This window comes from Ixodes scapularis, unplaced genomic scaffold, assembly GCF_016920785.2.
Source record: "Ixodes scapularis isolate PalLabHiFi unplaced genomic scaffold, ASM1692078v2 PGA_scaffold1__304_contigs__length_218370807, whole genome shotgun sequence".
Taxonomy (NCBI): Eukaryota; Metazoa; Arthropoda; class Arachnida; order Ixodida; family Ixodidae; genus Ixodes; species Ixodes scapularis.
Window position 1 is genome coordinate 17,680,075 of NW_024609846.1, and position 72,089 is coordinate 17,752,163.

At 44.9% G+C, this 72,089-nt stretch overlaps 1 protein-coding gene across 1 annotated transcript; it reads right to left on the reverse strand.

Annotated features, from left to right (window-relative positions):
• Positions 1-2,925: 2,925 nt before the first annotated feature.
• Positions 2,926-56,988, reverse strand: LOC120850868 (enteropeptidase-like). The gene is made up of 6 exons (XM_040223544.1): positions 56,940-56,988; positions 36,149-36,374; positions 16,868-17,063; positions 16,665-16,800; positions 6,648-6,916; positions 2,926-3,183 (listed from the first exon to the last, which is right to left on the reverse strand). Exons 1-6 carry the CDS (start codon positions 56,986-56,988, stop codon positions 2,926-2,928), a joined length of 1,134 nt encoding a protein of 377 aa, XP_040079478.1.
• Positions 56,989-72,089: the final 15,101 nt, after the last annotated feature.

Sequence of the window (72,089 nt, forward strand, 5' to 3'; positions counted from 1 at the left end):
CGTATAGTTTGCTGGACCGATGTCGTCAACCTGTCCAGCGTTACCAATGGCACAAATTTCGCCATTGGCAGGACAAAGCCAAGAGAAGCACCGCGTCGCAGCCCGCGGCTCTACGCATGAGAAACTCAGAGGAGCAGCTGGCGCTCCAGGCTGGAGGAGCAGCGCTCTTCCCGCAGCCTGCGGCTTCACCGAATCCCAGCATATACTCCCGAGATTCCACTACACCGACCTATATGATCGGAAATTTTCAGGCATTGGATCTCCAAGCAACGGAGCAGGTCGACATGAACCAACCATTTTAAATGGCCGAACTTCACGCAGCTTAAGCAAGGGCGAATGCCCGCAGCACACCTGGCCCAGACCTGATAACCAAATCACAGCTGCGCGACATCCATGAACTCCACCTTCAGCTTCTCCTTGACGCGATCAACGAGATTTGAACGACGGGCAACTTGACGCCTAGTCAAAACTGAAGACGAGAACGGTGGTGGCGGTGGACGTTCGCAAGGCCTTCAACACCGTCCCTCACGAGGTGGTCATCCAGAGCTCAGAGCTTGCCGGAGTGTGTGGTCGCCTTCTCAATTTTGTGAAGAGTTTCCTGAAGGACCGCATGTACAAGATCAAAGCCGACGACTTCCTAGGATCCTCTCAACCGAACAGGACCGGGGTATTGCAAGGCGTGGTCCTCTCACCCACCGTCTTCAACCTGGTCATGGCAAGACTTCCCCCACTCCTTGAAGTGGTTCCGTCGCTGCGCTTCGCCGTATATGCCGACAATGTTCCATCTGGGTAACGACGGGATCGGGAGGGGAACAGGAGCACACGATTCAGCTTGGCCTCGACGTCATACAGGACTTCCAACGGAATGTGGGCATGAGCGCGTCGGCCGAGAAGACCGAATACTTCGTGGTTCTCAGCGGGCCCCATAGAAATACGGAAATGGTCCGCAACCAAATCACCCTCAGCATGGCGGCCAGTGGATACGGCGAAAACCCTACATTCTGGTCATGGGAGCCTACATAGTTCAATATGGGAAGGGCACCACGTGGGTGATGAAAGTCGCCTTGCAGTGCAGATCCTTCCTCCCGCCTCATCCGTACAATCACACACCTCCAGTGTGGCACGCGAAAGAGAGAAACGCGCGAGCTGCATGAATTCCGTATCCTCGACTTCTATACCTTTCACGTCCTCACGCCCAGGCAGGCGGAAAAACTGGAGAAACGTAATCGCGAGTCCATCCCTATCGTCACCGAACTGCTAAGCACACGCCCCTCTGGGAGCTGTACGCACACGGCGGCATGAACCTCCTGTCAGAACTCGCCGAACGGGCGCTCCTCGTCCAGAGAGACCGCCTCAGCAGCTCGACAGCTGGGCCTTCCATATTGGAAGAGCTGCGCGTGTCTCCCAGTCTGGACGCCCGTCTTGCAGATGTGCACTCGCCTCCCCCGTGGGCTGTCCCGGTCACGCTTACAAAAGGAGAACCCCTTCCCCTAAACAGGGGACCTGGACCGAGTAACTCAGAGCGACGCAAACGCTTTGTTCAAGGCGCACACACGTCGCGTCACGCACAAATCACCACCTACGCACGCAATCATCTACACTGACATGGCGGAAACCTTGCTGTCGACTACCGGCGACGACGGCGAAGGAGAGGACAGAACTCCCAAGCACGTTCAGGCGGTCGCTTGTGTCCAAACCACCCACGGCATTCCGAACACGGCTGCAGTTTCGACCACTGAAGACGTCGAAACTACGCAACACTATACGCAAGCGGAACTCATGGCACTCCTCCGAGCATCCCAGTGGATTCTTCAAACTTTTGCAGCAATAGACATGCCAAACAGCCTCGTACTGTTCACCGATTCAACCCGCGCGCACGAAACTTGCAGACAAGCATGCGCGAGCCCCTCAACGCACACGGGAATAGTCGGCGAGTTGCTCACCGCGTTCCTAGAACTTCGAAACAAGCTCAACATCCACGCTGCTATTTCCTGGCTGCCTGCGCATGCGGGCGTCAACGGCAACGAGTGGGCCCACAGCGAGGTGCGAGCACAGTTCGCCAGATGGTATCCACGGCGAACGCATTCCACAACTCAGACGGCGAGGCAGCCGGCCCGGCCGACCCGTCTCCCGCCAAGGAAAGTGCTAAACAGCGAAGGTTGAGAACCCTGAGGCACCTACGTGAGGAACGGGAGGAACGCCCGGACGAGCAGTTGCGTCCCGTCCCGTTCCTGCGATGCCGAATGAGCTACCGAGGAGCACTCAGACCCTCGTTCGTCGCGTCGCGACCTACCCTTTCCTATCTCCGGCGCTGCGCCATAAGTTCTCAAACGAAGACCCTCACGAGGGGGTGTGCCGCCGGTGCGGCAGGACCGCGACGGCTGCCCTTGTTGTCTGGGAGTCCAAGCGCCACCGCTCGCCTTCGGGAAACGAAACTGGAGGAACTCCCAGACAAGACTCGTCCGGCGACGTACGTCGGTTGGATTCTGCCCACCAGTCGTGACAAGGCGATCGTATCCCTGCTGTCGATAACGCTACAGAGTCCTCCTCCGAAGACAACGATCCCGGCGGACGACTTTGCAGCAGCCAAAGGCGCTGGGACCAAACAGCCAGGCAGACCGCCGTGACGGATATGGCGGATCCTTAGGCTCGCACCAATGCAGACGACAATGGTGCATTATATGTGTGTATGGTATACCTGAACATATATTCTATATAACAACGTAATAAAGAACGTTCCAGCAATATCAACAAAAACCCGTGAGTAAACTTTGACGCATAGTGTGTTAATTGTCAATACTGTCAATTTGTTCCCAAAACCTTGCTTAAAAGGTTCATTACTAGAAGTGAATTGAAGATACATGACAAGAGTATATGGTAACCTGTTAACGTTTTAATTAAGTAGTTTCGTCGTCTACTACTGAATCATCTATTGAATCTCATGTTGTAAGTCTTATAAGATGTAGTTACACATTCCTTTCGAGCCTCGTCCGTCATACAAAAGTTATGTTTCGTCGATTCCGAATCCTGCATGACGGGTAAAATAAAACTTTGAATAAAATGTGACACCCTAATATGGTGTGATGGCGGAGAAGGAGAGTAGCATGCAGAGTTTGCAGAATGAGTAGCAGCAAGAAACCATTGTCCTTCTTTTTCGTACATAAACGGTCCTCCGCTGTCTCCCTGAAAACAAAAACAAAATTATTATTGAACTACTTTCGGAAAACTGATATAAATAAAGCGGAGATATCATCGGAACAAATTCCTCCAGCTGATTTAGGGCAGCAAATTGGTGTCTCACGCCGTACTAACTGCCTTCACTTTTTTGTAACATTTTTTTTTTTCATTATATGTATACGTTTTTGACCCGTGCATTCTGGAAAAAAAAAAAAACAGTTGCTGAAATAAAAACGGTTGCCGCCCGAGGTCAACAATTTCGCTCGGCGACACCAATTTGCAATCTGCATGCGAAAAAGATTGTACATCAATTTTGTTTTCTTTTCGAAGAATGGTGATACCGAGACAGAATGCTTTCTGTTGTATACGGCAATACCACACTGAAACAGTCCGAACTGTTTCTACCGTTTTCTGAAATTCAAAGCGAAGTGTAATAAATTATTTCTAAGACGGGAATAAACGAAACCCTTTTATGTCGTGTCAAGTACACAGGCGAACGAGGAGACCGATGAGGTTGAAATTATCGCGATGAGTACAGACAAACGTACAAGAGAGAAATTATTCAACTTCGCCGCGATTCGGGTTTATAATGGACGCCATTTACAACATGGTAGGTGCAATTTGGTGTCCGTTTAAGGTGAGCCTGATCATGAAGGTCTTTTTCTGGGAAAATTCAAAGTGGCTGGCCTGAAAATCATGTGCTAAAAGCTACATTTAGGGGCCCGTTGCGCACCATCATAGAGCCATTGGGAAAAAGAGACTCTTCACGCTCTCTTCTGGTATGTTTTTGGTGCACGACAACACTGGTGATCATGTTGCGACTATTGTGCTGGATGCGTTAGCTCAGATAGAATGGGAAGTTTCCTCTATCCAGATTACATTCCGGACATGCCACCATGTGACTCTCAGTTTCTCGAACCCTTTAGGAGAGGCTAAATGGACCACAATTCTACTCCAAAGCGCAAGTCATTGCTGGTTTTACCAATGCTTCAAAAAGACAACAAAATTCTTTTTCGCGAGTGCTATCCGACAACCTCTCCAAGCAGGGGGTTGCACGTGACAGTGCGTGCAGTGGCTTCTTTTACTGAACTCTGGCGAATTCCTGTTTTCTTCCACAGGGTGTCTAAATTTTACTTAAACAACTTTTTTTTTTTTTAAGGCGAGAGTTACAAGCCTGTTGTCTTGACCTTTAACTTGTCAAGCTGAGTGGACATAGGATGAAATAAACGTCATAATAAGGCGGATAATTAACCAGTATAGGTCGAAATTTTAAGAAGAGGTTTTACAAATAATTTAACGATTGCAATCTTTACTCTAATACCTCTTAGAGTCATTACCAATTTAATGAATTAAAAAAATGGTTTTTAACAAATCTATTTATTGTTTTTTTCAGTTTCTTTTTTTGCCAGATTTTAAAATTGGGCTTTTATAGAGCGCCTAAACCCTGCTCGGCAAAGCCGCCTAGAAGAGTGACGCTGTCTTTTCAGTCCTGTCACTCTTACGGCACTGTATCGACGGCGCATTCATCGTGGATATGCTGCTGAACTAGTAATGACGTGACTGAAATGAACACGTGCATTCTCCTAAGCGTGATTGTTGAATTTTTTCGGTGTTATTTTTTCGCGCAAATACAAAAGTGCCCTTCCATTCCCCCCCCCCCCCCCCCCCCTAAAGAAGAAGAAAAAAAAAACCAGGAAGCCAAATGGAAGATTGATCCACGCCTAACAAGCCATTGCTTTTCGCAATTTCTTTTAAATTTTTGTGGCCTCCTGTTTTACTTGCAGCCGATACTGGGTTTGTAACATCCATAAAACAAATAATTAAAAGCGAAATATTAGATTTTAGTGAATTAGCTAACTTGCCGTGACGATTTCTCCCTTATCTGATGTCCGCCAAGCCTGATAATTAAATGTGGAAGACTGTACTCGTTCGACTCTTGTTTTATTTTTAAGGCAAGTATATTTGTATCGAAATCAAATAACATGTATAATTCTCTATCTACTTCCGCCGCATCTGCTGAGGTACAGAAAATATTCGTTCGCCTTCATAAAGACACTCGGAAGGGCCTCCATTGAAAACGCTTTCTATTTGAAGTTTTTTTTTTTTTTTTTTTTTTTTTAAATATGTTCGTTTCTTTGTTTTGACGTTCACAATTGTACGCTTTGGCCACCTTTAGTGGTTGCTACAACAGATCGTGAATACTTCACTGAAACGGATCGACAGCTAAGGGCGCTCACCCTTGGTCTGGTATCACTATTCTACGGGGTTATATTGAGAAAAGCGGCACCCGGTTTCGGGGCTGTGCAAATGAACTACGCATCGCCGAAAGTTGAAACTTCATGACAATGCAACGCTAGTGCTAATGAGAAAACGCCATATTTGGGATCGCAAAAACGCCCACAGTGCCAAAGAAATGGCACTGTGGGCGTTTGTTGAATTTATTGAAGAATTCTAAACAAGTAAAACAATAAAAAGCTGGTAAATTGGGCCAGTTGGTTGACGTTATTCACGATAAAGAAAACCACTCAGAAAACACAGACTACGAAGAGGAACATACACAACATACAGCATTGTCTTTTCGTTTATGCTCCTCCTCGTATTCTGTTTTCTGAGCTGTTTTCTCTATCAAATAAAGCACTGTTTGCTGTTCTTTTTTTTTATAAGTTTGTCCATTTAATACTAAAACTACTGCTACCGGCATTTGAGATGTTTATTTTTGCTTTTATAAATATGAAGCTTAGGTGGACTTCAGCCCCTATTTGTTCTTCATTTCCTGCAAGTATTTTATACATGTAACGTCCTGCTTTTAAGATTATGCATTATAGCACAACTAGCGTAATGTTACAAATGAGTTTCAGATTTACACGATTCAGAGTGCTTTATCTCGGCCGATAGCCCGTAATTTTTTTTTTCATCATACGTATTTATTTTATGGTTTAGTACTAATCTTCAATAAGGACTGCAACCGTTTTTATCAACAGCTGTTACGTAAGGTGAGCACTGTGCAGTTCTTTAGATTTCTTTACATTTGATACATTCTCGAAGTCTGGTGCCAGGAATGTCACAATGTTAACTTGCCAATTTGCGAAACATCTACTGAATAAAAGTACGCAAACAACATAACGTTTTCGGCTTCTTTTAGAAGGGATCAGTCCAATACAGTTTCAAAAAGTTTTAACACAAGTTCCGATTCCTCTTTTGTAATCCCAAGTTTTCATTAACAAACTTTCATTCAGCGGGAAACTGAACCAATATGTCGAATTTCCGAGTTGAGTACAGTTCTTAGTTTTTTTACACCCAAAGCTGCAGGTAAAACTTTTTTTAGATATATTCAGGCGAAAAAGACATAGTTCAACTCAGTTTCGAATGCATGTGAGGGACTCATGGCACGAGGGGTCATTTAATTTTTTGTGCAGCTGCCGACCAAATAAATTTTATTCTCAGGAAAATATACAATAATTCATACTTACTTTGCACATTCCCTCTTCGGAGCATATGACGTGCTTTAGAACAGTTGTGGTAAATTGTCGAAGCTGTCGTTCGCACTGTTCGTTAGTAATTAAGGATATATTTCTTTCCCTCAAGTTTTCTGGGAAACAAGGTAAGAAAATGCCCTTCCGTTTCCGTGGTGACGCATCCTTCGTTTTTTCTGCTGAACTCTCATAATCCACAAAATCTTTGAGGTCTTCATCTGGTTCGTTTAATGATTCATCCATCTCATCGGAAACAGGTAGATAGTCTGAAGAAAATTGAAAAGCTTAAGATTCTTATTGGGAATGTGCACCGATGAAGAACTTTTCACCGTTCTTTGGGTGCCCTATATCCGATTTGTAATTGTTTAATATTTATAACGCAGAGGTTCATATAACTGAAACGTTGTACCCAAAATAAGAATATAAAACAATACATTCGTAAAGAAAAAAAAAAATGGGATTGGTATTTTGGTTTAGCCCCGCAAAAAGAATACATTGTTTACGAAAGAATTACAGGCACGTAAAAAATGTATGCAATGCAAGCGGGTTTTTTTTTAAATAGTAAAAATAATACCTTTAAACTTTTAGTTTTCTGAATAATATGTTGGGTGAAAAACAAAATTAAACTTGCTTTGATAATTTTGAGAAAACCCGGTGAACACAGAATGAGTCTTACGTGTGTCATGCGTGTGTCATGCGTGCGTCATGAATTTCTGTGCTGGTTGGGGGAGCATTGGCTGGTTTCGGATTCACTGCACACTCAACATACACCTTTGAACTTCGGATTGATCAGAATTATTAAGGCAAGTTTAAATTCTTCAAGAGTGGAGAGAGTTCTTTACATTCACAGTTTGATGATAAGTTTTTCTTGGCTTCAGTTTTTTAATGGGCCGGTGTAGGGCCTTGAATCGTTAAATTTTAAGTATCCGCTTGTGGCGCCTCAAGTTAATAACGAGGGAGAAGGTTTATATCGCCATTTACTCTATCAATTCCTATTTCCCCGAAATTCTGACACGATCGCAAGCTCAGCTATCTCTTGATACGTTGCGTTGCATAATTGTATAATTAACCGAGGCTGCAATGAAGGCAGAAAACACGGCAGGAAGAAAAAAATGATGCTTCAAATAAAGCTGAAATATTATTGCCATTGAATCTAGAGGCTTGCAGCGACAGCACCGTCTTGCCCGCAACACGCTCCCTCAAGCCGCGGAGGAGGCTGGCACGCACCGGGGATACCCGACACCAGTTCCGGGGCCCGGTTGCGGGCCAGACGGCCAGACCTCCGTGAGGGAAGACTAAACAACTCAAGTCGCCCCACGGCAAGAGAGAAGAGAGGAGAAGAAAGCAGACGCCTTGCGAGCAGCGCCCGGTTAGGACGCATGAACATTCCTCGTAGTTTTAATGTCGTCATTCTTGTGTAGTCCCTCAGAAAAATAAAACGACTTCAGTAGAACATTATTTGAATCTACAAATCCATTTACATATGGCCTCCCTGAACATGAGAAGAGAAAAGGAAGCCACGGAAAAGGGAAAAAAAACACCAATGGCACACTCTCAAGGACAAAACACAAGTTACGAACACGAAGTCTATCCGGCAGATTGAGCTAAAAAAAAATGACAGCCGTCTACAACTCCCTGTAACGCCGAATTAGAGCGCAGCTCTTGAGGGGGAGGAGGGAAGGGTACTTAGGGTCATGTGTTCTCGGGGGGAGGGGGGTCACGCGAACTAGGGGTGTAATCACATGACATTGGGGGTCACGTGACCCCCAAGGTCACGTGACTCCCTTCCCAATGTCACGTGGGGGTCAGGTGATTTCGTGGGTCACGTGACCTGGGGGTATCACGTGACTTCGGGGGTCACGTGACCACGGCGGGGGTTACGTGACCCCCGCCGTGATTTTTGCGCTAGATTCACCAGAGAAATTTTCCCGCTAATTCTAGCGGGGAAATTTTTTCGGTAGATTTAGCGGAAAAATGTTTGCCGTACATTTAGTGGGGAAGTTTTTACGCTGGATTTACCGGGGAAATTCACCCATAATGCAGCGTGCGGTTATGCAGACGGCGACGGCGACGGCGACGCAACTCAAGCCGGAAACGGGCGCCTTATTACTGCGCTATAAAAGATGGTAAAGCTGAATTGTCCAACCCATAGTTCACAGTCCGAACAAACATATAAAAAAAAGGTCACCTCACGAACGTGCAGGCGACGGCAAGATCAATCCTTTCCTTCACACCAACTGCCATTCAAAAACTGCCAAGTCGGGTCTGGTTCGCAATCTGATAAGTAACGCAGTCCGAAAATTCGGTGCTAGCGCTATAGCGGAGTCTATTCAAAATTCTGTTCAGCCGTCTCAACGAAGTAAAATACCTTCAAAAGCTTCTGTCCAAGCACTTTTGCTACTTAGTTTTCTCCGAGGAAAAAAAAAAAAGGCTAAAAGAGTTTCCGGGCAGGAAAAGCATGCTGTCTTCACGTTTTTTCTTTGAGTACCCCATAACCTCAAATCTCCCTGCATTTGGTCCCCGTGCGGCATTTATCCTAGACAATACCTTGAAAAGATCGACTTCGTCCACTTCGGCCCAATATGTTGCCTTAAAAAACACACACACACACACACGAAGAAAAAACGTTTCGCGCGTATTTCAAGGACTGTCTACAAAATCACATCTGAATTTCGTTCGTGCTATACTGGTCAGACCACGCTCAGCGTCAGTGACCGTTTGACCAAACATAGACGGCGCATGTCCACGATAAGGATCCGTATTGGGGGTTTCAAAGCACGCCCAAGAAAATCAAAATTTGGTACCGTTGCAAAATTTGACGTCCTCTGTGATTTTAACAGACAAAAATGGCCAGAAACACGACTTAAAATTGTCAATTATGAAAGGAAACCATAGAAACACAGTGGATAAGTCGTCCCTATGTTTGGAGGCCTTATAGAAAATATCTCTTGACCTATAACTTCTGTGTGAAGGGAGGGGAGGAGAACATTTGTAATAAAACTTGTGTCGTTTTTGTGTTGGTCTTTTGTAGCAAATTTTACGTTTTTGTGTAAATGGGTGCTTTTCTAGAACACACGGCTTTGAAGTAGCCTGTTTTGTATGTGCTTGTTCGGTCTGTGAAGTACCGTTTCGAGCATCTAGCTTCACCATCTTTTTGATCTCAAACTGACAGAGATATTGGTTTTCGTACTGTGTGTTTTACTCCTGAGAGTATATAGTTTGCGATTCTTTCCCCTTTTCCCCGGTTTCCCCATTGTATTTTCTAGTTTAGACCGTACTTAAAGGGGCAGTGCAATGATTTCAATGTTGCAATAATTGGCGGTTTACATTTTTTATATTGTTTATGCAAGCACTAGTGACCGATAACGTGTCACCTTTCCTAAAAAAAATGCTATTCTGCAGAGTAATCGCAAAGCAAAAAACGAATTATTTTTGGTCTGCAGCCGCCTGCCGGGGTCACGGAAACTTAAATGACACCGTCTCTGGGTGATACGCGGAAGTAAAAGAACCTGTCCCCCTCCGCTGTTACACTCGCCATCAGCTCCGTGGCGAATCGTCCTTTGTGTCGATTGCTCGCCGCGACCTTCGACGATGCTGATCCTTTAAAAGTGGACAATCGCGGAGGAAGCGGCTGGTCCCTGAAGAGAGGACCCAAGGAGAAACTACGTGAACCCCCAGAGTATGTCACTCGAAAGTTAACGCGGAGAGTAGAGAGGCACATTGACCTTCGACTTGTTTCCTTGTTTTTCTGAAATTAGAAGTAGCGCTCGGAAGAAAATACGGCTTTCTGCTTTTCGTTTCATAGGTGACGGCGAATATTTTCCGCAGTTAATTGGCCAAAGTCTGAAAATTGTCGCACAGCCCCTTTAAATGGATTTGTGGCAATAAAATGTGAGCTGCGTTCGAGACATCTTTCCATCTTTACTTTTGTGTCATCACCAGGGGCTCAGGTAAATCTACAATTATGAACTTGCAGCAGCTCCCTTGCGCCCACACCTTTCGTCTTTCAGACGTGGTGCCGTAATTACACATAAGGAGGAATAGGCTTTATAGAGGAACCAACCACGGGCCCCGACTGCCACCCAGGGACTAAGTGTGGCGGACTAAGTATCACTCGCCATCAACGGTGGCCTGTGGACTCCGTTTCACTTTAAGTCCCACCACAGCCACCGACAGAGCCAATCAAGCAGCACGAAAAGTGTCAGAGCGCTAATCACCTTTACAGGTATGGTATCACAGACTAAACCAATCAAGTACAAATAAGGCTTCGTGAGCGTGTGCATTTTATCTTGCGCATCACCAAATTTATTGGGTATCAACGACTTGCGAATATCCGAAAATAGCAGAAAAACAACTGACATCGCAATATTTCCTGAGAATATTTCAAATGATAGTCACAAAAAATCAAAAGACAGTAATTAATATTTTGGAAGCGTGCAGTTTTAATTCCGCGGCTTTACAGGCTCTTTGCGTCGAATCCTGTAGGCCAGATTCACAATATTATAAATTTCTCCTTTTGTTGACAAAATATCTTAATCTTCTCAGTTGCGCTAGTTGCCTTGTATCATAGAACGAAAAAAAAAAGATGAATGCAATTAAGGTTACGGTTATTTTCAAGTCTGAGCATAAAAGCAATCAATCAAATTACTGACCTCTTCCTGTGGTGAAAGTGTTTTCAAAATGGCTACAGAAAAATATACACTCCAGGTGATGCACCTTTGGTGATAAGAACAATGTCCTAACATCTTGCCAATTGGTTTTAGGACAGAGAATTCAACGGAAATCGCGCTATTAAAACAACAATCGCTAATTTTAAACAATGCAAAAAAGAAATTGATTACCTTGGGGTTTTTATTGATTTTCAAAGTTTTCGACAACCATTGAAATCTGCTCTAAAATTAAATGCATGCGGAATGCAAGGAGTAGCCTCAACGATTCTCGAGAGCATTTTTTTTTCAAAGTATCGGCATCAGTGTGTAGTGATAGAAAGTCAGCAATCTAGCTTAAGGAAGCTCATGTCAGTGGTGCGCCGCAGGTGAGTTTCCTTGGACTCCTTTTGTTCAACTTGTACATAAATAACTCAGCAAATATTGAATACAGTCTAGGTTTTATCATTTACACGGACGACACCAGTTTATTCTTTTCGGGTGAATTTGTCCACCAGGTTTTATGTGCGGCAAATAGCTTTCTGCAGAAGATAAGTTACTGTAAGATCTCAAACTGTCCAGTAATAATACAAAGAATAATGAAATACTTTGTCTATTCATAAATGGTGTGTTCATCTACTCAAGGGCTTTCTTTCTAAAGAAAAAATATTTACTTTGTAGAAAAGTGAAGGTTTTCGGTGTAATATTTAATAAGTACATGAGCAGGGACGCAAAGTCCAATGTATAGATCGCAGACTTTCAAAAGGCGTTGCCAGTATTTAAAAATGGCGACATATATGTTATCCCTATCGGTCTTAGTCCTTCTTTATAACTCCCTGTTTTACTCTTGCTATAATTACTGCTTTATTGTTGTGTAGCACAACAACTACAAATATCCATCACCGGATATGCTCCAGAAGAAAATCATGCGAATTATGTGCAATGTGGAGTTTAACGCTCCCACATTACAAGATTTCATAAACCTTAAAATAGTTCCAATGACAGAGCATTACAATTAGAAACTTCTTTTAACGTAACAAACGTCTGTAATGCAAAATATTTTTTTCCTATCAATCTCCAACATGAAGTGGAGGGTGCGTGCAAATGCAAGCCGTTGAGTTGACACATGGTCAACGCCTCGCTCAAGTGGAGTCTACGGCCTCCTCCAGATGCTGCAATTCTCGTTGCCTAATGGCATGAATATGTACGCCTAGATGTGGCACGGACTTCATGATGTTGAGCAGGAGGGATATTCGTTTTTGTATTCTCTAATGTAGTGGCCCGCGCTAGCGGGACTCAAAAATCTCTTTTAAATGTAGGTTTACTTTTTGTTTTGAGCGTGAGCACAGCGCCGTGTGCTCACGCTCTGGTGAGCGCGTAATTAAATAGTCCGGTTACCGATGCCGTAGTGGTATGAAGTTCGTAGATCGACCTTTATTTGTGTCTAGTACGATTCAATCTTTGACCTTTAAGAAATGCTTGTAAGGCATCTCGGGTCCTTTTTCGTTTAATGTTGTGTTTTGCTTCTATGTAAACTTTGCTGTACGGATCACGAGTCTGTAAAATCGTTCATCTTCTTGCTGGTGGGAATGAGAAACTCTGTCAAGCGACAACAGTCAGTTTTGTTCTCTCTCCCCTTCTCTCTTGAAGACAACCAAGAAAGTTGTAGTTGAAAGTTGAAATTAGATTTGTGATGTTTCCTTGAAAACGTTACATTCCACGGAATGTCCCAGATTGTTGGCCGCGGAATTAGCTTACCCTATGATAGCAAACTCACAAAGAAAACCATCTCCGTGGTTTTGCATGGCTTATAGTGCTTGACAGCCTTCACTAGATCGTAGTGTCGGTTACTATCTAATCTAAGTATGATTATGTTGGAATGAGTCTGACTGGGCTGCCGACGACCATCTGCGGAGTATGGTGAGCATAATGAACTAAGCATCGATCACGCCACTAACTCTCACGATCTCAGTATGCTGAGATTGTGCGAGGCAGCCGTCGGAGGCATGACTCACCTCCGATGGCTGCCTGCTAAGTTTGCTTTAATGAGTATGTGTGCCCGTCGACGATCGTCCGAAGACTCACTGCGCTGGACTACGTATAACATACCGGTGACTTTAGGTTACGGACTAAGTATGATGGACAAGACATGAATCGCCACGAACTGTCTTCTGCGGCTATCATGCTGGACCAAGTTAACTCGCCTCCGACGGCTGCTTACACACTAAGTTCGCTAAACTAAGTTTGAGTGGCCCACAACAGGTTGCCTGCAGACAAAGTGTGTCGGACAAAGTATGACTTTCCGCCGACAGTCACGTGTGGAATTAGTGTTACGGGCTTAGTTTTGTTCGCTGCCGACGGTCGCTGGTGAACGAGATATTCTGGACTAGGTATAACCCACCCCCGGCCGGTCGCCCGCGGACTATGTACAACGGTCGCCTGCGGGCTGAGAATGCTGGGTTAAGTATGACCTGCAGCCGAAGGTCGTCTGTGAACGAAGTATTTTGCACTTAAGTAACTCGCTGGCGACGGCCTGGCAACCAAGTATGCTAGATGAAGTATTATTCAACAGCGACTGTATACTTCGGCATAAGTATGCTGGAGAATGTGTGACTATGCCGACGGTTCAATGCGGACTGTGTATATTTGACTAGGCAAAACTCGCCTCGCATATCGCCTGAAAGCAAAGTATGCATAACCAAGTATGCTTAACTACGCATCCCTCGCCACGGACAAAAAACGCGCTACCGCTGACGAGGGTTAGCGCCAAGTCATACAGTTCACTTGCTTGTGCTTTTTTTCATCTCCTACTTGCGGCGGCGAAAATAAGACGTCGGATTAAAGGTCGCATGGTTTGAGGTTAGCTCCATGATGAATCTTCGTTTGAAAGGATTGAAAGAGTTACACAATTTCATGAAATCCAGCCCATAAATACATTCTGTGTGACAAAATTGATGCAGCTTTTTTTATTCTACCAAACGCGATGAAATGCGGCAGCTTTCCAGGAACATTAGTGAAAAAAATAAGAAAATATGTTGTGCGGTAATTAATTCGATGTTTCAATATGGCGTACATGCACTGAGCAGGACGTCAAGAAAGGACGCTTAGGACGACGTCCTAGTGGACGACGTTAAGAACGACATCTAAGACAACTTCGATGTCTGCCTCAAGGGCGACCTCAAGGACAACCTCTACACTCTAAAAAAAAAGGGAGTAGTACTTCCTCCCTTAAAGGAGGAACTCGCGTGTATCATATATTGCTCTACAAAGGGAGAACATTTCCTCCTACAAAACGGGAGGAAATTTTCTCCCCTAGGAAGGGAGGAAAGTTGCCACCTATTTCGGCTCGTGGAGAAAAAGTTCCTCCCCTAAAAAGGGAGGACAATCGCCACCTTTTTTCGCCCAATGGAGGAAACTTTCTCCCCTCGAGTAATTCATATATCTTCCACCAGATGGCGCTCAAAACAACAAAAAAAATATGTTGGTGAAGTGCCAATTTTTTTTCCAATTTCCCCCTCCCCCCCCCCCTTGACCGCCACATTGTAAATACACATACAACACTGAACACACAGAATACACGAAACACAAGTAGAACACCCGACAACAGCAACAACGCATCGACACCGAACCAATCGCGTGATTCGTGCGACACGCACGCCGCGCTACGCGCCTCGCTTTTTTTGTTTTTCTGTTTTTTGTTAATCTAGTGTATCTTCGCTAGCCCCCGCAGCTCCGCTTTTTCTTTCCTAGCATCCCGCATGGGCAGTAGTGGGATAGGTAACGGTAACCAAACCCTCAGGTTGCCGTCACCGCCATTGAACATGTTCGCGGCGACAGCGGTGGTTCGACCGCCGCTGCCGCCGCGACATGGAGGAATTTTCGTCCCTTTTTCAAGCGCCATCAGGTGGCGCTGCATCTAAATCGGCGAAATGGAGGAACGGGTGCGATTTCCTCCCTTTTGCAGGCGACGGGGAGGAACGTCGCTTTTTCCTCCATTTCTCCTCCCTTTTTTTTAGAGTGTAGGATAACGTCGAGAACATCAGGTCACGTCAGCTTAGGCGATTGGCGCTTCCGAAAACACGCGACCGAAGTTAGCATGACCGGAGCTTAGCAGACCAGAGCTGAAGCTTCAGCCACCATCGCCTGAGCCACGAGCACTTCAGCATCACACGTTACGAGGCGTCAAGATGTATTGGGCCTGTAAGGCTGCCGATTTAAAACAATTTATGTTTTACGGATGTCCGGCTGAAACCTTCTTCGGAAGCAATACAATCATTGAAAACTTAAGCTACGGAACGATGTTCTAAGTTCCGTTCAACCAACACATCCACTATCGATTTTCACGCTTAACTTTTTAGTTTTTAAATTTTTGATTAAATATACGTTAGAATGAGCCACAAGCGCCAACAATGATACAACTGCACGATGCCAATGTAATTTGACGGGCAGTGGCAAGTTGGGCTACCCTTCATTTGGAATTTGAAGAGTAGTTCGCAGACGGCGCTCGTTGTCAGACTTAATTGTGCATCAATAATTGCCAAAACAACTAAGTTGTTTTGGCAAACTGCATTCATTTGATTGCTTTAGCTCCAAAAAAATAATCTAGTCACGTATCAAACATGCGGCGAACACCTTTGAAACTGCGAGTTGTGCTGTGATAAACGCACAGTACTCGGAGAATCAGATTTGCGTGAATGTTAACTTTCTTGATGCTGATTGTTGCAGTGACTATATGATCATGCACGTAAATTTCATACAAAAGGGTTAAATTTTGGTCAATTATCAGTTTGAAAAGTTTGTCGGCGACGTCCGTGTTACGAGTTAGGTTAGTCGATGGCGTTCATAGCCTTTATTGTCATATGTACCAGTATGCTGCCGTGTCTCTTCAAATGGAGTGTGAGTATAGAGCCATTTCATAATATTGGTTTGGAATATACATAATATAAAATATTCACTATATTACATACGTCCATGAAAGAACTAATATAGTGAGCGTGTACATAAGGATGCATTCTTTGTTTTATTGCTAGTTCCTGTTTTTCAAAGTGGATCTATCCACATCCCCGATCAATGAACGCTAACATGTAAAAAACATCGGTCTTGTACCAGATATTTCAAAAACTAGCGTGTGCCTGCACGCCGTTCCAAAGAAATAGATTAAGAAAACATATGGAAGGGCCCGCATTCGGTGGCATTGTTTTTAGCATTTACGCATCCGCGGCCTCTCAATGACAGGATTCTGTCGCGTGCTACAGGAATCTGTCATATTGAGAGGCTTGACGTTTATATTTTCATAAATATGTGTTTTCTTTCTTATTTGTTTAGGATAATTGATATGTGAACAAAATGAGGCGAGAATACCATTTACCATAAGTCATGCCCCAGCCCGCACCGTAGATGCTGGCATCTGAAGGTGGTTCTTCGCAGTGTTGAGGAAGGCAGATTGGGCGAATATACCTTGTAAAATTGACCGGTTCTTTTAATTTCAATAGTGCAAGGTCTTTCTGTAAAATAAAAAGGTTAGTTATAACAAATACAAATTCAGTTTTTTTTTTTAAGAAGAATGCATACAAAAAAAAATGTACAGTTGTCCTGATGGGGTACACAGACATAGTCCACTTCCATGCAAATGACCTGATCTTCCCGATCGTCATGGACCCCTTCTAGATGGTCATTTTTGCCTTTATTTCGTTGACAATGTACGGTATAATTGGTTTTTTTCGTACTTCCCAGGCGAACTGAAGGAAAGCCTGTGGTGTTCTTGTCACTTGAAGCATTAGGGGAATCGCAGAATGGCAAAAATATGAATTTGATGTTGAATTGCTGAAGTCGATGTCAAAACACAAAATGCCTCCACCATTTCAAATGATGTATAAAACAACGGTTAGTGAGTTCACGACGACATATCTGTCAGTCCTGATAACTACAGAATAGAACAAACATGTACTATAGTAATATACCGAGCGTTTGTTCTAAGACGGAGCAAAAAACTGAAGCAGTACGTTGATAACAACTAAACTCCTCACACGTAGAAAATGCATTTTTCGGAGTCAGTTACTCTCGCAGGAATCATTAATCAATAGAGATTAACACAGCAACTTCCAACAAAACGGGAATCATTGTCGCTAATAACCGTCGCGGTCACATCAGATATTTAAACTGTTATTGATTTTAGTATTCAGAAATTGGCCTAAAGCAAACAGTTCAATCCACACTGACGCGGTAGTCGCACGACCAGAGAGACAAATATATCAGACTAATCGTCACGATATGTAAAAAAAAATAAAATAAATAAACACAATTTGTGAACGAACTTAAAAATTAGTGAAAAGAAACATGTGGTTTCAACTACAAACTTGCTGACCGTTATCGAGAACCATTTCTTCATCAAATTTTACAAGGATTTGAAGCACGTGGAAAGCGCGGGTGTGATTTAGGTGCGCGACGTTGCCGGTTTATATATACTTGTTTTCGCACTACTATTGGCGACTCCAACTGAACAAACGGCGCCTAGCGCTCCACATTCGAGCCTGCCCAGACGGTCTCGCGCTAATTTAAGTTTATGCAACGGGATTGTTGGTCGCATGGTGGAGAAAGCAGGAAACTGTTCCGTGAAAGCCTGAAAGCACGTGCTTTCAGTCGCCAATAGTGTTGCACCTGTTACTCAAGCCGTAACCTTGGAGCGTACCGCGTTTCTCAGGTGCTCTAAATCTTGCTCACATTTAGTGACTTGATGTTTTTTACTACGCTCAGCAAGCTTCTCATTGAAACTATATGTTTCTTTTTACTAATTACAAATTTATTCGACATATTTTAGTTAATTACTCAACTTTCCGTGTGCCTTAGCCCCGGACATTATGTTCGCCGGGTTTGTATCGTGCAAACTCATGCTGCCCTGCCCTGCCCTGTCCTGTCCTGTCATGCCGGCAGTGCCGCCCCCATGCCGTCAGCACCGCCCCCTCTCTTATCTCTGTGTAAACGGCTATATAAGCAGTGACAATAAAATGACCAGGGGCTTTTTGATCATCGGAGCTGGCTGCGTCGGTCTGACTTGTGAACAGAGTGCTGAACGATACATGGTCGCTTAACACACCTACATCGAACAAGTTACTCTAGTTTTGAGTTCTTTATAAACGCTTTTGCTTCTAGCATTTGCGTCTGAAATAGGCGTGTGACTTTGACGCTCATTCTTGCGTCTTCAGCGTCGTCAAAAATGTATTCTACATTAAATGTGCAAAATAGTATGATATGTTAACGTTATCCACTGCGGTATTGATTTTCACGCATATGTTGAGGTCGCTATTATTCAAATGTGCCTTCCTCTTGGTCCGTGGTTTAGGAGCTCAAGCCTTTCATGTTATCCAGAACAAAATTCGAGGCCCTTTATTAAAATGTATTTTATATTAAAAAAATCTTTCCCAAACAACATTGGAGGCAGATCAGCAAAGCGTTCAACACGCCTATGGCGGTCCTTTAAGTTGACTTGTTCCATGCTTTGGATAGAGTGGACCATGAATTTTGAACGAGATCCTAAAACGCATCAACGTAGGCAACATTCTTTTCGATTGGGTATGCTTTTTCTACAATAACATATCTGCCAAAATATTTGTAAAAAAAAAGCGAACAAATTGTGTGCACGATTGTCAGTCAGCAAGGGGTGAACGTTGTACCCACTGGTATTTGCGATGAAGGAATCGGAGGGCTTCAACTGCGAACTAAACACCTGTAACTCCAAACGTTAGCGGATAATGTTTCCGTTATATTTTTTGAAGAGAAGAAGCTTTTGAGGGCAATGGACGTATTTGATTGTGGCATGTTACCATCACAGTAAAAATAACTCCATTTTTTTTTCTTTTGTTCAGGGAACTAAAGGAACAAAAAATGGAATAGGAAAGGAATAATGAAATTACGTGGTGGCGATTCCAGAGCCTTCGGGGCGCGCACCGTAGAAAGTGGGTGTTTGACATATCGGAGAAACCGAAAACAGCGAAGTGCCTACGATTATATAAGGAAATTGTCAAAGCGATCGAATGCTTCGAGTCAAGGTACTCGTGGGAGTATCTCCAGCAAGGGAAAGAAGAAAAACTCTAGGGACACAGTCAGCAGCATATATCCAGCTATTTTTTTACAGAAACGGTTCCCAATCATCCGGATGAAAACAAGTCCTTATGCGATTGTGAAGCCTCCCTGTCCCCTGAAATCCCAAATCTTCTTTATCATTTTTCACGCAGAAACCCCGCCAGTAAACACTTGGTTGGAAACCGAGAACTTTTACCTTCCGATCGGAACGAACTACAGTTTCTGTGGTGACCAAGAGACTCTTCCTGGTGTATTTCTGGACTGTAATGGTGCCTTCTGTTTCTGGGCTGATTTTCAAATATTTTCTAATGTAACGTTGAGCCAAGCTGGGAATCTCTAAACTTTTTCTACTTTGCTGAGGAACTGAGAGCAGAGTTTGAGTCGTTGTTTGCGATGGCTCTCCTCGTCGCTGTGGCCGGACAATGCATATGAAGGCAGCCCGTGTGCGGAAAACCGCGTGGCAGCTGTTTCGGGAGAGGGCAGAGTGAACACTGTGCGCAGTTAGCACAGCACCATATGATGTCAACAACGTCTGGATCAACATCAAGCAGCAATTAAAAAAATCGTCGTGTCCCGCAACAAAAAGCTTTCTTGCACAAGATATCCTAGAATACGGGTGGGTCAAAGTGTTTTGATGTTTTTCTCTTTGTATGCTCGAAAGATTTCGTTGTTTCTATTATTTGTGCGCATGCCTAAGTAGTGCGTGCAACCAATGACTTGGCCATGTGACTGGTATGTACCAATAACAAACTCCTTTCACAAATAGTAAAAAAAAAAAAAGATGAAAGCGCATAGTGTGTTTTGTGTCTGGCTAACAACCGACGGGTCGTGGTTTAATCCCGCTCCACCTAAAATTATTCAATCTTATTATTTTTTTTTACTTTGAGGCGATTGAATTACTAATTGACCGTTCCCACGATTGAGGCGATTGAATTACTAATTGACCGTTCAACACAATCGATAAAGAAATAAATGAAAATCCAGGAACACTTGCAGCGATTAAAACGTTGTCTAAGAATTAACTGGGAGCACCATTCTCACCCTGACCAAGTGGCACTGTATTTGCTGGTGGAACTGAACCACTATTTTGTGTGTGTGTGTGTGTGTGTGTGTGTGCGAAACAGTCAGCCTTCCACACGCGCTTCTGTGCACATTGCGTTCTTTTTCGTTTGTCTACCCATTCACATGCGAGATCCGCTAATATTCAATTTTCTTTTCATTGAAAGGTGAAGCAAATCTGCGCCTTCCGCGCAATGCTGTCCTGCTGCACGCAATGTTACTCGGTCTTGACCCTAGTAATGCGTATTTATTTGTATTTATTTTAAGTTTTACTTTAATGTTTTATCTTTTAAAGTTGTATTTTTATTTCTCTGTCCGGTACGACGACGGCTTTGCAACTATCCGGGTGCCTTCGCCCCACCCTCCCCTGCGCCCCCCTGCCCCGCGATCTGCTCCTTGCTCCCCTCTCCCCTCTCTTCCGCGGCGTGCGGCACCCGAGGGGACGCGGGGTGACCGTCGCGGAGACGGACGCCCACATCGGCTTAGCCTTACGGACAATGGACCTTTTTCCAGTAAGGAGTGCCCCATGACGGTTTCGCTGCCTACTACAAATGGAGGGCAACCGGACTCGTCTTCTCCCATAGGAACAGATTAGTGACGCAAGAAAACAGTGCCCCCCAAAAATGGCGAAAGGGTGGTCAAGGTCAAGTGGAAAGGGTGTGCGCGTGCACAGACGCTTACTGGAAAAAGGTCCATTAGTACCGAAGATGTCGTTCCAGAGCCTGTGCCGTCCGTTTATGACCTATTGTACCCACCGCAGTGTCGGAGATCTCATATATGCCTCTCTAGCTTTGAAACCCGCCGCCCTGACGTAAAAACACGCTCAAAAAAAAAAAAAAAGCTTTTTTTTTTTTTTTGCGTTTGATTTTGTTTGATTTTTTTTTTTCCATATGTCTTTCCATATGTGTCAGGAGTGGCTGACGCAGCCACAATCTAGACAGGCGGTCATGGAACCGCTGAAGCCTCCCGACCCTCTGCTCCTGTCTGGAAACGCTACCAAAAACTGGACGCTCTTCAAGCAGAAGTTTGAATTGTACCTTCAAGCCACGGCGCCAGAAAAAAACAAAGACGGAGGCTGCCAAGACAGCAACGCTGCTGCTCATCGCCGGTGACGACGCCCTGGAAGTGTACAACAACTTCACGTTTGCCGAGGAAGAAGGCAAGACTAACTACGAGGCTGTGGTGAAGAAGTTCGAGGACTACTGTTCTGACCAGCGAAATGAGGTGTATGAAAGATACGTCTTCGGTACAAGAATGCAGGGCGAAGCGGAGCCGGTGGAGCAGTTCATCCGTGACCTGAGAAAACAAGCAAGGTATTGCAACTTTGGTGAATTCTCAGATTCCATGATTCGTGACCAAGTGGTATTTGGCACCAGCAACAAGAAGCTGCGCGAGAAAATGCTGCGGGAGATAGATTTGAAGCTCCAAAAAGCAGAACAAATTTCCAAGGCTGTAGAAGTCGCCAACAAACAAAATGAAGCGTGGCACACTCCCGAACAAACAGTGGACTCTACCACAAGAAGCTACCGGCGCCATGCCCCAAGAGCCACCAATCAGCCCCCAAGTGCCCCAAATGCAAGTGCAAGTGCAAGTCGAGAGCCACCAATCAGTTCCCCAAGTGCAACAGGAAACATGAGCCGCGGAAATGTCCCGCGTTCGGAAAAATTTGCCGCGCCTGTCAAGGAAGGAACCACTTCGCAGCCTGTTGCAGGAAACGTGATGTCGGTGAGGTGCAGCATGATGGCGAGGATTTCGACATCTTGGACGTGAGCGTTTGCGGCATCAAGAAAGAACGGGATTGGATTGTCAAGGCCCAAGTGTCCGAACAATAATTTTCGCTGAAAGTAGACACGGGGTCACAAGCCAATCTACTGCCTCTCTCTGTGTACAACAGATTCCGGATAAAGCCCGTCGTAATGCCAAACAACGCCATTCTTCGCTCATACAGCGGAAATGTCATTAAACACATCGGTGTCGTAACGCAGGAGGTGATCATCAACAAGCGTCACTGCCAAATCGACGAGCGAGTGCCTGGGACTAGTATCGCGAGCGGTGGACGCTGTAACGGAAGAGAACGTTGCGCCCATTCTAGAGGAATTCCGCCCACTGTTTCAAGGCACGGGGTGTGTGAAACGAGAGTACCGGATGGTGCTACGTGACGACGCGATCCCAGTGGTCCAGCCTGCTCGTCGGGTGCCCCTGACGCTACGGGAGCCTCTACGGGACGAACTACGGCGAATGGAGGCATCGGGCATCATCCGGAAAGTAGATGAGCCCACAGACTGGGTAAGCCCTCTTGTTCTGGTAAAGAAAAGTGACGGCAGCCTCAGGATATGCATGAACCCGAGAAATGTTAACGCATCCCTGAAGCGTGAACACTACCAAATGCCGCAACGCGAGGAGATCGAGGCCGAACTTTCTAGAGCTGTGTTCTTTAGTAGACTGGACGCCAACTCGGGATTTCACCAGATTCCGTTAGACGAAGCGACGTCAAAGATATGCACGTTTGGCACCCCGTTCGGTCGCTACCGTTTCCTTCGTCTTCCCTTTGGTATTTCCTCAGCATCGGAAGTCTTCCAGAAAACGTGGAGCGAAATATTTGATACTTTGCCAGGTGTAAGGGTTTACGTGGACGATATTTTGGTCTGGGGATCGTCTAAACGAGAACATGATGAGCGCCTTAAAGCCACGCTGTACGAAACACAACGTGCCGGTTTAACATTCAACTTGAAAAAGTGCAAGTTCGGTGTACAAGAGATAAATTTCTTGGGCGATGTCATTAGCGAAAATGGAATCCGTCCCATTCCCACATTAGTAAGCTGTTTACGTGACATGGCAGTACCTGCCGATAAGCTCGCGGTACAACGCATGCCTGGAGTCGTGAACTATTTTGAAAATATTTGCCCGCTTTGACGGAGAGAACAAAGCTTCTTCGAGACCTAATTCGGAAAAACACTGTGTTCGAGTGGACGGAAAATCACATGCAAGAATGGAACACAATCTGCGAAGCCCTCAAAGCCAACCCTTACTGGCAATTTTCGATCCTGCCAAGGAAACGAAAATAACGTCAGATGCCTCACGAGATAGTCTGGGTTCCGCGCTGCTGCAGCGTCATGGCAGTGACTGGCGCCCGGTCGCATACGCTTCAAGGGTAATGACCGACGCAGAAAAGCGCTATGCACAGATTCAAAAAGAGGCCATGGGAATTACGTACGGCTGTGAAAAATTCCATCACTTTGTCTATGGACGGCGGGTTTTAATAGAAACTGATCACAAACCACTGATTGGCATTTCAACAAAGGACATCGGTGCAACGCCACCAAGACTACAGCGATTTTTTCTTCGGCTACTGATCTACGATTATGTACTACAGTTCATTCCAGGTAAACAGCTGGTCCTGGCTGACATGCTTTCAAGGGTGACATCTGCTGCGTCGGGGGACACGGCCGGTTTCACCGACGTGCAGGTCCATGCGGTCGGCATTCTGGCATCACTAGTGAGTGATGAAACAAAAGTGCTTTTTGCGCGGGAAACAAACAACGACCCTGAGTTGCAAGCAGTTGTGGAAAACATATCTCTTAACAAAAAAATCGGAGGGGAACTGAAACCGTTCACTTCTGAGCTTTCTGTTGTAGAAGGAATTTTTCTGAAAGGATGTAAAGTACTTGTTCCCAAGAAACTACGTCCGGAAACGCTGCGGCGCATTCACTAAGGCCATTTCGGTGTCAACAAATGCAAGGCTAGGGCAAGGCGTTTGGTTTTCTGGCCGGGTTTAAATGCGGACATTGAAGCTATCGTAAGCAAATGCGGAACTTGCAAAAAGTATGCATACAGGCAGCCGAGTGAACCTCTTCTGATGCGAAAAACCCCAGATCAACCTTGGTACAGGGTAGGAATTGATCTCTTTCAATATGCGGGAAGTACCTATCTCGCCGTATTTGACTCCCACTCAAATTTCCCAGAGGTGGAAAAGCTGACCGATACGTCTGCAAGAAACGTAATCGACAAACTGGGGGCCATTTTCGCAAGATATGGGATACCAGTAGAAGTCTGCTCCGACAACGGGCCACAATTCTCGTCCCGTGACTTCGCGGCATTCGCCAAACAGTACGAGTTCAAGCACATCACTTCTAGCCCGGAGTTTCCGCGTTCTAATGGCCTCGCAGAAAAGGGCGTGCAAATCATTAAGAGGCTCTTAAAAAAAAACAAGGGATGCAAACGAAGACTTTTGGTTGGGTTTACTTAATTACCGCTCCTCACCCTTAGAAGATGGCCGTGCTCCAGGAGAACTGCTGCAGGGAAGGCGCCTGCGTATGCGGCTCCCGGACTTCAGCCAACAGCCGAGATCTCCCGTCAAAAAGCATCGCCAGCCGGAAACAGCAGGACGACGACTTGACCCTCTCCAACAGGGACAGGTCGTAAGAGTCAGAGGCCAGGCCTGGTCTCGAAAGGCTAGGGTGATGGGAGCTGTCGCGCCCAGGTCGTACCAAGTGGCCACAGAAAATGGAAAGATTCTGAGGCGGAATCGTCAACATCTCCTGGCTATGTCGGAAGAAACCAGCAACGAGTAATCAGGTGACAGCGATGATGATGATGACTCGGGGGACGCCGAAGCGGAAATACAGCTTCATCCAAGGTCGCCAGGAACATCTAATATGACTCCAGTGCTCAGAAGATCCACGCGAGAAACTGTTGCCACCAGACGTTTGGAGTACAACAGAAACTTTGAGCAAATTAGTTAAAACTGGGTGTTCTTGTTTTTATGATTTCTTCCTTCCCTAAACAAAGGGAGATGTATCGTGCAAACTCATGCTGCCCTGCCCTGCCCCGTCCTGTCCTGTCATGCCGGCAGTGCCGCCCCCATGCCGTCAGCACCGCCCCCTCTCCTATCTGTGTGTAAACGGCTATATAAGCAGTGACAATAAAATGACCAAGGGATTTTTGATCATCGGAGCTGGCTGCGTCGGTCTGACTTGTGAACAGAGTGCTGAACGATAAATGGTCGCTTAACACACCTACATCGAACAAGTTACTCTAGTTTTGAGTTCTTTTTAAACGCTTTTGCTTCTAGCATTTGCGTCTGAAATAGGCGTGTGACTTTGACGCTCATTCTTGCGTCTTAGACTTGTGCCTTATCACCGTCGTCAAAAATGTATTCTACATTAAATGTGCAAAATAGTATGATATGTTAACGCTATCCACTGCGGTATTGATTTTCACGCATATGTTGAGGTCGCTATTATTCAAATGTGCCTTCCTCTTGGTCCGTGGTTTAGGAGCTCAAGCCTTTCATGTTATCCAGAACAAAATTCGAAGCCCTTTATTAAAATGTATTTTATATTAAAAAAATCTTTCCCAAACAACATTGGAGGCAGATCAGCAAATCGTTCAACACGCCTCTGGCGGTCCTTTAAGTTGACTTGTTACATGCTTTGGATAGAGTGGACCATGAAATTTGAACGAGATCCTAAAACGCATCAACGTAGGCAACATTCTTTTCGAATGGGTATGCTTTTTCTACAATAACATATCTGCCAAAATATTTGTAAAAAAGAAGCGAACAAATTGTGTGCACGATTGTCAGTCAGCAAGGGGTGAACGTTGTACCCACTGGTATTTGCGATGAAGGAATCAGAGGGCTTCAACTGCGAACTAAACACCTGTAACTCCAAACGTTAGCGGATAATGTTTCCGTTATATTTTTTGAAGAGAAGAAGCTTTTGAGGGCAATGGACGTATTTGATTGTGGCATGTTACCATCACAGTAAAAATAACTCCATTTTTTTTCTTCTTTTGTTCAGGGAACTAAAGGAACAAAAAATGGAATAGGAAAAGGAATAATGAAATTACGTGGTGGCGATTCCAGAGCCTTCGGGGCGCGCACCGTAGAAAGTGGGTGTTTGACATATCGGAGAAACCGAAAACAGCGAAGTGCCTACGATTATATAAGGAAATCGTCAAAGCGATCGAATGCTTCGAGTCAAGGTACTCGTGGGAGTATCTCAAGCAAGGGAAAGAGCAAAAACTCTAGGGACACAGTCAGCAGCATATATCCAGCTATTTTTTTACAGAAACGGTTCCCAATCATCCGGATGAAAAGAAGTCCTTATGCGATTGTGCGGCCTCCCTGTCCCCCGAAATCCCAAATCTTTTTTATCATTTTTCACGCAGAAACCCCGCCAGTAAACACTTGGTTGGAAACCGAGAACTTTTACCTTCCGGTCTGAACGAACTACAGTTTCTGTGGTGACCAAGAGACTCTTCCTGGTGTATTTCTGAACTGTAATGGTGCCTTCTGTTTCTGGGCTGATTTTCAAATATTTTCTAATGTAACGTTGAGCCAAGCTGGGAATCTCTAAACTTTTTCTACTTTGCTGAGGAACTGAGAGCAGAGTTTGAGTCGTTGTTTGCGACGGCTCTCCTCGGCCTGTTTCGGGAGAGGGCATAGTGAACACTGTGCGCAGTTAGCACAGCACCATATGATGTCAACAACGTCTGGATCAACATAAAGCAGCAATTAAAAAAATCGTCGTGTCCCGCAACAAAAAGCTTTCTTGCACAAGATATCTTAGAATACGGGTGGGTCAAAGTGTTTTGATGTTTTTCTCTTTGTATGCTCGAAAGATTTCGTTGTTTCTTTTATTTGTGCGCATGCCTAAGTAGTGCGTGCAACCAATGACTTGGCCATGTGACTGGTATGTATCAATAACAAACTCCTTTCACAAAAAGTAAAAAAAAAGATGAAAGCGCATAGTGTGTTTTGTGTCTGGCTAACAACCGACGGGTCGTGGTTTAATCCCGCTCCACCTGAAATTATTCAATCTTATTATTTTTTTTTTTACTTTGAGGCGATTGAATTACTAATGGACCGTTCCCACGATTGAGGCGATTGAATTACTAATTGACCGTTCCCACGATTGAGGCGATTGAATTACTAATTGACCGTTCAACACAATCGATAAAGAAATAAATGAAAATCCAGGAGCACTTGCAGCGATTAAAACGTTGTCTAAGAATTAACAGGGAGCACCATTCTCACCCTGACCAAGTGGCACTGTATTTGCTGCTGGAACTGAACCATTATTTTGTGTGTGTAAGTGTGTGTGTGTGTGTGTGTGTGTGTGTGTGTGTGTGTGTGTGTGTGTGCGTGTGTGTACGAAACTGTGAGCCTTCCACACGCGCTTCTGTGCACATTGCGTCCTTTTTCGTTTGTCTACCCATTCATATGCGAGATCCGCTAATATTCAATTTTTTTTCTTTTCATTGAAAGGTGAAGCAAATCTGCGCCTTCCGCGCAATGCTGTCCTGCTGCACGCAATGTTACTCGGTCTTGACCCTAGGCATGCGTATTTCTTTGTATTTATTTTAAGTTTTACTTTAATGTTTTATCTTTTAAAGTTGTATTTTTAATTCTCTGTCCGGTACGACGACGGCTTTGCAACTATCCGGGTGCATTCGCCCCACCCTCCCCTGCGCCCCCCCTGCCCCGCGACCTGCTCCTTGCTCCCCTCTCCCCTCTCTTCCGCAGCGTGCGGCACCCGAGGGGACGCGGGGTGACCGTCGCGGAGACGGACGCCCACATCGGCTTAGCCTTACGGACAATGGACCTTTTTCCAGTAAGGAGTGCCCCATGACGGTTTCGCCGCCTACTACAAATGGAGGGCAACCGGACTCGTCTTCTCCCATAGCATAGCCTCCTCTATACGGAGAAAGCCTGGCACATCGACGACGGAGCCATAGAGCGCGCGGCCGCAGGAAAAAGGAGAGGAGGAGCGCGCCGAACGGTGACCAATATGGTAGTGCAGAGCAGAAAGGGCAGACCTAGACAGCGAGCGCTTGGGTCATGAGCGGCCGCTCCCCGAACCAGGCTTGTTTTTGTGTTTTCGTCACCGTCGTTTTCGTACTCCGGGAGAAACGGGCGCGGCGATTCGAAAGGGCGCAGGGAGAAACGGGAAAGGGTGGACGTTGAGTTTCTCCTCTCCACGATAGCGACAAGAAAAGAGAGAGAAAAAAAAAAAAAGATTGTTTCTGCGTTTGGCCGCTCGCTCTTTTGTGGCGCTAGCAGTGAAGGTTCTCTCCGCTCCAGTTTCTCCACCCCTCCTTTCCCATTTACGGCGGCCGTCTTTTCACGCGACGCGCCAGGCTTTCTCCGTATAGAGGAGGCCATGCCCATAGGAACAGATTAGTGAAGCAAGAAAACAGTGCCCCCCAAAAATGGCGAAAGGGTGGTCAAGGTCAAGTGGAAAGAGTGTGCGCGTGCACAGACGCTTACTGGAAAAAGGTCCATTAGTACCGAAGATGTCGTTCCAGAGCCTGTGCCGTCCGTTTATGACCTATTGTACCCACCGCAGTGTCGGAGATCTCATATATGCCTCTCTAGCTTTGAAACCCGCCGCCCTAACGTGGGAACGCGCTCAAAAGGAAAAAAAAAGAAGAAAAAAAACCTTTTTTTTTAGGCGTTTGATTTTGTTTTAATTGTTTTTTTTCCATATGTCTTTTTACTTTTATTTTTCGTGACGTCACGTCCTCCTCGCCCCATTGGTCACTCACTGCTTTGCACAGTCTGATGCCCTCAAATGTACGCCATCTCCTGACGAAGCCGAGCCTCTCGACGAAACTGTCGAAATACGTGCAATAAACTCCTAGCATAGCAACTCCGCAAGTACGTATCTCTGACCTATAAATATATATATATATATATATATATATATAATTTCATTCAAGCTTTCCTCGTTTGTTCTCAAAGTTTCAAGCTACACCAGGCTCAATTGAACTTTTAGACGAATCATTATTTTGTTTACGTCGTGAAAACTGACGATTCCCAAGATTTTCAATTCTGGCAATAGACCAGGGGTGGCCAAGCTGCGGCTCGCGAGCTGCATGCGGCTCTTCGCATGTTAAAGTGCGGCTCGCGGCTCCCTCCCCTACCTCCCCCCCCCCTTCCCGCTCACACGAGCGCTTCCCCAAAAAGTGAAAGCCGTTTACAACTTCCTGTAACGCCGAATTGGAGCGCAGCTCTTGAGGAGGAGGAGTGGAGGGTATATTCCTCCTCCTCCCTCGTGATCATGCCTGCTAGTCCTCCTCGCCTCCCGCTCCCACTCCCTCTCCTTTACCACCTCCTCGTCCTTCAAGCTCCTCCCCCCCTCGCCTCCGGCTCCTCGTCTCTCCCCCCCCCTCCTCCACCTTCGCACTGCTTTCCTCCTTGCCGCTCAAGCCGGACAATGAGGGGAGGAGGAGGAGAAGGAGGGGGAGGAGGAAGAGGGGGAGGAGGGGAGGGGAGAAGGAGGAGGAGGAGGAGGGGGGGAGGAGGGGGAGAAGGAGAGGGAGGGGCGCGGTTACGCCGACGCCGACGCCGACGGCGACGGCGACGCCTACGCCAACGGCGACGCCGCTCAGGCTGGAAACGGGCCCCTAAGAGCTGCGCTCTAAAACGAAATGATTCAAAATTTAATTCGAAAATGAATCGAAATTTAAATCGAAAGACAGGTTGCGGTTTGGTAATCTTGTTCTATTGCTACATTAAGTACAATTGGACTGCTTTTGACTCGGATAGATTGAAAGTAGCTCTAGTATTGTTTATTCCTCTAAACAAAAATCCCCCCCCCCCACCAAACCGCGTCTCTTGGAAATTTCGTGGTTCCGTTTGTGGCTCCCCGAAGGAAAAATCCATCAATGTAACGCTGTTTGGCAGTCAATGTTTTCTAGTGGACCGCTGACTGTGCCTGACTGTACGTCAAGCATGTCTGATGGGCCAACAAGTTACTCTGACCGACAGTCAAACTCCAGTCAGACCCCGCTTGTCGGCTTTCTGATGGTTTCCTGGTGGCAGTCGGCCGCCGCGAAATGCCATCAGGATGTCCTGGTGGTGATTTTGACTGTACATCGATTGCCTCTGACTGTACGTCAGAAAGCTTTGACGTGCAGACAGAAGTACGGTCAAAGGACGTAAAATTCGTTCGGATACCACTATTTCGTCAAATCTATGAATACGAAAAGTAATCTATGCACGAGAAAACGATTTCGGGACGTGAGCCCATAAAACCGCTGACGTTAGAGATGTGACACGCAACCGACCGACAACCTTGATCAGAAGCCCGCCGAAGCGCCGAACACGACACTTCGCACTTCGCTTCGCCAATAGAGGCTTCGCCGAGCTTTCATGAACGATCGCTCTCGACTCGTTTTGTTTGCCCGCTTGCTCCAACCTGTCGGTCCTCCCCGGCCTCTACAATGTCTGATGTTTTAGTAGAATTTCTACTCGACGAGACCCAGCCCGTTGTGAGTTCCGACGATGTAAGGGACTTTAGCGGTGTAGTTGAAGACGACAAGGTGTACCAGGTCTACTGGGCTGAAGACGCGCGAAGAAAATGATCGTTCTACGACGCGAAGGTACTCTACATGGCAGGTGAGTAGAACTGAAGTACGGCGAGTGATGTACGAGTGCTTTGCATAACATACTGACGGCTTAACTATATGTTCAGCCGAAGCATCTCGTATAAAACGAATAGTCAAATCGACTTTCCGTAGCGGTGGCGTAGCACAGCGGTTAAGGTGTCCGATTTGTACGCAAGCGGTCGCGGGTTCGATCGGCGGTGGTTCTGCTTTTTTTCTATTTTTTTTTCTCGAACATTTTGTTTTATCGAGGCATTTGGCGATATTTATGAGTGCGTATAGCTTTACTCTTATATAAATGCTGCCCTTGTTCATGAAATTCCCTTGGCAGTGGCAGTCAGACGTCATCTGATGGACCATCAGATGACGTCTCATGGTCCATCACGTTCCACCGAGGCTGCTGACTGGCAGTCAGTGTCCCAAAATACGTAGCTTGATGGAATTTTCAATAGGGTCTTAGACCGGGTCAGCCTGGTCACCCCTGCAGAAGACCATAGTAAAAAAAAAAATCGCTCTTTAATTGTTTTCTACATTTTTTCGTTTGTTGCGTGAATTCTTGGCTATTTATAGACGCTTTGCAGCAGCTGTTCATGGGCGCCGTAATAACCTACCTTCAATTCAAGAACGCAGCTCATAGGCGCCCGTTTCCGCGTATAATCAATGTCGTCGCTGTCGGCGTCGTCGTTGCCGTCGGCCTTACTGTCGCACTAAGTTTAGCGGGAAATTGAACTGGTGTTGAGGTCATGTGGTGTCAACTTTCCGCCAAATATAGCTGAGAAACTGAATTTGTTCGTCGGTGACGTGACACGAAGTAATGTGGCGTCAATTCACCACGTGTTGATGTCACGTGACGTATACCTCAAATAAATTTAGCGAGGAACTGTGGGGGGAGGGGAAGGTACGGAGTATAAAAAAAGGAGGGGACGCAGAGGGAGGAGGGGAGGGTAAGGAGGTGAAGGAGGAAAGAGGAGAGGCGGAGGAGAAGAGGAGAGGAGATGAGAAAAGGAGGAAAGCAGAAATGAAGGGGAGGAGGAGCAGCAGAGGAGAACGGAAGGGGGAGTTATGAAGGAGGAGGAGGGTAGGGGAAAAAGAGGGCGTGGACGAAAAGGAGGGGCGCACCCTCCCCTCCTCCTCCTCAAGAGCTACGCTTTAATTGCGCAATACAGAAATTTGTAAACGTCTTTCACTTTTTCTTTCCCCTTACTCCGTTTACTTCACTGCATCATTGTCATAGCAGGTGAGGTTATTGTCATTTTATATTCTACTGTGTCTTTCTCCCTAAGGTGCCTTCATGTGCGCTTCGCATACGGTGATGCCAACTGCCTGTTTCCCTTTCCCACACCCTCGTCCACCGCCATTTTGTTCCTCATTGTTTTTTCGTGCGCCAGAAAGTGGCGTTTGTGTCCATCGGCCCTCCCATCCGAGGGAGGAAATGCTAATCCTCCCTGCGTGGGTTCCACAACGCTGCTCCGAACTTGTGAGATAAGGTGCTTGTCTCCGGGAGGGTTGTAAGCCCACGGATTATCTCCGAGGACCAAAATGGCTGCTGGTTTGTCGGCGAGTGGTATTAGAAAAGGTGGCATCACCCTAGTAAAGCCCACATGAAGGCTCCCTTCTTCTCCCCAGCATTCGCCCTTGTGGAGGCTTGTCAACGACGGTTTCGGTGTCTCGGTATCTCGTTAAGACAAGGAAAGGTCAGCAATGGCGGCTGTTATCTAGCGCATGTATAGGGCGTCTGTCACCCTTGAGCATAAATCTTCAGACCTACCTTATGATTTCTAGTTTTTATAAACAGAGTTTTTGCTATATGTTCACTATATTGCATTTATTCAGAAACAACAGTAAGAAGTCATGTGTGACGACACGTTTTTTTTTTCTTTTTTTTAAAATATGCTTTGCTTCCCTTACTACTAACACACATAAGTTTTGTTTGATATATTGGCGTGTTGTTTACTATAACAGGTGAACATAAACATTTTGGGTCATTTTTAACTACTTTGCTTACTTAAAAAAACTTGGAAGTGCGTGACAAAACACGCTGGATAATTTAGTACAATATATAGACCTATTAAAGCGGTATTCATTTTGTACTCTCGTTTCAATGCTTTCTGTAAACAAGTAGAAAGTTTACTCCGTTTGAGCCTGTTTTTCATAAAATTAAAGGTGTCATAAAATGAAATGTGGCAAAATATTTTGGAAAAGGTATGTCTACATCGCCAATATAATCTAGGGTTTTGAGTTTAGTATAAATACGAAAAATTACGAAAAACCCCCTCCGGTAAATTTTAGGTCAATAAGGATTCTTTACGGTAAACACCAAATCTCAATATGCCGATGCCCCCACCGAAAATAAGAAAAGTATTTTACAATTAAGTTTGGTGAGCACACATGGTCAATGGTTCTGGGTAAGGCCACCACAGTCAACTTTCTAATCTCGGGTAATTCATGACAACATGTCATTGTACTTTGAGGTCGCGTCAAAGGCAACTGTTTTGGTTTTTAGTTCGGGGCATCATATCTTTGTTTTAGATCAAGGAGGGGTGGGCACTTTTGTAACACTGAAAGCTGTGCACTATAGAAATTGCCCAAAATGGGCCGAAAAGGGCTGTTAAAACTTCCAAACATCTCCTTTACATACTTTACCACTGCACCTCGGTCGGCCACGGGGTAGGTTGATGGAATAGGGTGGGATGAATACGAGCTTCTCAGCAATAACCTCCAGGAGTTTATCGCCTTTAATGTATCGACACTTATCAAAGCAACACGTGTGTGCAACTCTAGTCGTTGGACGAAGTAGTAAGAGCGATGGCACGTGCACAAAATTCAGTTGAGAATATATTAGGTTGCAAATGTCTTCCGGTATGTGGACGATTTTCTGGATTTGTTAGATGCCGATGCCTTACCCTTTTGTTGGGCAATGACTCATCTTTCAGGCATTTTTAGTGATTGCCTTTCGCAACTTGTTTTGACTCATGCGGTGACTGAGGCAGGATGTATTCGATTCTGGGACTTGATTTTAACAATTTGTCCAGGCCATGTTTGTGAGGGCTACGAACCGCGTGCTGGAAAGCCGCTGTTGCGACTTTCCAGCACGGGAAGACTGAACACCTCGCAGATGCTGGATTTCCCTCCCACGTGTTAACAGTGGTCGCCGAGTCTCTGCTCAAAGATTTAAATGGCAGGCCTGAGACAAGAGCAGAAGAGGTCAACAGATGAAAGGGAAAAAAGAAAGTTCGTTCTCATTCGCTATATACATGCTTTGGCCCACAACTTAAAACGCATTGCGGACAGGTGTGACGCCGACGTTTTATTCTCTGCTCCGGACAAGTTGTCCAGGTTGTGCGGAACTGTTAACCCCTTTTCCAAAGAGGCCACGGCTTGCAACGTGAGGCATCGGAATCGCTTCGTCGCCTGTTCTGAAGGAATGGTTTATTTTCTTCCTCTAACGTATGGCAAGCGTTGCGTTGGCCTGACGAGCCGTTGTATAAATGACAGGTTAAGAGAGCACGCTTACAGTGTCGCCACAATCGTGTCTGGTCATGTGGGCATTCATTGCCGCGACTGTAGTTCCCTACCCGACTGCGAACGGTGTGAGGAAGCGTCACAGGGACCAAGCTTGCTCGTGAAAATCTGGAGGCTGTTGATTAAGCGAGGTTGAACGCTGCATATGTAAGCAGTCCATCTGTGGCCCTATCTGGCAAAGAGATGAATTTTCTAGATCTCTAAGTTTCTTGTTGGTTTTTTTTTCTTTAACACGTGCTGTGTAAGGCTGTGAAATGGGGCCTATTTAGTTTTTATTTTCTGTTGGTGACGTATCCGGTGGGCAGAATTCTTCCTTTAGTTTCTTCTCTTTTGTTTGTGAAAATGCAAATAGATATTGCAATTTGCCATAAATAAACTCAGTAATAAAATAAGTCAGCGTGGCGTCCGTTTTAATTCTTCGTCTAGTCCTCGTCTTTTCGCGCTGTTTTTAACTCTTAGATATTATATCATACTATAGTGTTTTATTTATTTTTCATTTTTATCTTGCATACGTTTACACCCAAATATTACTTAGGTATTTCTTTATTTTTAGTGGGAATCAGAGCGAAATTAAATTCCGAGTTTTAGATAAACGGAAATAAAACAAAAATAAATTTCGATAAACTCCTAATTTTCGCCTAAACACAAACGGCGAAAAACACCCTCCGATTTATGATAAGGAAAGAGTAAAATTTAAGACAAACAGACAAGGCAGGCTCTTGTCTGTTTGTCTTAAATGTTCTTCTTTCCTTATCGTAAATTAATAACCAACACGCTCAACCTTCTACACCCTCCGAAGTTCAGGAAAAATAAACTCCGAAAATACAGAATCCTACAAATAGCACATACAGTTGTATTTTCTTATTTTAAGCCGATCCGTGAGGTTCAAATTTAGGCCTGGATCGTCTGGCGTGGAATGACACTATAGGCCAACGAGGCCCTTGCAAACAGGCCCCCAGCAAGTGGGGGCACAGGCGCAGTTCCCGCACGAGGTGTTGGCACCACGCCACCGGAGAAACCAGATTCGCGTGAAGTAGAGCTCTGCGCATGCGCCCTGCCAATACCTAAGGCGTGACCCCGGGGCCGCGTGTTAGGGTACACAAATTAAAGTGCGATTTACATATGTAACAATTTTTTTAGGAAAATACTGTCTATGGGGGGAGGGGGGTGAAGGGGATGCGATTTGTTTCATCTCTTCTCTGAAAACGGCCGCTTAAAGGTTTTTTTATAAAGTTGCCACTTATACACGGAAATATTTATTACGGCAAACATCACAAAAAAGAAAACAAGACATTAATACTTTGCATAGTTTTTACCAATTCAATGTTAAAAAAAAAAGAGCGACCGCTTATCCAATTATATATTGGCTTAAGAGTGCAGTTACGAACACTGGTTATTTTTTAGTTTATAGAGACATTAAAATTGAGAAGTGTTCCGTAAAGGATTACGTAATCGAAGGCCAAACCTTGTCTGCCTCGTCTATGTACGGTCATAATCGCAGTTACCGGGAACAAGGAAACGCTTGGCATCCGACGCTGTCAGAGCATTCGGTATGACAAGGCTGCAGTATAGTGATTCGGACGGTCTGCAGTTGTAGCTGGGCTGGTAAGGCGTTCTGGTAGTACCCGAGAACCTGCGCAATTATGTTCTTGCTAACGGTTATTGAGATAGTATACTTCATGAACAGTTCGAATTTTATATACACACGTAAACCAATCTGAAATCCCGGAACTCAACGGGGGCTCTCGAAACTTAATCCTTGTTTTGGAGAAAAAGAAAAGGGAGTAAATGTATACATACCTGTAGCAATGAGCAGCAGTTAAAACAAACTCGCGGCTTATTAAAACGCCACCGCAAAAGAATCGGTCTTGTGCAGTATACAGCCCCACCATCCACGGCCAGGAGCCCGGAGCCGCCTCGGTACCATTACTAATCCGCTCGGAAACGGTATCCTGGACTCCTCGTCGTCCACATATCTTCTTTAAATCATCTTTCTCTTTGTCCGTGTATCCTGAGCATACCCCTGCTGTAAATGGCAAGTAGGAGATAACCGTGTTAATATGATCAGGGAGGTTCTAATTATTATTAATAACAACCTAAAAATAGTTTGGGAAAGCTTGTTGAAATGGTGCGGATCAGTTCACTTACACTGCTTTCATAGAAATTCAACTTTGCAGGAATAATCAAATGATTCCACGTCAACTAAACAAAAATAGTTCCGAACAATATCACGAGACTCGCCGTGAAGGCTGACATCGCTTTCTTGAGAACTATAGTCGCATTTTGATTAAATCCTTCCTGTTACATTTATTTATATTATAAAATTTACGGATCTTGGTGGAGGTTTGCAGAGATACAACAGATAAACAAAGAAAAAGGCAATAAACCATAAATGAGATTATTTTCTTGAGGAAAATTTTCAGCAACTTATAGTTTTCTGAAATAAACGAAGAACACATCACAGGCTGGAAACATTTCTGTTGCGGTGTCACCATTGATGAACATCTCATAGCAGATTATTTTAAAAGAGCCCTGAAAAAAAAAAAAAAAAAGATAACAGTTTGGATGGGACACGCGTGTCAAAAAATATTTTGCGTGAAAAACAAAGAAAAGAAATAAAAAGAAGAAAACATTTTTGAGCAATATTGACGGCGCTGGGCGCGGTTGTGTCGGCGGTCACCTCCTTTCCATTTTTTTTCTCCATTTCGGGCGCGTGGAGTATAGGTGGATCGCCTTCGCCTTCAGGACCGAGATGGTCATTCCGGAATTACCCGTGACGTCATGGACTTCGGGCGCCGAATTTCAAATAAATCTCACGCCGTGAATATGCCTCTGAAATATCTTTTTTCGATACAATTTATTTGTCGACACGCGTGTCCCACCCAAACTATTAAAGTTTTATTTTCTTTTGAAAGGCCCTTTAACGAAGTGTAAATGTGAACAAAAGGAGGTTGTTCACACTGTGTTCTCAAATGTATATTCTATTCCACAGACCTTTCTGAGTGCGCCATTTTCTTCGTGGAAACATTACTTTGTAATACGTGCCCATCTAGGCACTCTCAGCATTTTTCTTTTTTTTTCAAATTTCAGCCTTCTGCTTTTAGGAGCCCCCCATAACAAAGGCCACAATAAATAAATGTGGTACAAATGAGCACACTTTCAGAGCTGTGATTGTGTTCAAATGAACGTAAGGGCGTTGTATGTGTCACTTATACCCGAGTCCCACTAGAGCAACAAACAGAAACAAAAGAGAGCGACAGGCCTCAAACACAGGTAGAAATCCGATGGTACTTTGGCACGATGGTACTTTTGGCAGACGTTTAGTCGTTCGGTGCTCGTAAAGTAAGCACGTGTGGTTGCAAGCCTGCCAAAGACCATATCGTGTTCATGGTGCTCGTGTTCGAGCATAGTCACCTTTATTCTACAAAGCCTGTCAAATCGCGAAAGACTCTGGATTGAGGCCTGTCCCTGTTTGTTTCTGTTTGTTGCTCTAGTGGAACTCGAACGTCACAAAACGCAGTTGAACAGGAAATAAACTCGCAACGCCTTTTGAGCAACACTGAAAATACTTTCAATATGCATGGTCTTGAATAGAACACAAACAAATTTTGAGATGCAAACTAGCTGTTTTCGCAAATATTTGACTAGGTGAAAAGCAAGTCATTAAGTTTTTTTTCTTTTAATATTATTGAAAATATAGTGCGCTAGCTCAGGTCTTTCTCAGTAAAAATGTAATTCTGCGGTGATCCCTCTAAGGGCAATTCACCACCAGCACAAACAACTTCCCCTGGGAAACCTAGTTGCTATAAGTTTAGTTCATTTCTCACGGATCTAGATTATAAAACAGAATTGGAGAATGTGGGTGAAGAGGTCGTAGAATAATTGGGCCAGGCAGCAACTGCCCAACCAAGATGCCTAAATTTTTTGTGATATCGTTACAGCTCCTGATAATGTTATTGACACCAACGTGGTCCTCTATGGCAGTGAACGGCAACATGATCATCGGCGGCAACGTCACATCGGCGACGTCTACATTTGTTTTCGAGATTACAAGCTCGTCATCGCTTCAGTGCTCCACGTGGAACGGACTAAATCACATGCTCCCGACGACACATATTGAAATCAGTCTTTCGCCTTCAACCACCACCATGGATTCAGCGTCACTTGAAAAAAAAAAGCGGCTGCATCTTTCGACTTCACCAGTGGGCCAGGCAGCAACTGCCCAACCAAGATGCCTAAGTTTTTTGTGATATCGTTACAGGTTAGTGATTTCAAATACCTGTCAAAAGCAACAATTTGTGCTTATTTTTGCTGCCTGGCCCCAAGGCTTGTTTTTCGTTGTACATAGAATGTCTCAGCATTTTCAGTGTTTCTGTTTCTACGTATGTTGAAAGTGTTAGTTACAGTCTGCTTTTGCTCCTTGGCGCGGACATTGAATCTAACCCCGGGCCCATGACCAAACTCCAAGCGGAACAACTTAATAAAGTGCTTCAAATCGTTCAGACGCATCAGACAGGTCAGAACAATATCCTCCAGGAAGTTCGAGATTTAAAATTTAAGCAGAGTACGACCGAGGAATCAGTGAATGCCCTCATAACACGCGTTAATCGGGTGGAAAACGAACTTTCGAAGTTAAAAGAGTCCGGCGTTACAATAAGCACGACTTCCGATCCGCAACTAACATACGCCGTTAACGAGATATCTCAGCTCAGGGCGCGCTGCGATGGCGCAGAGAGCAGAGCCCGTAGGTGAAATCTTATCTTTTTTGGTATTCCTGGTACGGACAAAGAAACATGGGCGCAATCTGAAAAGGCTGTTATTGATGTGTGTCTCGAAAGATTAGGGTTGGAACTTGCATCCATCGAAAGAGCGCACCGTTTAGGAAGGTTTAGTCAGCAAAAACATCGACCAATCATAGTAAAATTGTTCTCCTACAAAGATAAGGAGATGGTGCTTTCTAACGCGCACAAATTCAAGGGAACACACCTTTCTGTGAGTGAACACTTTATACCATCCGTGCGTCTTGCTCGAAGAAAACTACTCCAATTTGCAATGCCTCAAGGCCTATCTTTCAAGCTGCGTTTCGATAAGCTAGTTATGGGAAATAAATGCTACATATATACCCTTAGCGAAAAAACGGGGCTCTTAGAGTATACTTTATTTGCACTTCCAGAGGTGTGCTTGATGCTCTAAATTGGCCGGTTTTTAGTATACTTCTGACGGACTTCCAGAAGTATGCTTGATGCTCTAAATTGGCCGGTTTTTAGTATACTTCTGACGCACTTCAAAAGTAGCATTTCGGCATACTTTAAGTATACTTCTAAGCATACCTGTAAGAGGCATTTTAGTATACTTCTTACGCACTTCAAAAGTAACATTTCGCTATCCTCTTAGGATACTTCTAAGCATGCCTGTAAGAGGCATTTTAGTACACTTCTTACGCACTTCAGAAGTAACATTTCGCCATCCTTTTAGGATACTTCTTCTAGTACACTTCTGAGCAGAATTTTAGTATGCTTTTATGCAGGCCTTTAGTACTATAAATTGTACCCCGGATTAAACTTGGAAGCAGGCTTTCAAATATAATCGGGGGTACACTTAATAGAACTTTTAAAGCATTTCACCAATTTATGCCTAACCAATTCCAGATAAGAAAAGTAGAAAATTGTAGATTTAACAATTGCAGTGGTTTGCACTTATCGAAACTGAAATGCATTATGTTACAGGCTTTAATGTAGACGAGTTCAAAGTGATGACAAATTAAAGTAAGAACTTTTTATTAAACAAATATTTTTTTCAATAGATTGAACACATGTTGCCTACAACAAACACTTACGATGGAACAAAAAACGTAATACTATTAGTGGCTTACAAATATCACAGATGCACTTAAAGCTTTATAAACAAGCTCTTATTAGAAGAAAAAAATAATTACAAACTATCATGCTGAAGAAAAACGAGCAAAAATAGTATTGCACCTGTTAATATAAAACCTACACTATTTATCATCTACCATGACTGAAGTAACATCACCTACATGACTGAAGTAAAATGAGCGCTCATAACACGCGTTAATCGGGTGGGAAACGAACTTTCGAAGTTAAAAGAGTCCGGCGTTACAATAAGTACGACTTCCGATCCGCAACTAACATCCGCCGTTAACGAGATATCTCAGTTCAGGGCGCGCTGCGATGACGCAGAGAGCAGAGCCCGTAGGTGAAATCTTATCTTTTTTGGTATTCCTGGTACGGACAAAGAAACATGGGCGCAATCTGAAAAGGCTGTTATTGATGTGTGTCTCGAAAGATTAGGGTTGGAACTTGCATCCATCGAAAGAGCGCACCGTTTAGGAAGGTTTAGTCAGCAAAAACATCGACCAATCATAGTAAAATTGTTCTCCTACAAAGATAAGGAGATGGTGCTTTCTAACGCGCACAAATTCAAGGGAACACACCTTTCTGTGAGTGAACACTTTATACCATCCGTGCGTCTTGCTCGAAGAAAACTACTCCAATTTGCAATGCCTCAAGGCCTATCTTTCAAGCTGCGTTTCGATAAGCTAGTTATGGGAAATAAATGCTACATATATACCCTTAGCGAAAAAACGGGGCTCTTAGAGTATACTTTATTTGCACTTCCAGAGGTGTGCTTGATGCTCTAAATTGGCCGGTTTTTAGTATACTTCTGACGGACTTCCAGAAGTATGCTTGATGCTCTAAATTGGCCGGTTTTTAGTATACTTCTGACGCACTTCAAAAGTAGCATTTCGGCATACTTTAAGTATACTTCTAAGCATACCTGTAAGAGGCATTTTAGTATACTTCTTACGCACTTCGAAAGTAACATTTCGCTATCCTCTTAGGATACTTCTAAGCATGCCTGTAAGAGGCATTTTAGTACACTTCTTACGCACTTCAGAAGTAACATTTCGCCATCCTTTTAGGATACTTCTTCTAGTACACTTCTGAGCAGAATTTTAGTATGCTTTTATGCAGGCCTTTAGTACTATAAATTGTACCCCGGATTAAACTTGGAAGCAGGCTTTCAAATATAATCGGGGGTACACTTAATAGAACTTTTAAAGCATTTCACCAATTTATGCCTGACCAATTCCAGATAAGAAAAGTAGAAAATTGTAGATTTAACAATTGCAGTGGTTTGCACTTATCGAAACTGAAATGCATTATGTTACAGGCTTTAATGTAGACGAGTTCAAAGTGATGACAAATTAAAGTAAGAACTTTTTATTAAACAAATATTTTTTTCAATAGATTGAACACATGTTGCCTACAACAAACACTTACGATTGAACAAAAAACGTAATACTATTAGTGGCTTACAAATATCACAGATGCACTTAAAGCTTTATAAACAAGCTCTTATTAGAAGAAAAAAATAATTACAAACTATCATGCTGAAGAAAAACGAGCAAAAATAGTATTGCACCTGTTAATATAAAACCTACACTATTTATCATCTACCATGACTGAAGTAACATCACCTACATGACTGAAGTAAAATGAGCGCTCATAACACGCGTTAATCGGGTGGGAAACGAACTTTCGAAGTTAAAAGAGTCCGGCGTTACAATAAGTACGACTTCCGATCCGCAACTAACATCCGCCGTTAACGAGATATCTCAGCTCAGGGCGCGCTGCGATGGCGCAGAGAGCAGAGCCCGTAGGTGAAATCTTATCTTTTTTGGTATTCCTGGTACGGACAAAGAAACATGGGCGCAATCTGAAAAGGCTGTTATTGATGTGTGTCTCGAAAGATTAGGGTTGGAACTTGCATCCATCGAAAGAGCGCACCGTTTAGGAAGGTTTAGTCAGCAAAAACATCGACCAATCATAGTAAAATTGTTCTCCTACAAAGATAAGGAGATGGTGCTTTCTAACGCGCACAAATTCAAGGGAACACACCTTTCTGTGAGTGAAGACTTTATACCATCCGTGCGTCTTGCTCGAAGAAAGCTACTCCAATTTGCAAAGCCTCAAGGCCTATCTTTCAAGCTGCGTTTCGATAAGCTAGTTATGGGAAATAAATGCTACATATATACGTTTAGCACAGACTCTGTGAACGAGTTAAACTTCCGTGAGCCTTATCAAACCTCAGCTGAACAGAGAGCTGGAATTTCAAACCAAGCATTACCTCTTCCAATGGTTAGTTCATCTGGTAGTGACCCCGGAATTTCCACTCCTGCATCAGTTTTGCCATAACAATCAGAGAGGAGTTACAGAGCCAATAATGATATCTGTGTGAATAATATTTCTGTTATTTTTACTAACATTAGAAGCGTTATGCATAAACGCCAGGATTTATTGTCAATTGTCGACTCGTCTAATGCGCACATTATTGTTCTCACCGAGACCTGGTTGTCAAGTAAAATACGCAATAGTGAAATATTAAGCTGTCAGAAACGTTTAAATATGTACCGTCATGACAGGGACGAAAAAAACGGTGGCGGTGTGTTAATCGCGGTAGCTTATAACACACAAACATTTCACATCAACATCGCTTCTGAAGTTGAGATAGTATGAGTGGGTCTAAATATAAGAAACAAGAAATATATTTTCCGGGTGTGTTATCGTCCCCCAAATGCAAGTGCCACTTTTGTCCCAAAGATTCATGATGCGATTAGTGCAGTCATAGCTTGTTTTCCAAGTGCACCCTTGATACTGGTTGGCGATTTTAACTATCCTTCCATAGATTGGTCAGATGTGCGTACTTCCGTTAATCACTTTTACTCAGAGTGCAATGAGTTTGTAAACATGTGTCTAGATTTTAATTTTTCACAGATTGTTGCGCAACCTACACGTGTTACAGCAACAACCGCATCTTTGTTAGACCTCATCTTAACATCACCCGATCTTATCTAGTCACTAAGTCATATGCCCGGTCTTAGCGACCATTCTTTATTGCATTTCATGTTAGATATCCCTAAATTTTCCAACCCAAAGCAAGTTAAGAAAATATTTAATTATGCGAGGGCGGATTTTGAGTCTATAAATAACGAATTATGCCTCTTTCTAGATAAATATACACATGGCTTTCAGGAGCGCTCTGTTGAAAATAACTGGAATCTATTCAAAAGAAAGTTTGCGTTACTTATGAGTGCTCATGTGCCCCTTCGAAGCATATCTCTATCACCCCAGTCACCATGGTATAGTACGACTTTAAAGAGGTTGTCAAATAAAAAGAAAAGGCTATTTCGTTCTGCTAAAATGTCGAACGATGGTCAACGGTGGGTAGTATATCATCTTGCTGCCGCGGAGTACAAAAAAGCAGTGGAGGAGGCGAAAGCCAATTTTTTAAACAGTACACTACCATTCATGCTAATTAATAATCCCAGGCAATTTTGGAAAGTTATTAGCCGCAGTCACTGTCAGGACGTAACGCTCAGGGATAATAACGGAGTTGAAGTTCAAGGTGATTTGTGCCCTTTTGTATTGAATGATGAGTTTGCTAAATCCTTTTCACTAGCTATTACCTCTGACCATCCGGTTCTCCCAGTTTGTGAGTATCTGCAAATGAATCCAGTCATTGTTGATTGCGAGGGTATTGCGAATATTATTAAAACCCTAAAAACATCAACTTCAGCAGGCATCGATAATATTAATACTACGTTTTTGAAAAATACTAAAATGTATTCAAGCATCATCTTATCAAAACTGTTTACTCAATCACTTGAACAACAGATACTACCTAGAGACTGGAAAGTGGGGAGGGTGATTCCTCTCCACAAAGGCGGTGATAAACATAATCCTTTGAATTTCCGTCCTATCTCCTTAAAAAGCATCCCATGCAAAATACTTGAGCACGAAATATATTCCAATCTTATTAAAGGGATTGTCCGGTCGAAACCGGAAGTACTTAAGTTTTTGCGCTCGTTGCGTCGAGGGAGCCTTCATGTAGAGAAACGTTATTTTTATTTTGATATATGATCTCCCGTTATTAATTAAACCTTTCATGAGCGTATGTACGAAACTGCACCCCGAATTTCGCCAGCGCCAATGGCTGACATCCGTAGGTGCTGTGTGACGTCACAGAATGCAAAGGTTTGTCGGATGGTTGGGATTAAAGTCACTGGAACCTGGGAAAGTAACGCCAAGCTCCGCGTGTGGTCGCCATCTTGGTCCATAAAATGAGCAATTTCTCCTTGACCCCTCCGTTCTTGGTGAGCTTATCTAGATTCGCTGGTGACGGGTAGCTTTATTGAGTCGTTTTTTGTATACCGAGATTTTGCTAACCACACACCGGCGAAACAGGCGTACACGTTCGTACCACCACCAGATGCTGTGTCGGTACTTGGAGGCACTGAAAAAATAAGTTTACTGTCTTGAAATGCGCAAGAAGAACAATATTATTTTAAGAGATCCATGGAGATGGGCATGATAAATAAGTTGATCGCATACGAAGTGCCGAATACTCTTATATTGGCAAGGAACGCGTCCAGTACGATGATGCTCCATGGTGATCTTGGAGCGACTGGTTTAGAACGACCACCTGGAAGCTTCGAAGATTTAAATGGACCAAGAAGGCGACTTCCATGGCAACGTAGGCCGATTAGCCAATCGCCTTGCGAGGTTTGGGTCGTCTGTATATTAGTATCTGATTGTGTCCGGCTAGCAGGTAGGGAAGGCAATGGCGCTACTTTCCCAGGATCCACTGACTTTAGTTGGGATAACAAGCGTTCGATGTATGTCTTGTATTTTGTTTCGAATGATATAATCTTCTAGGGTGTACCCTACTGAAATGCGGTTCTTTGAATGCAGTTCCTAAGCATGTGCAAAAGAAGTCACGCCTTTTAGCAGGATATTACTCGCCAACAGCCATAAGCTTCAAGAAAACGTATGCCGTTTCGCGCACACAACTGCGGAACTGCGACGGCCACCGATCGAACTAGGGGTGCTTGCAAAGCAAAGGTGGCAAAGGATGCAGATTTCGCCTCTGAAGCTGCACTTAGGTACACGAAGCGGCATCTGGGTACACATGTCGGCGGATAAGCTGGATCTGTGATGAGGCTGCGGGACGTTCCCTCAGAGGCGATGTCCGCGGGTCGAAGGCAAACGGCGAATCGTTCAAATGCATGTCGTCACTTTTCTTGGGCGGGCTTGGTGAATTAATCGTATAGTCACGCTCCATTTTCACACGAGTCAAAGAAAATCGGGCTGCAAGCGTGCTAAATACAACTGGCATTGTTTCCAGACGGCCTAGCTGTTGGTTTCTGTCACAAACTCTGGCGCCGGCCGACTCTCCCACGAGCTTTTCCTTTGCGATTTTGTGCTGCTCGCCGTGCCCCTTCGCCGATTTGCCTTTCCAGTGGGCCGCCTCGCGTTGCGGCGACCACAAACGGCAAGACGAAACCCGGTTTTGTTCGTTTCTCCTTTTCTTTCCCCCGGGGGTGCTTTCGGCGCCGACAAAAGCGGGAAATACGTCGCCGTGGAGGGGGACGGTTTTCGTGGGGAGCCGCATCAGCCGATAGTTTTTGCGCAGAGCTTTTTGGGTCGTCAAGGGGGCAAGACGTTCATGGTTGCGGGGTGAAGTCGGCGGGAATGGCGTCCCGGCGACGCGATATCTCCTAAGTCTTCTTTATCGTCACCGCCGCGGTCTTCCTGCCAGTTCACCACCGCCGAGAGGCTGACGATGCCCCTTCGACACCAAATTTCAGTGAGACCCGTCCGTACACTTCGGACTTCGCTTTTGCGGACGTTTTATTTTGATTTGCTCTCCGTCCGTGGCTTGGTTCCTTTGTTTCATTGTTGTTTGTATTCTGAACCGTAGTATCGCTGTAGCGCGCCGACTGTTTTCTTTATTGCTTCTTTCTATTTTATACTTGGTGAAGTTGCTGTGGAACCTTGGGTTTTTTTTTGTTGTGTATTGTTTGCCGATGCGCCAACACTAAAAATTCATGTTTATATATATATATATATATACTTCAAGTAAATATATTGTTCATTGTTCAAACTCTGTGTCCGCCTGAGCTCATTCCGTTCTTCCCCAACTTGGGCACACGCGCCGACCGCGCCGGCTGACCGGCCTCAACAAAAATAAATATTGTTCACAGTCGTTATAGAGGGCCAGCGGGAGAACCGTCAAAGGGGAATCGAAACTGTGACAGTTTCGGTTTCGCTGCATAATCAAATTGATTGATCCGATTTGGGCGAGGAGTGGATGAACGTAGTTTAATATCGTTGGCACAGCATCGCACCTCAGCTTAGAGCTCAGCTCGTAGCTATTTTCTGTGAGGTGATTGCTGCATAAGCGGGATCTCGATCTTGACGTGAACCCAGTCCCTACGCACAGCGACGATCCACTTTGCTCGTCACTGCACGTCTCGCGGAAACGTTTGGAACGTCATGTCTTGGCTCACATGTGCTGCCCGGTAGTTGTGGCACCCAACCGCACAACAAAAATCTCACCCAAACACGAAATATCTCGAGCACAACAACAAAAACGAAGCACGCTAAACGTTCACTCGCAGGCAAACGACGAGAAAGAAATGCTCGCCTGCTCGCCTTGTGTTTTGTGACGTCAGAGCTTCAATGTTGCCAACTAAAGCAGCGCTTACGCTAGAATGCGATTGGAGCAGTATAAATTCAATTACTCACGCAGAGGGGCATATAAAATTCAGATATTGCACGTACGATGCTTCTCGAGGCAATAACAATGACATTCAATGATTTTCTCGAATACAAAATTTGACCGGACAATCCCTTTAACTTTCTGGACTCGAACTCTTTCTTCACCCAGCACAGCATGGTTTTTGGAAATTCTATTCATGTGAAACACAACTCCTAAATTTTACCCATGACCTTCATGTCGTTCTCGACCGGGGTTCCAGGACAGATTGCATATTCCTTGACCTCTCCAAAGCCTTCGATAAAGTGCCCCATGTACTCCTTCTCCGTAAACTTCGTAACTTAAACTCTTGTTCCCCTTCTCCAGGGATTCATTTCGTCATTCTTGTCCAGCTCGCTTGCACCTTTGCATTTTAATTGCATAGATAAGAACATACTCAATTGGATAGAATCGTTTTTTACAAATCGTTTTCAATTTTTTTGCGCCAACGGAACTAACTCATCATTATCAAGTGTTAACTCTGGTGTTCCTCAAGGTTCTGTGCTCGGTTCACTAATATTTCTTATTTATATTAACGATCTTCCTATGCATGTTTCCTCTTCCATCAGCTTGTACGCTGACGACTGTGTCATTTATGAAGAAATTATTAACGATTCTGACATTTCTGTTATTCAAACTGATATAAACAACGTCTCACAATGGTGCTCAGAATGGCATATGGAACTCAACACATCTAAATGTTGATCTATGAGAGTGTCCAGGCATAATAACACTTGTCCATCCTACAACATCATTAACTCCTCCCTACTTTCTGTTACTTCCTATAAATATCTTGGTGTGCATCTAACCAATGACCTTTCCTGGAATTTACATGTCGAATATGTCACTAATAGCGCTAATCGCTTACTAGGTTACCTCAAAAGAAACCTTTCGCTTGCTCCTGTTTCATTAAAGCTTCTAATCTATAAGACTTTAGTCCGTACTAAACTGGAATGTGCAGCCTCTATCTGGGACCCCCGTATCACCCTTTCATCCGCTGTTGAGTCCATACAAAATCGTTCCGCTCGTTTTATCCTCTCGAACTATCATCGCACATCCAGCGTCACATCTATGAAAGCATCCCTTTCCTTGCCTAACCTCTCTCTTCGCAGGAAAATATCCTGGCTTTGTCTTTTTCAGAAGATTTTTTACTCTAATTCAACACTTCGTCAAACATTATTCTTAGAACCATCTTACATTTCGCTACGAACTAATCACCATCTAAAAGTGGGCGTCCCCCAGTGTAGCACCTCATCTTTCAATGCCTTCTTTCTCCCTCAGACCTCAATAGATTGGAATCGCCTTCCTGCATCCAGTCTCGATAACTGATGCTACTGATTTTAAAATTGCCATTACTCAGTTTTTGATGTTCAATAACTTTTGTTTTATGTCTTGCCTTATGTATCGTTATACTCATATGTTTCCCTTTAAAAAAAAAAAAAAAAAAACACTCCTCTCTGTAATGCCTTCGGGCCCTGAGAGAACAATAAATGAAATGAAATGAAATGAAATTATGGCGTAGAGGGGATTCAACTTGATTTAGGCATGGCACCTGCTGTTCCATTGTCTGTCGGCAGGCCCGCTTCATAAACCATTCGAATATGAGTGCAAAGAGGTGTCGCTTCCATAACCCGAGAAACGCTCAAATTATTCTCAGGGTCACTCTACTTTTTAATTGACTACGTGCTCAGTCGAGCCGCGTGTTATTGTGAGAAAAAAATGCTTGATTTATCTTGGTACTACGGATAAAGTCATAAAAGCAGAATGTGTTTCCGCTCAATTCTGTGGTGTTTGTGATGGACATTGCAGCTTCTCATTTCTTTGGTTATTTCATGTTATTTTATTCTAGCTGTCGTTTTTCAAATGAACTGTCGTTTATTTAAAATTTCAGTGAACTGTTCGAATGTGGACGAAATACCGTCGAAAGCCTGTGCTCGCGTATAAACAGTTAGACCGTAGTCGAAACAAAGTCATCTGGCTTTGTATGTATAGGCCACATACAAAACTCTTCCCAACTATCATCATCATGCTATTCGCATCCGGCATATTGTTTTCTTTCACATCTTCCAGTTGTGGACAAGGCGCATCTCCATTTAACTAGGTTTTCATGATATTAGGAGAATTCATTTGTGCACCGAGTGAGTTCTTGTTTAGTTTCGGTTTAAGAATGAAAGAAGAACGGTAGCGATATTTTGTAAAGGAATAGGCAACTTCTGAAATTTCCTGCCTGCAGCATGCTTCTGTGGCATTATGAGGCCTCTTTGGACATGGTACGGTGTACCATACCCTAGCCCTGGAAAGGAAGGACGTGGTTTCGGTTTCGATCACCGCGTCTTCTCAGCACTGCGCGAAACTTAATTCATCGCTCGCTTATAGGAACCGCTTGGGAACCGTGCTCATCTAATTCAAGCCCCGACCAGGGCGCGCCAGCGGCAAACGAGTCCATTGCATCGGGGGGCTACGGCCAGTCGCTGCGTTGGTTGTGCGTTCTAGCGGGTTAGCGCTGTAATTTCTGAGATGGCTATTCCGCACCAAGAAAGCCGCAACAATTGCTGCGTGGCCGGCTGAAACAGTACGTTGAAGATCGCGCACGGCACGTAGTACTACATCGTTCCTTCGAAGTCATACGAGGCGGAGTACTCCGCGATCTGGGTGCGACTTGTGCGTCCATACAGGTTAGTGGCGTTTCTTACTTTCCCGTTCGCGCTTTGTTTAAGCTGCTCACGAATAATATAATTAACTTTTTTTATATTCTAGCGACGATGGAACAGCATCGGCACCGACGGCAAACTCTAAAGTATGCAGCAAATACTTGACTGGAATCGAGAAGCGGAATGCGGTCGCCCACCTAAGCCTACCCTTGGATGTTTCCATCAGCCTACTGTGAGAATCGCGGAACGGCGCGAAATAAATCGCCCAGTTATTGTCAAGCTGATTCAGAAATAAACGTATATAATTACCACAGTCCACTCAACGCCAACTACATTTTTTGCGGACGCGCTTAATTTTGTTAGCGGAGTACGGCGCTCCGTGACATCCACTTGTCCGTCGAAACGGACCTCCTTCACGTCGTGCACGCGGCCAGATTCACGAAGGAGTTTTCCTTTTTTCATATTATTAAAACGGAAGAAACTTTCTGGATTCGTAACCGCCTTAAACTTCGTCGTAATCACCCGGGAACACTGTCCGCTGTGCTGCTCATCGCCATTGCTTCCCCTGATGATTCTGCACCGGCTACCGAAGAAGTTTCCCGGATTCGTAATCACCCACTGTCCTATGTGATGTTCGTTGCTATTACTTCCCGATGATTCTGCTCCGACGGCACTGGCTACCGAAAGAACTTTCCGAATTCGTAACTGCCTTAAATTACTTCGTAATCACGACGGAAACACTGCCCGCCGTGCTGTTCGTCGCCGTTGGTCCCCGATGCTCCTGCGGCGGCTACCGCTAGGTCGCGGCGAACAATAGGCGACCGCCGCGACGCGGCCGGCTTGCTCGCTTCCTATTGCATCTATTCACCCTCATGACAGCCTTCGTTGAAGCACAAAGCTACAGGCGCAGTATCGACATGCCTATAGTTAGCGAGGAGTATGAGTCCGGCGGGCCGCGTCCCATCACTATTGAAAAATTCAGCGAGAACTTCCAGTGAGATCCAGCGAAAACTGGTCAAGTTTCACCCGTTTTCATCTGAAGCCAGCTCAGTTTACAAGTATTTAATGGAAGAATCGACGGCAGCTACTATCGGTTACCAGATTTTGCTGGAATGTTACCGGCAGCCAGTTTCGTTTACCAGACGAACCGGCTTTTCTGGAAGTTTCACCGGCTGTCATTGGTGTCTCCATGCGCCATCTCTCCCTTCCATTGGGTGCGTGAAAAAAATGTGAGGGGACTTTTTTTCTGTCTCTTTTGAAGAAAACCGGTTTCTTTGTCTTTCAACGAGCAACGGCAAGGAACGAACGCTTAGTGTCGGCTTCCCGTACCATGCGCGCGACCTGTATCATCCATATAAGCCGGGCGTCCGGATAAACAAAACCTTCCTGTGGCTTTTATTTGCGCCTCTTCGTCCCTCCGACTTCAGATGCATCCAGCGAGGGAAAAAGACGCCCGAGATGCCATTGTGTCAGCATCAGGGACGGCGCCGTGACCGTTGTTGTGTTTGGCCGAGCAGGACTCCAGGCCACGGCGAGAAGACGACACCGGGAGCAGGGCAGACGGACTTCTTAAACCAGGCAAGCTTGTCGAACACGAAAACCGAAGAACAATACCGGCGGCGGCGTGACCGACTTTTATCGGCTGCTGACAAGAACACAAGAAAGAAAAAGTGCGATGCCGAAGATATCGCTTTTGGGGCGGCCGCTATCAGCAATCGCGCGTTCCTGCTGCGCTCATGCGTGACAACACAAGGCTGTGCCCATGATTTCTCAACGGCGGCGGATGTTGGTTGCGCGTTAGTGGTTTTTGCTAAACGTGCTACTGAGAGTGTGTGCGTGTGCGTCGGTGTGGTTCGCCTGCTCGGTTTTATTAGTTGAACCACCGTATACATCTAGAAGTTTACCCACCTGCATTGTGAGTACATTAAATATATATTTTTTTGCGACAATAACTCGGTTGTTTCTATTTGTTCTGATTTCTTTCGTCTACAGAAGTGCACATTTTTTCACTGCTACCGACCCTGTGAAATAAAGGCATGGAACATTCAGGTCTATATAAACTAACCATTTTAATGATTACCAAATCGTCCAGCTCCTGGTAAACATACACCACCCATGGTTCACAGGCTTCTTCCTAAATGCCTTCCGTTGACGGGCAAAAAAAGAAAAACACAGTCCGCTTCCGTGAATTCCTGAAAATCGGGTGACTTCCGATAAATTCTGGTGAATTCGGGAAAATTCGGTGAATTCGGCTAAGTTCCGGCTTTACCGGGGGTAAAAATAGACCCTTAATTTAGTAAAATAGATTTCATTCGTGGAAACAAAATGCCGGCAAAACATTCGGAGACTTCCGGTAAATTCCGGCATCACGGGTAGGGAAGAGAGTCCCATAATCAGTAAAAATATTTGTTACTGGCAGTGAAATTCCAGTAAAAAAAACCTTTTTTAATAGGGATACTTTCCTGGCAGCGTGGCTACAACTCAAGAGTCGAGTATGACACTCCCGAGTGACGGATTGTTTTAGGAAGTCTAGCTAGGACAGTGGTGAATATACACAAGCTCGCCTTCCCTGTCACAGTAATTTCGTAGAAATTAGTTTTTATACTTTTTTAGACAAATGAATAGACGTCAACGCAACAGCGTAATCAAATAATTAACGATAAAATGATCACGACTAATTGGTTTAGAATTTGAATCCGTACCTGGTCCCACTTAAACCATAAAACAGGTTTGCCCAATGTCCTTGAATTTGAGATTGCTTAATGATTCAAATAATAACACTGCATACCCTTCCAGGATATTAGCGCCTAACTGTATTGATGAGGAAACCGTTACAAATATATTTTTATATTTTTTTAAACCATTACAAATATATATATATATATATATTTTTAATATATATTTATTTTTTATTCCAGATTCCTCGGGGGGAGGAAGTGGCCGAGTGGGCTAACGCGTCTCAGCTCGGAGCGTGGAGCGAAAACTTGCGCTGGGAACCTCCAGGGCTCGACCATACATCTGGATGAGTTTCGTACTGGCACGCGTTCGTGATATCACTACTGCGTGATGCACGTTAAAAACCCCAGGTTAGCGGTTGTACTGCACTGGCTAAATTTCTCATCTTCAGCTAAGAGACCGATAATCCGTCGTGGCGTATCTCCATCAAGGCTGTATAAACGTACAGAGCAAACCACCTTTTGACGTTCCACACTAATTTTCCGTGTATATAGAAATTCAGTCCTGTTGAACGCAATCTGTATACGACAAGGAACTTTGCATTAAATTAACGGTAACGGTTATCCGAGAACTTGATCTCAGATTTTCAACACTCAATTATTTACGCTTGGAACTAATACTCAAACTGCAGATTCACTTCATGAGCAACTTGCAGAATATACCAATTAAAGCGAAGAAGGGGAAACTCATAACACACATACGTTTAGAATGACGTCTTTCTGCGTTTGGGGCTATATGAATGTCGAAAGCATTTTCTCTTTTTTAATTTCTGTGCATTTTCTTTCACTCTGCACTGCAGGTGTAGCACTGTGTATCCTGTAATTTCGCAGCTAAGCATTTGCTAGGTAGCCAACTTCAGGTTTCAGCGTAAACAATTTATTGAACAACACGGGGAGTTAGTTGCAAACTCAAATGTCAAAGTGCATCCACAAATATGAAAGGATCAACCTTTAGACCTTTTCGCTTTAATGGTAGCTTTGTGCTAAAACTACGCGCAATGCTTGTTTGTTTGATTTTCTTTTCTTTTCAATACCGCACATTTCCCGCAAAGCTTGTCTTCCAGAACATCCGTCTTTACCGTGTAAATAAATCACGCACGGTGAATGGGGCGCGTCCTTCGCTTACTTTTTTGCGTGATTTGTTTCAGCCGGTGATTTCAAACGCACAAAAATGACGAGAGCCATGACCATACACATTGGGCGGTGCACGCTGTGGGAGCCGGGGGTGAAAGACGAGGCAGAGGGCACGTGACAGGCGGCCGGCGGAGAAGGCACGAGCTGGGCGAGAGATCAGGAGCTGAGCGAGGCTGGAAGCTGGATGAGAACGACGGAGCCGGGGCTGCCTGACCTGGCCCATCGAACCCTGGAGCGGTCCACCAGCGAGGTCTGGAGCAAGACCGGTGGAAACGGCAAGCCCGGGCCATATGACCTGGGCTATGACGATCCCGGGGTGGTTCAGCAGCGAGACCCGGGCATTGATAGCCCGGGACAGACAGCCTACGCAGCGCTGGCGTGGGAAAGGCGATCCGCAGGCCTGGACACGGACCCCAACTGTGAGCTCTGATCGACGGGCGACAACAAGGGTCGACGGGCCCGGACTACCGGCTCTCGACGACGGGCAACCGAGAGGTACAGTAAACCCATTCGCTGTCTTCTCGTTGCAATGTGTGATTCCCTGGGTGACGGGCGGAGCGCATACCGATCGGGTGGCGATTATTAGTATAGAGGGATCCCCCCATAAAGAACCCCCACATTAAAATGGCGCCCAACGTGGGGCCCGTTCGGTATGCCTCTGCTTCTAGTCGTCCCCAGAGAGTCCCATGGATTCGTTGAGCGGGTTGTTCAGTAACGCTAACGATGCCCGTTGAGACAAAGTATTTCGGAATTTCGGTGACTTGTCTCACAGCAGAGCTCAGCAGGTGTCTCCTCGAATCGAGTACTTAAAGGTCTCGAAGGACGAGGTTGCGGACGTGCTTTCTCGGGTACCCCAGAATAGTGGTTGGCAGAAGGTGACGCAACCGGGGGGACCACGAGGAGCGCGGTTAAGATGTAAGAAAGTCGTCTTCGGAGGCAGAGGAGAGGCACGGCAGGTTTGCTGGAAGCCAGGATAGCGACTGGCAGGAGGGAAAACAGCCAGGATTTATTGCATCTTTAGGATTTAGGCTTGGAGTGATGCGGTGAGCCAGTAGGCGCTTGTCGAGGCCCGGGGTGCAGATCGGTTTTTGTCAGTGGGTGTCGGAAAGATTGCGGGAATTGCAGTCGACACCGGGAACACTGGCGGACGAGATTGTCAGCGGGTGTTGGGTAAACTGTCGTAAATTGCAGTTGACACCGGGAACGCTGGCAGGCGAGTTAAGGAGCAGTATGATTTGTAACCGCTGGGCCAAGACGGCTAGTTACTTCGCATCACTCCAACCGACGAAAGGCAGAAGGACGACTCTCTCTTGAGGGGGTCGTTCCGAGAAAGCTACGAAATGTTTTATAGGATACTTTTTCGGCTTCACTCTGGCCGGTCGTGGCAGTGACAGCAAGACTTTTAATAAGTTATGTCGCGTCACGACCTGGCCGGGGATGAGGCGGTAGACATTTAGGTGGCTTGTAGTTGTCCAGCTTGCCTTGAGGCGTGAACGGTTTAAGCGGGCTTGCTCGCTGAGCTACCGCCCCCTCCGAGGACCGAGCAGTCCCTTGAGCTCCTATGCACGTGGACGGAATGGGACGCTGACGCTTACATCGAGTAGCACATGGTATATGTAGCCGTTGCGGAATTGCGGGTATGGCATCTGGTCATCCCGCCACAGGCTTTGGATCCCTTCGCTTGCGCAAAAGATGGACTAGGTTTACGCCATCGTTACCTGTTCTGAAGGAAACTCACGCTTTGAGCAACGCAGCTAGTGGTTTTGCCGTATCGCTTGCTCCAACGTGAGAAGGACTCAAGGTACAAAGACGCGTGCGTCGTGTCTTATTTCTAGGCTTACTCGGCGAGATACAAACGAGGAGGCTTGCCCTGTTCACATCGCTGACTTGAAAGGATACTACCGTCGTCGCGATGGGGAAGACGTATAGCATGAGGTTGCGGTAGGACACAAGAAATCCCCTGTTCTTAGCGACCCACAAGCGAGCTCTGGAATGCAGACTTGCTGAGTTGGCCGCATGGTACACGAACCCGTCGGCAAGCTATGTGGCGGTAGAGGCTATGGCCACTGCCACATTTTGCGGCAGAGTATTTGTTCGCTGTGCGTTGTTTTTACAGTTTGTTCTGCGCAGAATAGCTTCCTGGAGAGATGGCCATAGACGGCGTAACCCAGGAAGCCCACCGTGAGGGAAGACGGGCCCATTCGTTTTCCCAAGTGCTCACGGTGGCTGACAGTTGTTCGGCCTGACGAACGGTTCAGGCGGGCAGTTCTAAGCCCGCTGTGACCTCTAAGCGGAACGGGGCAAGTCCGTCTGCGTCGGCCAGACCAGCTTAGAGCAAGCCCCCTGCTGCATCGCGGTGAGTGGGACAGCGAGCGACAGACAGGTCGGCATTGTCTGCCGGATTCGCTAGCCACCACCACCTACGCCGCTTTCGGACGCTGCAACGTGGCCACTCCGGCAATAGCAACAGCGGCCGCCCATGAAGCCCAGCGGCTCCCTGAAGCCCATGAAGTCCCCCGAAGTCCGGGCCTTGAGGGGGGGAGAGTGTGGGAGCCGGGGGTGAAAGACGAGGCAGAGGGCACGTGACAGGCGGCCGGCGGAGAAGGCACGAGCTGGGCGAGAGATCAGGAGCTGAGCGAGGCTGGAAGCTGGATGAGAACGACGGAGCCGGGGCTGCCTGACCTGGCCCATCGAACCCTGGAGCGGTCCACCAGCGAGGTCTGGAGCAAGACCGGTGGAAACGGCAAGCCCGGGCCATATGACCTGGGCTATGACGATCCCGGGGTGGTTCAGCAGCGAGACCCGGGCATTGATAGCCCGGGACAGACAGCCTACGCAGCGCTGGCGTAGGAAAGGCGATCCGCAGGCCTGGACACGGACCCCAACTGTGAGCTCTGATCGACGGGCGACAACAAGGGTCGACGGGCCCGGACTACCGGCTCTCGACGACGGGCAACCGAGAGGTACAGTAAACCCATTCTCTGTCTTCTCGTTGCAATGTGTGATTCCCTGGGTGACGGGCGGAGCGCATACCGATCGGGTGGCGATTATTAGTAGATAAATCTCTCCGTAAAGAAACCCACAACGCCTGGCTCCATCGGGTCGTGGCGTTGGCTGGGTTGAGGCTAAATGTGGAATCTAGCAAAAGGTAATATTTTCAGTCTTGCGACGTAGAGATTAGCGGATAGCGATTGTACTTTCCATTATGTAGATATTAGCTAGTTACTTATCGAAAGAGATCTTTGAATGACTGGCGGAACATTCTGAATCTTTCAGAGTATGGCGGAGGTCTAACCACTCTAAAAATTATTCTAGGTAATTTTTGCTCAAATTTTACGCATTAAGGTCACTGGGTAAGCTTTTTATTTTTTCTCAATCCTAGATTCCGTCTGTACTTTTGAGGAATTAGAGTGTTTTGCTCATCGATCGTGAAAGGGAATGTTTACTTACTGAAAAACGTGCTGACAAGAAGCATGAAACCGAGTTGGCGTGGGCTCATATTTCCTACTTACAAGACGAAAACACGCCGCGTTCGTTGTTGAGCTTTTTAAACCAGGTTATTTCTTATATATAAGCTATCGATGAATGAGAGAAGCCTCTAGCTACAGTTACGTACAGTTATGCAGATACTAAAAAGCCTCTCGCGAGTGGGCCTCCGTTTTTTTATACGAAGCTCTTGACATCTGGCTTAAGTCCGAACTAGCGCTGACGTCAGGACTCGCCCCTCCCGAGCAGATGGCAGGGAGCCTATCAACGCCACCACTATCATCTGTGCCTGAATCACCGCGACCTAGAGCCGTATATGTAGAGAGTTTTGCCATTCGTTCGAAAGTATAGGAAACAAATGAGGGGGCGCCATTGGCCGTAAGCGGGCTGGGCTTGTTCCAGGGCGTCTTCAGAAATTCGAATGTGACCAAGCAGAAGCCGGAAATAATACCCTGGGGGTGGTCGCGTGAAACAAAAACCTGATAAGTGCATCGAAGTAATTCTCGGTGACAAAAAATGTGGTACCCGTGATGTTTCAATCACGCTCATCCAAAATGATGGTGGAAGAGTGCGACTAGCGGAACGATCGACATAATCCTTAGGCCAAGCGCCGAAGGCCGGGAATCTGCCGTCCGAGCGGTCACACACTGTCAGAGCAAAACAGAATTGAGCGGCGGATTCGTTTCTTACATCTTTCTGCATGATCATGATCGAAACATCACGCGCACCCTATTTTCAACCACGAACAGTTACTACACTTCACTCTTACGCGCTAAATAAAACCATTTACGAACATATACCTTTGGATCAGAACTGTTTCTCGGTACCACCGCAAGAGGATTCTTTTCGGTTTCGGGTTGGTCAAGAGAGCATGCCAAGCCCTCTTCCGAGTCTGGAGCGTGCCCTGGCTCTGCTCGCGCCTCCTATTGAACAAACTCCACCTATACACGGCTCTTCCGCGACCCACTGATCTCTATGTCTATTTGCTATATGGCGTTTAACCAGCTCCGCCTATGGACGGGAATGCAACCACGCTCGGTCATCTTTTTGGAAGAGTTATATTCTGTCTAGACATTATAGTAATTTGGCGGACAGCGTTGTGGCAGCAGGGTGCCACAGAAATATCCGTGGGTCTAGTACACTATACCGTGGTTGATATTTCGTCATTGACTGAAGTTCTTCGACGAAGCAGATTATTGAAACCCAGCGAAAGTTTTACGAAAGCGCAACACCTGGGGAAAGCAGCGGGGCTAGCATGGAAATCAGACGTCTTACCGGGAATGGTCCCCTCCGTGGTTCGACATTGTTGACAGGTGATGGTGTGATTTCGTTGGTTGTGAAGTCTTAAGGCTGAACTCCATGCAAAAAATTATGTGGCGAATAACTGGAGAACACCGCATGACGGCACGCCCGTTTTGCGCGCGACGTAGCAGCAACTGTGTTGCTGGTACGTCGCGCTTTTGTTCTGCCACCCGCAGAACAAAAGCCGTCGGCCAAAATTCGTTGGTTATTCGCAGCATATTCGCACCCATGGAGTTCAGCCTTTATGATCCCGAATGCTTAGATACGAATCAAGAGACTCCGTGGATGTGCTCGCGATCATTTGGGGAAGTCTCGCGAGTGTATATAATCGATCTCTCCACAAACTTGCGTGCCAATGTGCCTGTGAGTGATTTATATATTTTTACACCAAATATTCGCCTGCGACTTTCTAAGCAAAATAAATTAAATGAAGTGAATTATTCACGGCCTATTGATGATGGGGGGCCCCTTTGCCGAAGCAGCACTATTGCCACAAGACATAAGAGGGGCCGGAGATACGCAAAAGCGTGTGTGCGCCCCACCATCGTCCAAAGCCGCTTTCGTACCCAGCTATGCTGCTCTTCCCCGGTGCCTTGATTTCTTGAAGCTTTCGCCAGGTCCACAAATATCCGGCTGCTGTTCACGCCGGGTTTCAACAATATGTTTCGTTGAGCAATTTCAATCAAGCACGAAGTATGACAAACGGCTATTTTTATGGCAGCCTGCCACCACATCTGCCACAATGCTGTGTGCCTTAGATGGATGATTCTGACTGTACCAGTTACCCTATCTAACGGGTGGTACAGTGCGCCATCATATTTTTTTGTTTCATCGCCTGTTCTTTTGTGACAACATACAATATACATTGTCGACAACATTCACTTCACGACAATCGGACGGAGTCCGGCTAATTTTAGAGATTGTTTTGAAAAAATATGTTTTTGTTTCGGCATTAAAGCAATAAAAACCGGAAATGTTTGCTCCGTCCCTCGCGCTGTGCCCAACAGCTAGTTTTCGAGAAAACCGGGAACATAGCCACAAATCCGAGAACATCGAACGACCCGCTTAGCGTACTGCTTCACGCACGCTTTCTTCGTCGGTTTGCCGCCAAATCCAAGCGGGCTACGACACCTGGTATTTAATGATTCTCAAAGCGAAAGATAATACAAAACGGGTAAGGATCCTTAACAGACAAATACATCAAAACTTTCAATCTGCAAACTCCCAATGCACATTACAGGTTGGGAGTCGCGCTCACCAGGTTTCCACAGCTTAGAAGGGTGACAGAAATTTCTGGCTAATAAGGGTCTTCCGGGTCGCAAAATGGGGCATCTGCAAAACTGTTTTTCTTTAAAGCACGCGGTTGCTCGAGCAACTTGAAGGCAGATCAAAGCCGTGCACGAGAATTCTTCAATTCTAAAACGTCACAAATATGATGGGCTAAACTGGTAAACGTCTCTCTGTGGAAACGACGAGAAAGATATCAGGGGGACGTGGGAAGAACAGACGTTTGTATAATTTCCCAACTATTCCGGACTTTCTTAGTTTTGGTTTCAATTCGGGTTTCGGCGTGACTGACACACATTTGCTGCTGTTCCTCATTTCGTATGAGTATGCGGTTGAGGCTGCTGAGTCGCGATTGCCGAGTATGAAAGCAGATTGGCGAACCTTTCCCAACGTTTCATTTGTATTTTAAATAAAAATCAACGCTTTGACTGAAGCGCTAGGATTGTAAAACAATGAAAATTACACCGTGTAAATTCACCTCAAATTTACTTTTTCTTGCGACCAACACAAATATGCGACAACAATTTAAGATATGTCGGGAATTTCATCAGCGCTGCACTGCTTTAACGTCATGAATGGGCAAACTCTTGTGTTGCTCAAAAATCATAGCGATGGAGCGATATATCAAAATATGAGCATGCACACGCTATCGGCGCGAATTCTATTTGGATCGCGATAAGTTACCTCTAGGCCCGCAAGGGAGGCGTCTGCGCACCTCAGCTCGGAACGCGTATAGCGAAAGCTTTCCCAGCAGAACCCAGGGATCCCAGGCTCAATACCCACTCCTGCTCACCTGCGCCGGTGAACTCGCTGCCGGTATATGGATATAATGAAGGGTTCCTGTTCCCCCACTGAATCACTTATGCGGACACGTTGCACATCACCTTCTTGGTTTGTTGTGAGGACTTTTGATTGCCAACCATTGTGAAAATCCTGTGGGGTGAACAAAGGGTGAGCTTACAGAAGGTACCGATGATACGCAATACCGATGCTACCCGACGCACACGAAAAAGACGCCATGTTTGTCTTGCACGGAACTAGAAGACCTCCGCTGAAGCCAAGAAAGCCCGAAAGGGCTACAAAACAGATGCTACGCGTTTGGCTCATCCTGACTAGTGTTATGGTTACATTTTAGAACTAGGACTAAAACGACAATTTTATATGTACTTTTTGCGTTAAGTTACACCCAACAAATCATTTTCGTTGAGCTATGTTCAGCTGCGTAGTAAAATTGCGTCATTCTGCTCTGTAGCTTTGGTTTCGATGCAACATAAAATTGTCCACGAGCATTTACAGAGGGCCTGTGACATGCGCTGTTAAGCACAGAGGAGCAGGCAGATTTATCCGCCGTCGCCAATAATTAGAGCGGGAATGTTATGTTTACTAAGATATTCAACCCTTGGACCATTTAAAGTAAATGTCAAGAAACTGAAACTAAATTAGTAAAAGAAATCTGAATTTTAATAAACAAAAACCAAAACCTCTTTCTCAGATAATGACTAAGGTAAATCGTGCTTTCAGAAAGGCGGTTATAAAAGTAAGAAGAGCAATCGAGGAGGCCAGTGATTTGTGTAGCGTGCATTTATGTACGTGTTTGCGTGTGCTACGTTTGTGCATGTTAGCCCTGTAAATAAACATGTACGTATTCCGTTACAAGTAACGAATTTACTTTTACTTTATTACTTTTATCAGTGATTTTGTAAGGGATAATTTACATATGTTACAAAATAATTGTAAAGTAATCGCATTAGTATTTTAAGTAAAGGAAGGATTGTAATTCTTCACATTTTGTTGTTGTTTTTTTTTCACGAAAGAAAAAAGCGGGAGTATACACACTAACAAAATTTGTTTAGTTTGTTTTTTGTAATATGAGCATTACCAGAATAACGTTATGACTAGCACTTATAAAGTGCAGAGCATGGCTGTCTTCAGAAGGTCGAAACGTTTCTTCAGGTCCCCTAACACCTAGATTCATTTTGTTTTGCTATTTTGTTTGCAAACTGCAACTTGATCGCCCGTACGAAAGGGGGAAAGTGCGGTAGTATAAAAACTGGGCTCTCGATTCCAAAAGTACTAGATAATCTCCCAATATCAAAACGTTCACTTCTAAAAACAAAATCTGTGTAAGGTCACACGAGTTCGTAGAGAAGGTCTGTGCGCTTCTGTTATTTTTGTCACTTCACTATTTCTTTGCTTTGGAACACACAGAGTGGATGATATCCAGCGATTCCGTGTCTTCTAAAAGCTCGAGACAATTAACAATGACCTCTTCGGGTATTAACTACAAGAGTTAGTATAATGTCACAACAAGAGCGGAAGTGCGGTATTGCGCTGAAATACAGTTCAGAACCGAAATTTACTTAAAACGAGAGTAACTGGCAGGCTGCTAAAAATATGTTTGAACGACTCATATCTTGGAAATACAAATGTTTAATTAATTTTTCAACTGTTATTTTTTTACCTTATCTTTTAGAAGGTCAAAGTTGCCCACATTCTTGTAACCCTTGCCGTGCGTTCGCTTTTTGTGTCCTAAAAATATGGTAAATTTTTTTGTTGCGGCTTTCTTTTAATATTAGGGCACATCGTCGGTAGAATACGGTATTTCGACAAGTAATCTTTCGCTTCGTTTTTAGTCCCCTTAATCCAGCTGATAAGAAAAAAAAAAGATATAACGTCAGATCTTTTTTTAATTTTTAATAAGAATGTTAAATAGTAGATTTCCGACTTAGCTGTCATTGGTTGACACAGTGAAGGGACGCTGCGGTGCCATTTCCTAACCCAATATGTAGCTAAAGAACACTGCAGTGTGGTGAGGCCGTCCCGTGCTACGTTCGTTTTGGATTTCGTATTGATATTCTATTTTTCGTTAACCCTAAGATATAAAGTTAAAGTAACTCTGCGAGACAAACAGATTCCTCTTTGAATTGACAGTCACTTGCTTCTATGGAAGAGTAAGTGTAGGAGCAAATAGTGAAAATTTTGCGTTGGGTAATTTTATATATAGTTTCTTCCATTTTTTAGTGATGGGTACAAGCCTGAATGCGTGTAATGCGTTCAGCCGATTGATGACATGTGTGAAAGTACTGCAATATAAAGTGAAGGACATACGATGCTAACTGCGCGAGCAAGGCAAATACTTTTGTGTCCTTTGAATTGGGTAATACCTTGCACAACCTAGCGTCTTGAGCTAAGTGGTAACTATACATTCTACAGCAGCTCCTATTTGATTCTAAGCCAATGTTGTGCTTTCTACTTGGTCTCATGGTTGAGACTATTTCCATTCACTAACTTCCTTGGTTAGTGACTGTTAAGAGCACAGCTATTACTAGCTGCCCTATGTAAGGGGTTAGTAACATATCTGACAACCAGTTACGAATCTAAAGTATTTAAGTACTACGACCTTATTTCTAAAAATATATTTTAATTTCGCTAGCCCAAAGGATAACGCAAACAATCAGCGTTTTTCACTGACGCAGCGCATTAAGCAGCACGAATATCTAAACGTCAAGTTGGTACACCGGGTAAAACCATTGACCAAGTAAATATTTTTGACGAGAAGATCGCAGTTTCACGATCAACAAAAAGAAAATATTTAATGCCATGACGCGTTTTATACGCTTTACACATGCAAGAGATGAGATCGTAATATACTGACACTGGTATAAAGGGGTTTTATAAGGTTCAATGGCAGAAAGTTAAGAACAACTCTAACGCCGGAGTCACACTGCCCATATACCATACATAAGTAAGCCTGCGAATGCCGCGTGACAAGTTTTCCCTTGAACGCATTTCCATGCGGCATTCGAAGGACCAATTTCTTGATGACTCCCGTTAGAATGTGAATGTAGGCTGCGTTTGTTATCATGTATAAGAAGTGTGTCTCCGGCTTAACGGTACAAACTACGCCGACAGTCGAATTTAATGGTTATCACGTCTCCTTCAATGTACGTTCACCACACTCGTTGCAGATGTTTACGGACAGAGATAAGGCAACGGAAACCCATGCACTTCACTGATTAGTAAACCATATTCGTAGCGAGAGCGCGGAAAGCGGTACTCTTAAAACTACAAAACGACCTTTTAGACCTGGACATGAACGAAAGAAGGAAACAACAACCTTAAGGATTAATGAAATGACCGTCACTAGTTATTACATGAACCAAGCTTATGAAGCCAGAATTTTGAAGCATAAACAAAGAGTCTGCTAAAATGAGTGTTACTGCGCATTCGAGCTGTTGAATGTTCATAGAGAAAAACCTTGAGACCAGAAACAGAAAAGGGACAATCACCACACCGTCTCTAACATAGAGACGGTGCTGTGTTTGTTCCCTTTTTTTCGTTCCTTGTCTCGGCTTTATCCACCAAGATGAGCCTGCTACTTCCAGCGAAACCTAGCTTCAGGCTTAACAAAAAAAAAAAAACGTTTTCAAATTGGTAATAAAACTTCTGGTGGGTCTACATGCCATGAAAAGAGCGAAAAACGTCCGTCACACCGAAGAAAATTTATATCCTAACTAGACTTAATTGAAAACGGATATTGACAACATTTTCGACGTTTGGTTCAAATAAAATATTATTTCAGGTCTAAGTAAATTCGCAGGGTGTCAAAGTAAACTGGATATTTGTAGGAACGTTAATTTGTATTCGATTCCCTGGGGGATTGTATATTAGTAAATAGACAGGGAAGATTATAATCATTTTCAATTACTGACTTTCCTTTTTAAAATGTAGTCGTCTTGCAGAAGTTGTCTCTCACACGCTTATTACCTTGCAGTGCAGAAATATATATTTGGTATGACTTGAGTCGCGACTCGCTTTTTGAACCAGTTAAACTCGATACACATGTCTCGACAAGCAACGAATGCACCATCGTGAGAAATACTACTGTTAGTTGCGACTGAGTAACTGCGTATTAGATTATATAATCAAATAATAACAGACATATTCGCAATTTCTACACACGTGTTGCGTGAGACTAAGCTTAAAGGTAAGTATATTGTTGAAAATTCATGTGTTCGTTATTGTTTCTGTGTAAATTTGTAAATACTTATCCCTTCGCTCATTAAATATGATTTTCTCACTTAACACGTGGTATATATGAAGTGGTGTATACAAGATGATAAAGGGTAAATCTATTGTTCTCGATATCGGCATGTACCTTCCAGGCTGCTCCAGTATTTCAAGTTGGGGAGAATAAGGAAAGTGCTACATAAACATTTCTACAACTCAAGACGTAAGCTACAAAAAGTGGACAAACACAAAACTTCTCAAGTGGAGCCTTGTTGAGTGAAGGCGTCTCAATGAAGACGTCTTGTGTTTGTCCTCTCTTCGTTGCCTCCGTCTTGGGTTTTAGAAATGTTCATATTTAATCGGCACATCTTCCTTATTACATTATCATCATGTGCTACGTGTCCGCGTTAAATGAGCTCATGGTGATGTGGGCAGGGTAGGATCTGCCTTCTCTCCTCCGCAGATACAAACCGCACGTATGACATTTGAACTATTAAGTTGTTTTCCCGCTGCGCAGATGTGTCCTTAGCGTCCGGTTTTACCGCCCACTTCCGAACTGCTGGAAGATACTCTTTGAAAATGTCTCGTGATAATTTGACCTTATATTAAAGGTTTCGGCATTGAGATGTCAGAAGGTTTTAGTAATTCTACTGTTATTCTATTGAGCGTAGGCTGAGGTAAAGTCATGACTTTTATCGGATCACTGTTTACGTCGGAGTTCTACAGAACACAGTACGCGGGCCGGATCCGGCTCGCGGAGGTCGCCGCCACGTGGGACCATGCGTCCCACGTGGCGGCGATTAGCCGCGGTCCTTTCAGTGACCCCCGGGCCACCGTTCCGTTTCTAGCAGGCCCGCTCCTACTGTCGCTAAAATAAGCGCTTGTAAATAAATAGCAAGGCGACGTTCACCAAACGCTTGGTATTATTCACTCGCTTGTTTTCTGGCCCTCGATGCTGCTACAAACACCCAACCCGGTCCCTTAACTATAAAGTTTGAAGACCCCTGGTATAATCCGAAAGACTCGTCCTGGGTTCTAGAGCAACTTTACTGGGGTTTCGACGTTTTCATGTCTACGTTAGTTCTACATCACAGAGATAAACCGTCATGATTAAAACAACTTCGTTCTTATAAAACAAAATATATATGTTTGTATATTTCAAAGAGCAATGCAGTGTAACTCGACCGTGGTGATATTGAACGACATTTTTCAAGCTACTATTTAGATAACAGCGTGATAAAGACCATTTCCGTCCACAGTGCCTGGACATCTGCTTGCCTGCTCTACTTCAACTGGAGGTGTGGATAAAAAGAGAAACTAGTTTTTCATACTCGAAGTACGAAGTGTGACGTTCTCTACCCTGATGGCACGTTTACACTTTAGGTTGAGCTGCGCTTGCGAAGCGGGGACGGATGCGGTTCGCGAGCGAACTGCCTCTTTTGTTATCGCGCCAAATAGGTCTGGACTTCTATTGCTTCGGTTTCAGTTTTGGGTTTTGGCGTGATACACACGCCTATGCTACAGTTAATCTTTTTGTATGGGGATCGCGGCTGATGCTGCTGAGTTTCGACCGCGTACAATGCAAGCATATTGGCGTCTCTTTTCCAATGTTTCATTAGTTTTGAAGCACCACCCGACGCATTCACTGAAGCACACGGACAGTACCACAAGCTAAATTAAACCGTGTTAGGTCACCTCAAATTTTCTTTTCTTGCGACAGACGCAGATATGCAGCAACGATTTAAGCAATGCTGTTATTTTTATCAGAGCTGCAGTGCTTTGATGCCATTGATGCGTAAACTCTTTTGTTGCTTAAATATCATAGCGCAGGCGTGATATACCTAAATGGTAGCGCACACACGCTACGACGCGAAGTCAAGTCCTTTTTGTACTGCGCTCAGTTACCGCCGGCCATACGAGGGAGACAGTGGCTCACCTCAGCTCGGAACACGTATAGCGAAAGCTCGTGCTGCAAGACCCAAGGGTCATGAGCTCAATATTCACCCCTCCTAACTTACGTTGGTGAATTTACGCCGGTGTACAGATACAAAGAACCAGTCCCGGTTACCTCTCTCTCACTTGTGCGTACATGTTGCGCATCACTTAATGAGTTTGTTCTGACAACTTTGTGTTGCCAAACTTCGGAAAATCTTATGGCGCGAACAAAGGGCCAGACACACAGAAGGTACAGAGAATAAAGCACACCGGTGGTGCCCAATGACGCACACAAAAAAGACTCATCATTGTTTTGAAGGGCACTAGAAAACCTGCAGCGAATTTAAACCAAGAAAACCCGAACGATCTAAAGAAAAGAAGTGCAATAAGTTTCGCTCATTCCGACTGAATTAATGATTACGTTGTAAAAATGAGACTAAACTATAAATATTTCTAATTATGTGAGTTAGGTTTAACACTATATTTTGGTTGGACTATATTAACCTGTGCATTGAAACGGCGTACTGCGTCGCTGTAGCTTTGGTTCCACTGCTACATATGGTTGTACTTGCGTATTCGCGACTTCAGCGAAACGTACGGCACCTAGCGGAAAGACGCTGAACTAGACAGTAAAGATTTTTTCGCGATTTTCGCTTGTGTCTTGTGGCTTCGGCGATTACATGTCGGTGGTGTGCAGGATGAAACCGTTGTCCCGGTGACTCGGTCGTAACTGTAGCATCAGTTGTTACCATGTTTGCTCATAACATAACCTACGCAACCGCGTGAACCAGACATTGAGCGTTTATCATCCTTCATCAGCCCCGTGGAAGGACAGTAGGCTGTTCTTTCCAGAGATGTCAGTAATTAAATTATTTTAATGAAATTACATTAATTTCATTATTGTTTCGTGCTAATCAGTAATGTAATGGATTATTTTTCAAGGCTGTCAATTCAGTAATGCAATGAATTACTTTTAGTCAGAAATTTAACGAAAATTACTCAAAACTTCTGAAATTACTTTTATCTCAAATAAGAAAGCTCGTTTGCCAGCTTTAAAAAAAAAGATAACATACATTTTTATGGTTAAATGTTGTGAAACAGACATCAGAGCAAATACACTACGCCCGTCCAGCGCAAAATCTGGTACGAAGAACTCGACAAACGCACAAGGGCGGCTGGAAAGGCGAATGAGAGAAGCTTACGTGTAAAGAAATCACCGGAAGGCCACTGCTCACGAACTTCACGCAAGCAGATTCACGGCGGTCACGTCATCGCGACAACACTATGCTTCGGGTATCCATAATCGGACAGCGCGGTGGAAGCTATTCGAGCTCACCAGAGCCAATCAACCACCTTCCTTTGATCGACTGACCTGTCCCTGTCTCTGCACGTAGGTATAAACGAGAACCCGGTTATGTGGCGCGAAAGATACACGTTCGACTGTTCCAATGAGAACGTACCCTATTGAAAATTCCATCAAGCTACGTATTTTGGGACACTGACTGCCAGTCAGCAGCCTTGGTGGAACGTGATGGACCATCAGACGTCATCTGATGGTCCATCAGATGACGTCTGACTGCCACTGCCAAGGGAATTTCCTCAACAAGGGCAGCATTTATATAAGAGTAAAGCTATGCGCACTCATAAATATCGCCAAATGCCTCGATAAAAACAAAATGTTCGAGAAAAAAAAAAGAAAAAAAAAAGCAGGACCACCGCGGATCGAACCCGCGACCACTTGCGTACAAATCGGACAACTTAACCCTATGCTATGCCATCGCTTTGGAAACTCGATTTGACCATTTGTTTTATATGAGATGCTTCGGCTGCAAATGCAGTTAAGCCTTCAGCATGTTATGCAAAGCACTCGTACATCACTCGCCGTACTTCAGTTCTACTCACCTGCATGTAGAGTACTTTCGCGTCGTAGAGCGATCCCTTTGTTCGCGCGTCTCCGGCCCAGTAGACCTGGTGCACCTTGTCTTCAACTACACCGCTAAAGTCCCTTAGATCGTCGGAACTCACAACAGGCTGGGTCTTGTCGAGTAGAAGTTCTACTAAAACATAAGACATTGTAGAGCCCGGGCAGGATCGACAGGTTGGAGCAAGCGGGAAAACAAAACGAGTCGATAGCGATCGTTCATGAAAGCTCGGCGAAGCTGCGAAGCCTCTATGGGCGAACCGAAGTGGCGTGTTCGGCGGCGTTTCGGCGGGCTTCTGATCAAGGTTGTCGTTCGGCTGCGTGTCATATCTCTAACATCAGCGGTTTTATGAGCTCACGTCACGAAATTGTTTTCTTGTGCATATATTATTTTTCGTAGTCATAAATTTGACGAAATAGTGGTATCCGAACGAACTTTACGCCCTTTGACCGCACGTCTGTCTGCACGTCAAAGCTTTTTGAAGTACAGTCAGAGACAATCGATGTACAATCAGAATCGCCACCGAGACATCTTGATGGCATTTCGCGGCGGCCGACTGCCACCAGGAAACCATCAGAAAGCCGACAAGTGGAGTCTGACTGGAGTTTGAGTGTCGGTCAGAGTAACTTGTTGGCCAATCAGACATGCTTTTGACGTACAGTCAGGCACAGTCAGCGGTCCACTAGAAAACATTGACTGCTAAACAGGGTTACATTCATGAATTTTTCCTTCGGGTAGCTTCCACAACACACTCATCTTAGGGATGAACGGCTTATAGGCTAAAAAGCGAAGGGATCATCATTAGCGAGGTCAACCCATTTTAAACCCTGAGTGAAAAAGAAAAATAGACCCCCAGCCTTCTTGCTCGTTCATCAAGCAAGGTCGAATCGTAAGCTTCGACCATTGTGAACAAAAAAGGACGGGAATAAAGAGTTAACACCAAATTCCTTGTCAAGACTCTAGACTGTTTCGTTCGTATCCTTGGCAGAGATGGCAAAATTACTTTCAAAATGTAATTAAATTACATTACTAATTACTTTCCTGAAAACTGCAAAAATGTAATGAAATTACATTACAAATTACCGAAGACTAAAGGTAATGACATTACAATACAATTAGGTTCCAAAAGTAATAAAATTACTTTGATACTACTTTGACATTACTTTTGAATACCTCGAGACAGTAATTCGCGCTCAGTTTATTTCCCGCGTACACCAACACCAGTTTTTACAAAACAAACCCTTGTTTAACCTTAGAGCGCGTGCGCAAGAACCAGATCCGGAAGCAGCGAGGTGCCGCGCATGCGCAATGCGGACCGGAGCGACACCGCATTGATGTGACGTAAAAGAGCTGAGTTGGTCTATATGTACCAAAAAAACTCAGATCTTCCTGTTTACACCGCAACAATCTTATGGGCCTCAAAGTGAACCGTACTGAACAGTGGTTTTGCTGGCGCACACGACATAAGTGTTAAACATGATTAATAGCTTCTTTAGATGTGTCTCAGAAAGACAGTCCACTCACCAGTTTCGCTGTTCATCCAACGGTGAAGGTTCTTGCTAAAAGGGTGATATGTTTCCGTCTTCCTGATTTAAAAGTTATAGTCCGTGTCAGTTTGTTAAGTCGGGCAATGACAGCTCGTCCTTACAAGGAGCCGTCACGTGAAACGTTTCCCTTCCGCCTCGGACGTAATCTAATACTATTCTCCCTAGAGCGCTACACTCGGCGATAACTTTTCTTGGCAATGCAGTGGAGAGAAGAAGAGCCGGCGCACATGCTTTGCTCAAAATGGGAAAGGGGACGCGTGCCTGTACCGTCCACTCCATTGCCAAGAAATATTGTCGCCGAGTATAGTTGACCTGTACTCAGTCATTCCTATGAAGAAGCATTTTTCCGAAAAACCCGAGGAGTCCAAGTTTTTGCGCATTGTCACACAAAAGGCCCGGATGATTGCTAAGCAGAAGCGTGGCCAGTTGAGTAATGGTGCGAGCTTCCTAAATTTTTAGCTTTCCAAACAAATGGGGAGCAATATCTGCTTGTAGGCTTATTCCCAAAAAACTACCCAAGGGAAGGTCAGCGAGGCATACCGCGAGCGGCACCTGCTTTGCTCAAAGACGCACAAAACAATATCAGGCTTTGACAAGGTATTTGGAACGAACTACTTATTCCGGTCGCTTCTAGTTCTTAATAGTCGAAGCTTACGGTTCAAGCATGCTTGACGAAAGTACGAGGCAGGGGATTTGTTTGTCTTGTCCTCTCAGGTTTTAAATTATGTGTAACTCACTGGTGATGTGCCCGTCACCTTGTAGCCCATGAGCCGTTCATCCCTTAGCTGACGCATTGCCAGCTTAAAGGTGAACAGTTGAAGTTACGTGTTTGTTAGAGCAGTCACACGTGTTTCGTTCGCCACGTAACCACGCTCTCGTTCATACCCACGCGCAGAGAAAGGGACGGGGCACGTCATTAAAAGAAAGTGTTTCATTGGTTCTGGTTAGCTTGCAGCTCCGACAGCACTGTCAGCTTAGGAATAAACGAAGTATAGTATAGCGTCGTGATGACGCTACGCCTTGACACGGGTCGTTCATGGAGTTCGTAAACCGTTGCCTTCCAGCTATGTCTACAAGAAAGTTTTTCTCCTTCGCCTTCCCAGCCCTCCTTTGTGCGTCTGTACAGCTCTTCGTACAAAGCTTTTAGCTCAGGTGGCCGTCGATTATTTCCTCTGATGCTCCTTCACAACATTTGACCACGCAAAATAATTTTTCTTTCTTAAAGCTTGCAAACAAATTTTCTAGTTCAGGACAAAGTAATATCAAAAGAAATGAGTAATTTTATCAACATTACTGCCTGAACGTAATTAACTACTAGCCCACAGAAGGAATTCATTACATTAAACATTACTCAGAAAAGTACGTTAATTACTGTAATTTCATTACAGTAACGTCATTACTGCCATCTCTGCTCCTTGGCCTTGTTATGTAAAGGCTCTTTTCGCAGTCGGAAGAGACGGGAATCGAGCAAAACAGTTACCGCTCGCGGTATGCCTCGCTGCATTTCTTTGAGAAGTTTATTCGGGAATAAGCCTACGAGCAGATATCGCCACCCGTTTGATGGAAAAGCGCACGTTTTTAGCAAAATCGTGGCAATTATTTTTTTAAGTAGCGACGAATTCCGCGCAGCAAATATTGAGCCCCCTTGTTTGAGGACGCGCAAAAACTAAGGCTCCTCGGGTGTTAGGGAACAATACTGCTTAAGAGGTGTGACCGGAATACGTCAACTTGTGCTTTTGTGAGAATATGACTAGATTACGTAAAGTAAACGTTTCAGGTGACGACTCCCTGTAAAACCGGATTCCCATGGGCCGTCTTAACATACCGACTCGGGCTTTAAGTCTTTCTAAATCAGGAAGCGGGAAACATAGCAGATTGAGCGGACGGCCAAATCACAGCGCACTCGGCTATATTTTTTGTTCGCTCAGGCAAGGAGGGTTTTCTGGCCTCCAAAAGGAAACTACCCAAATAGCACAAGAGGTGGGGTCCATGTGGGGCCCACGTGGGCAACGGGGGCTCGGACAGCCACTGCGAAACCCACGTTTGGTTCCACGTGGGCGCAGCGTGGTCATGCCTGATATGGGCTGCCCATAGGCTCACTGCGTTGCGGA

Bases quoted from the DNA above. Each gene is read 5' to 3' on its own strand.
- LOC120850868 (XM_040223544.1), bottom strand. From the start codon at position 56,988: ATGAGCCCACGCCAACTCGGTTTCATGCTTCTTGTCAGCACGTTTTTC. The intron at 36,375-56,939 runs GTAAGTAAACAT...TGCCATTTACAG, and splicing joins TCTTGTCAGCACGTTTTTCA to CAGGGGTATGCTCAGGATAC. The intron at 6,917-16,664 runs GTAAATGGTATT...AATTTTCTTCAG, and splicing joins GGGCTGGGGCATGACTTATG to ACTATCTACCTGTTTCCGAT.